General features: G+C 43.7%; 1 protein-coding gene and 1 non-coding gene across 19 annotated transcripts; one reads left to right on the forward strand and one right to left on the reverse strand.

Moving 5' to 3' along the window:
* Positions 1 to 18756: 18756 nt before the first annotated feature.
* On the reverse strand, positions 18757 to 28703 carry LOC127318385 (syntaxin-61). 18 transcript variants are annotated; one of them, XR_007861822.2, is made up of 14 exons: positions 28615 to 28703; positions 28432 to 28533; positions 28000 to 28113; positions 27294 to 27407; positions 26805 to 26953; positions 26245 to 26335; positions 24411 to 25029; positions 23301 to 23753; positions 23074 to 23140; positions 22873 to 22943; positions 21332 to 22758; positions 19537 to 21250; positions 19333 to 19458; positions 18757 to 19248 (listed from the first exon to the last, which is right to left on the reverse strand). XR_007861822.2 is itself a non-coding variant. In XM_051348870.2 (6 exons), exons 3-6 carry the CDS (start codon positions 28102 to 28104, stop codon positions 25020 to 25022), a joined length of 378 nt encoding a protein of 125 aa, XP_051204830.1. In that variant the 5' UTR covers positions 28105 to 28113; positions 28432 to 28533; positions 28615 to 28703; the 3' UTR covers positions 24790 to 25019. The 18 variants fall into 18 exon arrangements, 1 of the variants encoding a protein (XP_051204830.1); XR_007861812.2 differs by having other exon boundaries at positions 22873 to 23753; positions 24411 to 24511; positions 24591 to 25029; XR_007861813.2 differs by having other exon boundaries at positions 22873 to 23464; positions 23566 to 23753.
* Positions 28704 to 45629: 16926 nt separating this feature from the next.
* TRNAG-UCC (transfer RNA glycine (anticodon UCC)) lies at positions 45630 to 45701 on the forward strand. Its single transcript has one exon. It is a non-coding gene; the product is annotated as a tRNA-Gly (tRNA).
* The last annotated feature ends 26388 nt before the right edge of the window (positions 45702 to 72089 follow it).

A 72089-nucleotide genomic window follows, 5' to 3' on the forward strand; every position in this document is an offset into this window, starting at 1 on the left:
CGGGATCTCATCCGGGACTCAGAACAAATATTCGAACTCCATTCCATAATTCAAGAACTACCATTTCAACATCCAACTTTAAGTGTGTCACCCTACGGTTCGAGAACTATGCGGACATGGTTGAGTACTCACTCCGACCAATAACCAATAGCGGGATCTGGAGATCCATAATGGCTCCCACATATTCAACGATGACTTTAGTGATCGAATGAACCATACACATATATTACCAATTCCCTTTGTCTCGCGATATTTTACTTGTCCAAGGTTTGATCTTCGGTATCACTCTATACCTTGTTCAACCTCGTCTCCTGACAAGTACTCTTTACTCGTACCGTGGTATGTGGTCTCTTATGAACTCATTCATATGCTTGCAAGACATTAGACGATATTCCACCGAGAGGGCCCAGAGTATATCTATCCGTCATCGGGATGGACAAATCCCACTGTTGATCCATATGCCTCAACTCATACTTTCCGGATACTTAATCCCACCTTTATAGCCACCCATTTACGCAGTGGTGTTTGATGTAATCAAAGTACCTTTCTGGTATAAGTGATTTACATGATCTCATGGTCATAAGGACTAGGTAACTATGTATCGAAAGCTTATAGCAAATAACTTAATGACGAGATCTTATGCTACACTTAATTGGGTGTGTCCATTATATCATTCACACAATGACATAACCTTGTTATTAATAACATCCAATGTTCATGATTATGAAACTAATCATCTATTAATCAACAAGCTAGTTTAAGAGGCATACTAGGGACTTCTTGTTTGTCTACATATCACACATGTACTAATGTTTCGGTTAATACAATTCTAGCATGATATATAAACATTTATCATAAACATAAAGATATAAATAATAACCACTTTATTATTGCCTCTAGGGCATATCTCCTTCAATCGCGTTGACCATAAGATCTATAATGGCTCTGGGGAAGTCGATCAGCTGTATCTTTTCCCTCCTCCACGCCAACGGACTTGATAGAGCCTGGCTGGGTGTTGGAGATAACACTGCAGTAGGTTGGGAAATCCTTTAAAATCCACATCCGTTTGGATGAGAGGCTCTACCGTCTATGAAGGATTGTCCGTAGTACACCGGGGGTAAAGCCGTATGATCGGGAGATGTCTACCGGGGGTGTACGGATGGACAAAAGGGTGGGTTTGCCGGGTCGCGGAGAAGGCAGTGATTGGCTTGGACCTTACACCTAGCCCCACACCAAGGAAGTGTGGACGGGAAAGATCACCCGGTTGGTATCAAGGATAAGTTCTCTTATGGGAAAAGTAACGCACCTCTGCAGAGGATACTGAATTGTATTTGTCACTCCTGTTAGGGAAGGGAACTGCGAACGCGGCAGGAAAGGAACTCCATGAAGTTCTAGTCAACCTGTGAAGACTGACGGGCATAGTTTTCAGAATAAAATAAACCTTTTGAAGAAATGTTTATGAAAACTTGCATTCGCCTATGACTTTCTGATCTGTGGCTGTAGCTAGTGCATGATACACCTATTTCCTAATATGAACTTGCTGAGTACGCTCGTACTCATCCCACTCTTAAATCCCCTGCTTAGCTATGGAGACACTGAAGGAGAAACTACCGTGGAACTCGAAGACGAAGGAGTCAACTGCAACAAGATGAAGAATACAATCAAAGAAGTCAATGGAGTCAACTTCTACATCAGCTAGAGTGGAAACTTAGGCTAGTAATAGAAGGGAACATTTCCCTAATCCTAGCACCTAAGTAGCTAGATGTCTATAGCAAGCCAAGTAGCTCTTATGCTAGAATTAGCAATAAGTTAGACTACGAGTCGTTCTTCTGGAGCTTTATTTGAAATTTTACCTCACTGTAAAGTAGGAGGCTGTGTTGATATTCTGTAAATAGCTTGTGTATCCTTCTATAGACATACCTTGGACTCACATATGTTTCTGTTGTACCACTCTGAGAGATGTAATATGAGTGGAACGGTGTTTCACTTGTGTTATGTCAACGACTTGTGTACTACACCATGCAGTGGTACGCTGGGTCACCACACCCTCGTCTTCTTTCTTCTTCCTCGCATAGACGACACCGAGATGCCGTGAAGGACTTCGCCGGCCACCTCACCGTCGTCGATAAGGACGAGCGCGGACGCCAGCGACCAAGCCAGAGGTGACCATAACCTCTATCGCGTCCACCTTATCCGAACTCGCCAAGATTCGCGCCCAAATTTTGTGCCGACATCACCGCTGTCGCTGGCGGGAGAGCGTTGGAGACCACCTCAAGGGCTATAAAACCGTCAGAATCATCGTCATTCACCTCTTGTTCATCTCCGCCATCCCATTTTCTCTCGCTCGCTCTCCAGCTCGCACCATTCTCATGTACTGGCCACCGGAGACGGAGAAGAAGCCGACGATAGGAGCCGCCCCAGACTCCGGCAAGTGGTCCAGGAGATGCGCCTCGACGCGTAGAGCAGCTATACGGAAGTACGCATCCACGAGAGCTAAGAGTCGGCCCAATTTCAACATTTTCTTCCTCAGCACCTCGCCGGAATCGGCGATTTCCCGGCCGTCTCCGTCAACAATCGACGGCATCGACCATACCCTCAGTACCAAGGTGAACACGCACTTCTTTAGAGCCTCTTAGCACGTCATATCATCGCCTGTAGCTCGGTTTCGGGGACTCGCCGGAGTTGCTCCGCAGCGGGAATGTTTGCCGACGATGTTCTGGCGACCCATTCAAAGATCTAGCACCACCAGAGAGAGAGATAGGGGTTATCCTGCCCGTTAGATCATACGATCAACCTTCGGCGGGCACGATCCGCGTGACATGGGCTAGACCAATCAGGGCAATGTTGGGCGTCTGTGAGAGTTTGTGAAGGGAGAGGGCAAAACTGAGTAGTATCAAGAAACCAAGGGCAAGTGAGTAGTAAACAGACTAAGGGATTCAAATATGAGATTTAAAAAAATGGAAAATGCGTGTTTTGTACAATGAAACCCATCTTGGCCTACCTCAAACTATTTGCAATACAAATCTACATGAGTGTGAAAATTATGGCCTCATTCAGACAAAGTATGTTTTGGGGAAAGCTGTTTTGGGTAGGGCTTATTATGGAAAACCATGCACCTTCATAGCTACTAGATGATTTGAGAAGTGGCAATTTGTGGTGAAACTTGATTTATCTATGATTTATCTATGATTTGAGAAGTGGCAATTTGTGGTAAAGACTCAATGAGTAAGTGCCACTCTTTTTCGGAATTTTTTGCACATCAAATAACTCATTTAACTAGTTGATCCCATTTGTTGACTCTCTGTTGACCAGCCACTTGAGGGTAAAACTGAGTATATTGCACTAGCCAGTATTAGCACTCAAGGCGAAAACTGAGCACACAAAAAATGCTAGTATATGACTCGAGGGTATACCTGAGTATATCTAAATTTCCAGGGTTAGACCCGAGGACGCGTGTTGCGGTGCAGAAGTGGAAGACATGCCATTGTTGACGCGTGTCGCAGTGCAGACGTGCAAATAGTGGACGCGTAGGACGCGGGTCGCATTTAGGACGCGTAAGCCCCTCCCTCCCTTCCTCTGCACACAGTCGTCTCATTCTCGCTCACGCACGAAACCACCCCTCTCACGTCCCATCAAGTTCTCCAAATCGAAAAAACCCCAACTGCCGTACGCACGCTACCCTGCCGGCGATGGAGAAGAAGAATGCGCCGGCGGTCGTCGCCTCCGAGCCCGTCGCCGCCGAGCCCGTCGCCGCCGAGCGCGTCGCCTCCGAGGCGGCGCATCCAAGCGCGGCGCCTCCGTGAACTGGCCTCTCTCTCGGCGATGGACCACTTCACAAGATCGGCGAATGCTTCTTGGCGAACGAGGAGTACGCCGACACCTACTACTGCTATGAGGCAAGTACGCAGAAATTAGCGCTCAGGTTTGCACCGAGCCCGACGTGCACACAGACGAATGGATCATGCTACACCACGCCCTTCCACGCATCGCTGAGTTCACCTTCCTCCAACTCGGCACATCACGCTACGTCACCATAGATCTATCGGAAGTTCATACAAGGTTCAAATTCCTCCATATCTACCTTTTTATTTTCAATCTTAAACATCTTAGTGCTGAATGTTATCTTCATCAATATATTTTAGATACTACTTCGTCGGCTTTTGCCGTGGCGTCATCGTGCTTGCCCGGAAGAACCCGCCGCACAAGATACGGCTTACGAACCCACTCACAAAGAAATCGAACACTATGTTTGAGGCGCAGATGCCATCTGTTTTTACGAAATCGATCGCTGTTATCAAATCCCCGACTATGGTCTTCGTTGCCGCACATTACCCGCCGGAAATTGGTTGGGTCGATGAGAGCACTCCAACTAAGGATATAAATGAAGATTGGGGAGTAGGAAGATTTTCGATCAAGAACCATTGTCTGCGTTGCATTACCCCGTTCAATGGTGAAGCTGTATGCGATGGCTGCGGACAATTTTGAGATCGGAAGAATAGTGTGCACCAATGTACAGTTGCAGCAGCGCGTGAGCACTGTCAAGATGGAGACACTAATTTAATTTCCAGAACTTGGACGTCAGAAGTTCTACCTTGTGAAGTCGGATGGTGATCTGCTGCTTGTGTTGTTGGTCAGCGAGGCTTTGGCGGGCAAACCATTGGTGTACCGTGTGGACACTCAGAGCCGCTCTCTCCATCCGGTCAATAACATTGGCAGTAATGCCTTCTTCATGAATTATATCCGGTGTATCTCCGTCGACACCAGAGTGTACCCGACACTTCGACCTGGCAGCATCTACTACACGGATTTGGGTTATATCAGAGAGTACTCTCATGATACAAAGGTGCAGGATGAGTGGCCACTACGTGTGGATAGAATAGGACTCTACGGTATGAGAAATGAACACAGGCCATACCGTTTGGAGGATGTATTGGCCTCACACTGCAGACGGAAGGAGTTCAATGCATATTTCCTTGGGGTAATGCATGGATGGGGGGAAGAAGAAATATATGAGGAGGAATGAAGAACAAATTCATTCATCCTGGGGTATCCTAATCTTCTTGTTGTCCATACATTGCGTGCGTCTTGTATATTTTTCAGCTTAGTTTGTCGTGAACATTAACAACGTTATTGGCTGCTTTTGGCTGCTGTATGCAGTTTATGTATTATACTTAGTTTTCTGATTATGCTGTTGAGAATTTATCATATACTAGCTTCTAGATTTGCTGCCATATTGGGCAAAAAACGAGGGCCAAAAGGCATAAATAACCCCAGAGATTTGCTACTAGATTTGCTGCCATATTGAAGAAAGACAAAAATAGAAGCTTCTCTAGATTTGATACTAATTTGGTGAAAAAGACAGAGAGAGAAAGAGGGGAAAAGGTGCTCTTAAAAATGCCAATTTGGGCCGAGAGAGACAAAACCCAGCTCCTGCTCACGTGCAACCAAACGCTTCTCGTCCTGTCCCACGCGGTCCCTTTCTACCAGCCCCACGCGACGTGGCCCCACACGACGCGGCCCCACACGATGCGGCCCCACAGACGACGCGGCGCAACACGTCAGCACAGAACGTCCAAATAAACGGATTCCTTCCGTCTGAGCTCGTTCTGCGGGTTTCAAACACAGGCTTGGGGAAAACTGAGGAAAAACTAAGGGGCTGGGGAAAACTGAGTACAACTAACGACCCGAGGGCACGAAAATAGAAATCCCTAGAAGAAACCATAACAATAAACCTACCAATACTTGCTATATAGAAATCCATTCCAAGTTAAGAACCAACTAGTTCCTATTAGTGAAACTAAATGAATCTAATAGTTAACCCTAGAATTCCATAGCTTCTATTTATAGTAGCTCTTGTTCTTATTTATCTTGTTCTTCAAAAGTTATTCTTTTGAAGTATAATATAAGTAATCATCAACCATGTCCTGTAGAACTTAAAATGGACAACTATTCTTGATTTCTTATGCAATCACTATTCCTTTATGTGTATGCTTGTTATAATACCTTATATTACTTGTTTATGCTATTAATATCACTAACCCTAATAAGAACCTTGTTTGAGAACCATCCTAAAAGTGCAACCAACCCTAAAGAAATCTTTACAACTCATACATGCTAAATCATCGAGGTTAGGTTACGCTCGGGACGATTGCATCTCATACTATGCATTATAGCATTTTTGCCAGTTCTTTAAACATTATCCTTACCGGACAATGATGGTATTTCAGCATTTGGAGTTCTCACGTATCGAAGATTTTGCCTGCATAATCTTGCAGTCAAGAAAGGCAAGTTCATCGTTTGCTCATGTCATTTGATTATTTTTATCAAACTATATGCAAAGTACTATACTTATCACTCATGCATTGAAAAGCAAAATATTACTTTACAATTATGAATATGACTATGTGGTGGGCAATGGAACCATGGTATGTGTTTATTGGCGGAGGTTCCATTGCAAGGGTACTATTCATCTAGGACTAAGTACCAATGCCGTCCAGTGATTCTAGCGCCGTACATATCGCGTTGACCATAAGATCTATAATGGCTCTGGGGAAGTCAGTTGTATCTTTTCCCTCCTCCACGCCAACGGACTTGATAGAGCCTGGCTGGGTGTTGGAGATAACAACTGCGATGGGTTGGGAAATCCTTTAAAATCCCCATCCGTGTGGATGAGAGGCTCTACCGTCTATGAAGGATTGTCCGTAGTACACCGGGGGTAAAGCCGTATGATCGGGAGATGTCTACCGGGGGTGTACGGATGGACAAAAGGGTGGGTTTTCAGGGTCATGGAGAAGGCAGTGATTGGCTTGGACCTTACACCTAGCCCCGCACCAAGGAAGTGTGGACGGGAAAGATCACCCGGTTGGTATCAAGGATAAGTTCTCTTATGGGAAAAGTAACGCACCTCTACAGAGGATACTGAATTGTGATTGTCACTCCCCTGTTGCAGGAAGGGAACTGCGAACACGGCAGGAAAGGAACTCCATGAAGTTCTAGTCAACCTGTGAAGACTGATGGGCATAGTTTTCAGAATAAAATAAACCTTTTGAAGAAATGTTTATGAAAACTTGCATTCGCCTATGACTTTCTGATCTGTGGCTGTAGCTAGTGCATGATACACCTATTTCCTAATATGAACTTGCTGAGTACGCTCGTACTCATCCCACTCTTAAATCCACAGCAGCTATGGAGACCTTTGAAGGAGAAACTACCGTGGAACTCGAAGACGAAGGAGTCAACTGCAACAAGATGAAGAATACAATCAAAGAAGTCAATGGAGTCAACTTCTACATCAGCTAGAGTGGAAACTTAGGCTAGTAATAGAAGGGAACATTTCCCTAATCCTAGCACCTAAGTAGCTAGATGTCTATAGCAAGCCAAGTAGCTCTTATGCTAGAATTAGCAATAAGTTAGACTACGAGTCGTTCTTCTGGAGCTTTATTTGAAATTTTACCTCACTGTAAAGTAGGAGGCTGTGTTGATATTCTGTAAATAGCTTGTGTATCCTTCTATAGACATACCTTGGACTCACATATGTTTCTGTTGTACCACTCTGAGAGATGTAATATGAGTGGAACGGTGTTTCACTTGTGTTATGTCAACGACTTGTGTACTACACCATGCAGTGGTACGCTGGGTCACCACACCCTCGTCTTCTTTCTTCTTCCTCGCATAGACGACACCGAGATGCCGTGAAGGACTTCGCCGGCCACCTCACCGTCGTCGATAAGGACGAGCGCGGACGCCAGCGACCAAGCCAGAGGTGACCATAACCTCTATCGCGTCCACCTTATCCGAACTCGCCAAGATTCGCGCCCAAATTTTGTGCCGACATCACCGCTGTCGCTGGCGGGAGAGCGTTGGAGACCACCTCAAGGGCTATAAAACCGTCAGAATCATCGTCATTCACCTCTTGTTCATCTCCGCCATCCCATTTTCTCTCGCTCGCTCTCCAGCTCGCACCATTCTCATGTACTGGCCACCGGAGACGGAGAAGAAGCCGACGATAGGAGCCGCCCCAGACTCCGGCAAGTGGTCCAGGAGATGCGCCTCGACGCGTAGAGCAGCTATACGGAAGTACGCATCCACGAGAGCTAAGAGTCGGCCCAATTTCAACATTTTCTTCCTCAGCACCTCGCCGGAATCGGCGATTTCCCGGCCGTCTCCGTCAACAATCGACGGCATCGACCATACCCTCAGTACCAAGGTGAACACGCACTTCTTTAGAGCCTCTTAGCACGTCATATCATCGCCTGTAGCTCGGTTTCGGGGACTCGCCGGAGTTGCTCCGCAGCGGGAATGTTTGCCGACGATGTTCTGGCGACCCATTCAAAGATCTAGCACCACCACGGTGTCCAGTGTGTCGAGGGGAGTCTTTAGGTGTTAGTTGCGCGTCCGGGGAGGCCGTAAATCGGCGGCGCCACCCGAAGTTGACCGCCGGCGTTTAACCGTCGGCAAGGTCAAACGCTCGGTCAAACTTGACCAGTCGCTGCTTGCATGGCAGCCTACGTGGCACAGGCCCCACGTGTCAGTGTCTATCGCTAGGGTCTGCCACGGTACCAAAAGTTTTGTCCAATTATTTTAAATTACAGAAAATTGTTGAAATTTTTCAGATATTTATAAAATTCAAATTAGCTCAGAAAAATACAAATGAGATATCAAAATGTTCCTAAAAATAAAATCTATCCAATAAAAATATAATATGAATTTTTTATTTTTTAATAAAAAATTAATTATTTAATACTTATTATTTAAGCCTTTATTTCTAATTCTAAATTCAATTAAAATTCAGTAATGAAAAACTTCTAAATTTGATAAAAACCAGTAAATAAAGAAAGAAAACATTAAAACTAATTTTCTTTATTTTTTATTTTGTTAAACCCTTATTAGAAGGATTTAAACCCTAAATTAATTACCTTAATTATTAATTCTTTAAAAATAATAAAATGCCAAATCAAATATTATTTTTATTTCAAAGTTATTAATAGCTTCAACCCTATAAAGAAGTTATTAACCTAAGAACTATATGGTAATTAAGAAACCCTAATTCCTTATTGAATGAAATTACAACATCATCATTCTATTTGGAAACCTAAAACCCTAATTCAATTAGAAAACCTAGCTCCATTACTTCATGTGAACCCTAAATTGTTTCTAAACCTAAACCCTAGGTTAAACATGGGATTATGATGTTTTATCTTCATTCATAGGTTCATAATGAGCAACTCAATGCTTGATCATATTCACATAGAATATAGGAACCCTATCACTAATAATTTAGCATCCTAAGTATGCACACCCATCAAACCTAGATGATCAAATAGGATCACTCAAGTCTAAACCCTAGTTCCTATTCCAAAGGTCACCATCCTTAATTCACCATCTTTAGTATCGAACCAATTTGATCAACCCTAATAGTAACCATGATTGATGTTTACCTTACATACCATACTCCACTAAACCCTACTTTAGATACTTATAAACCATCATATTTAGGAGCCAATTATTTCTTACTTAGTAGATCCAATAGTAAACCCTAGACAACCTCAACTCTAATTGAGGTACTTCTTATTATTTAAGAAGTATGTTTTTCAAAAGTTATTCTTTTGAGGTAAATAAGGAAAAGCCATCAACCCTGCCTAATAGGACCTATAGACAATAGCCGTCTATCACCAATAAGATATACCACCTTGATAGCAACCATTGATAACTAAGATGCTTATGCTTAATTAAAACCATACAAGCCTTAGTTGCTGATGAATCCAACTTTGTTGTGATCCATCCCATCCTTACTCCAGAAACTAGTTTGGAACCATGGTAAACCATAGAACTCCACAACCCTAACTATCATACTTGCTCTTTATTAAAGAACATGTTCTTCAAAAGTTATTCTTTTGAAGTATATGATAAGTAATCATTAACCATGCCATATAGTACTAAAACCAACAACTATTCATTACATGTTAGGATTATACCAAATGCTATTGTTGTGTAATAGTAATGTTATTATTGTGATATATTGCACTATTCATTTATATTATCAAGTTAATCACCCTTAATAAGAACCTTGTTTGTGAATCACTCTAAAAGTGCAACACACCTTAAACCAATCATACCAACTCACTAATCCTAAATCATCGGGGTTAGGTCACGCTTAGAACGAATGCATCTCATACTTATGCATTAATGCATCCTTGCCAATCTTTTAAACATCGTCCTTACCGGACGATGATGCTATTTCAGAAATTGGAGTTATTGCGTATCGAAGACCTTGCCTGCATAATCTTGCAGTCAAGAAAGGCAAGTTCATCGCTTGCACATGTCATTTGAGTATTTTTACCAAATTAATTGCAAAATACTATGCTTATCACTCTTGCATGAAAAGTAAAATTGCTATCTTCATAATTATGATTATGACTAAGTGGTGGGCAATGGAACCATGGTATGAGTTTGGTGGAGGTTCCATTGCAAGGGTTAATATCGATCTAGGATTAACAACAACTGTCGTCCAGTGATTCTTGTGTCGTAATACCCGTGTTAACCATAAGATCTGGAGTGGGACGGAGTAGTCAAGTGTGTTCTCTCCTCTCGTACATCAACGGATGCGCTTACCGTAGCAGTTGTGTCTTGCGAGAACAATCGGAGGGTGGGGATCTCCTTCTAATTCCCCGCGGTAATGCGGTCTATGATGGGTTGCATCTACCGGCGAAGGAATTTATGGTAATGTGGTATATGATGAGGCTATCCAAAGGGGTATGCTCACCGGCGAGGACCCAGGGTCGGGGATTGAAACAAAGGGTGGGTGTACGAGGTCGCGGGAGAATGCAATATTGGCTAGGACCTTATACCGGGCCTCACACCAAAGGAAGTGTGGACGGGAAACTCGAGCCCGGTTGGCACCAAGGTTAAGATCTCTTATGGGTAAAGCAACACACCTCTGCAGAGTGTAAAGAATCGTGACCTGTCACTCCCTGTTCCGGGATATGGAACTGCGAACGCTGCCGGAAAGGAACTCCATGAAGTTCTAGTAAACCGGTGAAGGCTGACGGACATAGTTCTTCAGAATAAAAGCAACCTTTTGAAGAAATGGTTACAAAAACCTGCATCGTCTTGGACTTTCTGGTCCATGGCTGTAGCTAGTGCATTAAACACCTCTTTCCTATAATGAACTTGTTGAGTACGCTCGTACTAATCCCACTCTTAAATCCCCTGCTTAGATATGGAGGCATCGAAGGAGGATCTACAGTACAACTCGAAGGCAGAGAAGTCAACAACTACTTCAAGGGACAGGACTGTGTCAGAAGAGTCAAATACCACATCTACCATGGAGTAAACCTAGACTAGGAGTAAAAGGGAATTAGATTCCTAAACCTAGCTCCTATTTAGCTAGAATCTATTCATAGCCTCTATAACTAGTCAAAACTTCTACAAGTAGAGTTAGTGATAAGATTAGGCTACGAGTCGTTGTTCTGGAGTTATTTGCAGTTTTACCTCATTGTAAAGTAGGAGGCTGTGATGATCTTATGTAACAGAGTCTGTGTGTAATTCTATAGACATGCCTTGGACCCGCATATGTTTCTATTGTACCACTCTGAGCGATCTAATACTAGTGGAACGGTGTTTTATTGGTGTTATGTCAGACTTGCATACTACACCATGCAGTGGTATGCCGGGTCACCACACTTCCTCCCCACGGTAGCGGCGTATCCTTCCTGTTAGTTCCCACGCCCGCTAGCGCCAGCGACTTGGAGGTCAAAACTCGCACTTTTATGAGCCGGAGCAGCACAACCCTTACCAGTTTCAGCGACCAGCTTCAGGTAAATCATCCTACCCTCCCTTCTGACAACCTGCCAGATTCAACTTGTACTGGTACTTCCAGATTTTTTTTTGAAATGGGGGGAAATATCACCCCAGCTTCTGCATCCAAGGGATGCACACGGCTTTTCTATTAGATTATTCACAACACCTTACAAGAAGAATTACAAAGATCGAACCAAATCCACCAAACTAATGATATCTCGCTAATCCTACAACACTAATGAAGGGGGGGTCAATGAACAGAGCGAACACCCTGACATCACACCAACACGCATCATCAAAAAACCGAAGGCCTCGACAAGTCGCCCAATGGCGAGTAGGTGGCACAACCGGTCCGGCAGACCCTCGGCGCGTACCATCATACACGCTCCAGAAGTCCTCGCCGCCACCGTCTTCCGCATACCCATCTTCAAGAGAGATCAATGCAATGACCTTGCGAGGCCTGCCACCAACGCCACCACGACGCTAGACAGCTCCACCATGCTGCGCACGTCGAACATGACTTATCCGACGATGCTACCCCGCTGCACCACGCTGCCGAGAATCGCCGTCTTCAACACGAAAGAAAAACTCTGCTCCACCTCAGGACCCTCCAGCTTACATCTGCTCCATAGACGATGCCCCCAGGAGGGAGAACGACGCCGTACGCCGCCATTGCCCGATCTGGTATCGGATCTAGGATTTCTCCCAGAGCACTCCGTGCTAGGAGACGAAATACATCAGCTGTGACAAGACCTCCAAGACGATACCTCAACAGGGATATGACACGATGTGCCACCATCGACTGATCTGAAGGATCTAGGGTTTCCCCGGAGACTCTTGGCCACAGACGGATGACAACCGCCCCGCAAGCTCGACGCCGACAATGGCGACCGCCACCACATAGCGAGGACGCTATCAACGGGGCTGAGGGAGACGACCCGCCACCAGGACGCCGCCGCCAAACCAGGGCCGCCGCCCTAGGATCCAACCTCCAGCCGCAGTGAACGGCCGGAGTTGACGCCGCCGCGCGGCTGCTACACCCACGCGCCGCCCCGCGCCGGTGAGCCGCTCCGCCGAGGTGCCCGGCGCCTGCACCACGCACTCGCTCCATAGAGAAGACGAGGGGGCTAGAGAGATCCCCGCCGCCGCCGGCGTCGACCAGGCTTTGCCTGGCCGCGCCCCCTGGCGGAGGCGAGGGAGGATGGGGGAGAGGTGGGAGCGGGTGGTGGCGACGGCTAGGGTTCTCTCCCTGGCGGAGGGAGAGGGAGAGCGAGCATAGATGTCACGATTTACCATTTGATACTTTTACAGTATAACTGAGGCATGACTAACTAAATGCATGACACTATGACATTGCAGTTTGTTCCCGCAACATGTGTCTTCGGAGCATCCAAAGTCCATTGGCAGAATGCACAGGTAGAAGCCATTTCCGAATTAAGCACCCTAGTGCATGCCATATATGTCTTGCATTTCTAGAGCTGTAGACTGAAGCAATATACAGGGAGTAGCAAATAATGGTTAGCTTCATGCATATAGCAAAGAATGTCAAAGTAACAGAATTAAGTTTGTATGAAGAATTAGGCTATTGCAGTTCAATGTCTCTTTTGTTTTCTTAAGAAAGTCTCTAACCATTATGAAGAATATGGTTGGGAGCAGAAATGTCTATTTTCTTACTCCTATACTAGAGAATAATGGTTGGGAGCCTTTTTGTCAGGGAGTATTATGGTTGGGAGCAGGTCCTATACAGAGGGAGTATTACAACTGAAATACCTACTGCTTGCTAGAAATTGGTTGGATGCCTGATGCGTGTTCTATCGGAATTGGTAGAATATGCAACAACATCTTTATCCAATGTACTCCCTCACAAATTGGTTGGGAGCAGGTAAGTAACTTGACTGATCTTGCTGCAAGTAATACTCCCTGACAAAAGCTAGACCTTGGTCAACAAGTAGAGAGAAACAAGCATTTCCGAGCTCACTCATAATGACATGTGTAATCTCTTCTGCACATGCTTGCACTATATCTTTTTGGATATCAGGAGATGTTAATTGACAATTGCCAGGAGCATTCTCATTGATCACATCAGCTACATCCTTGCATCTTGCACCATACCAATCCAACATCTCACGGAAATTCCCCTTGTTCAAGGAAGTGCTAGACTCGTCATGCCCACGAAAAGCTAGACCTTGGTCAAGTAGAAATCTGACAACACCCACAACAGCCCTCAAACGAATCTCATATTCAATATGCGATTTTTCTTCATGAGAAACAAGAGCATATGCAACACTTTGCTTTTTATTTCTGAAATCTTCACAACTATTTCTTGCATTGTTGTGAAAGCTCGTTGGTCCACCTACATGACCCCTGAAATTTTCCGATGCTTTCTTCTAATTTGTAAACCCCGACTTTGTGAAAACATCCGATCCAAAGTGGTTACCATTGTTTGAAGATTTGAAAAGAAAACAATAAAAACAAAATGCAACATTCTTCTCCACACTAAACTCTAACCAATCATACTTGCTATACCATGCTTCTGGAAATGATCGCTTATCCGGATTTTTGGGATAACTATGACCAACTAAACGATTACGACCTCTCGACAAATATGCCCATCGCATTTTATCTCTAATTTCAGCGGTACCATATGATTCAATTGGTCTCCGAATTCCGGGATCGGGAACCACATTTGCTAGATCAAATATTTCCGGAACATTTGCCTACAACAATGAAAATAAAACAAACTATGAGGAAACAAACTAGACAAATATGTATCAAAATTCAAGACAAATGGGGAAAGTTCAACCTCTGTGCGTGCCCTCTTGCGTGCTTCTTCTTCCGCTGCCTCGGCCAGTTCAGCGGCCTCCTCTTCTTCAATCCAGGCAGCCAGGTCAGCCTCGTCGCTGGAGTCCATCAAATACGGCCGGCGGGTCAAGCAGACAGAGATGAGGGAGAGTGCAGCAGCGCCCAGCAGTCGGGAACGGTGCGTGGCGGGGGAGAGCAGAGGACGGGCGGCGGTCGGGAACGGGGCGAGCAGAGGATGGGCGGCGGTGCTGCAGCGCCGTGGAGACTGGAGAGGGGCGGGGGCGAGCGGTCAGACGGCCGGACGGGCGGCGGAACGGGGCGAGCAGGGAACGGGGCGGCGCGTAGCGAAGCGGCGAGGGCGGCGAGAGCCAGCGAGGGCCGCGAGGGCGGCGGGAGCCAGCGAGGGCGGCGGGAGCGAGCGAGGCCTGGCGGCGCGTGCGGCCGTGCGGGAGCGAGCGGGTTGGGGAATTAGGTCGGGGGCGGGGCGTCGGGAGCGAGGATGCGATGGGGATTTTTTTTCCCCAAAAGTTGAGCCGGGTCGGTTGCCCAGGCTCGACCCGGTGTTGGCTCCGCCAATGGTTCTATGGCTGTCATAATACATCCCATATGGACAACATGTGGGGAGTAGATTTCTGAAGAAGATTTTCAGCGTTATGGCAGCGAGTCAAACATGTGGTGAGTAGGATAGATACAATATGATCTTCCAATTGCATGAACTGGATACATTATAAACACAAGAACGGTGAGATGGACAACAGTCTGGTGATAATCATGGCATTAGTATTACTCCCTGTGCAGATTTGCAGTGTTATATTTACATAGAGAAAGATATCACAGAACCTAGTGCACTTGTCTCACTAACGGAATCAACCTGCAACACAATCTGCTTCTCGGACCACAATCTGCTTGGCCGCGGCGGCTTCCGCCCTGTCTACAAGGCAAGCAAGCACCTTGCAACCTCCCGCACCTCCTTTGCCCTTCTCGCTTTGCTTCAGACTGTGCTGGAGGGCCGGCAGGAGATCACGGTGAAGCTGCTGTCCTGGAGGCGCGGCAGTGGTGCCGGAGTTTCTCAGCGAGGTGCGCCTGCTTGGCTGCTTCTCAAGGAGCAGCACCGGAACCTCGTCTCCCTCATTGGATAAGAATAGAATACGGATTGGCATATCTGCTGTATGCTGGTCTATTTGGACAAATCGGAATGACATGATTTTTAACAGACAAAAGGGAACTAATTTTTTGCAGGTTATTCGGCGTGCGGCGTACTGGATCCAACAATGGGCTTTCCTTCTTCCGAAGGATCAGCGGGACACTATGGATATTGGGTGCAACCGTCTGCTGACGGTTACTCAGGACTTCTTGGGTGGCGACACACTAGTAGGATACAAAATGGATAATTCTGTGTTTTTATTCATTTTCCGATGGTTGATACTTGTCTCAACCATCTCTGATCCGTGATGTAAACTTCTGAATTTTTTTGAACCATTCAAATAAATGAAAAGTCGTGTGCATCACATTGATGCAGAGGCTGGGCAATGCCCCATTTCGAAAAAAAAACTTCCCCAACGACAACCTCGGACACTTCCTCTTTGGTGAGTGAAACACCGTCTTTATATTGATTGTTCTGTCTAAAATATTCGGTGACACTCATAGTATGTCTGGCATGTTCTTAGTTTCTGTATGGATCATGTAACTCGAAATTTTAGTTTCTGTATGGATCAAGTAACTCCAAATTTCAATTTCTGTATGGATTTGTATTCCAAATTTCATGCTCACGTCATCTTCTTCTTTGTCAGGAGGGGTGCAATTGAGGTCTAGATTTGCTGGTGACATTCTTGCTGATGTTGCATATTGGCTGCTGCTGGTCCAATTGAGGTGATGTTGCACATTTGCTGGTGCTGGGCCGGCTAGGTGTTGGGACAGAGATGCTGGAGAGTTTCTCCAATCTTTCTTTGGTGGTGGTGGTGGGGAGGAAGGAGGGCTCAACTCGGTGGTGGTGGTGGTGCAGCCCCCTTCAGCGTGGAGGTAACTTCGCTCCTTCTGCTCCTGTTCTTTTGTATTGCTGTATATGCCCATATCTGTGTGTGCAACATGGACTCTTCATTAGGAATAGGTTAGGGAAAAAAAATTCATCAGAAATTGTTGCCTAGCTTAACTTATGCTCACATGTACTAGAATATTTGTTATCTTTGATATAGCACCTAGTGGGAGATGTCTGATTGTTTGATCATCAACATCTGTGAGTTCACTTAGTACTCCTTTTTGCTACAATTATTTTAGATGTATGAATCTCGATCATCAGAGAATTTAGTACATACAACATCAGAGTATTTTCTTCCTTTGCTATTATGGCTTAGTAATGTGGACAATAAGAAAACCATGTGGATAATTAGCCTTTGGGGAGGATGAGATGTACTGTGAATTGCTACTGTCAATTGCTAACTTGGAGTATCTGTGTAATTACACACAGGTTGTTTATGATTTATGGGCTGTGAAGATGTTGGTAGCGTGATGGTATACTCATGTACAGAGTTCCTGGAAATGCAACCATTAATGTCCACCAAGTTTACTTGGTGTTGCTCCCTGAACTGCTCCAGTACCGTCTCCTCTGAAATACTACCATGGAGTATCTCTAAGTACCGAACTACTCTTGTTCTCCTACTCTCTTGTTAGATTCAGTTAGGTGTCAACTGTAAGTTTCTTCAGTTAGTTCAGTTAGCTTTAGCCGATGTTTTAGGCTGCAAGTTTCTTAAAATTTCCTTGGGAGTAATTTTCACTACCATGCAGTTATTGTTCAAGGAAATGGTGAAGCAAACGGCAATGGCAAGCTGGTCAGCGTCGTCATCTGGACAAAGGCATGCCGGCGTCGGTGTTGGGAGCTCAGCACATGGAACAGCTTGTAAGGTATGGTGCCCATTCGTTTTTTTTTTTTTTGTTTCTGAATAACGTCTCTTTATGAATTTGAGATGATTAACTTGTGTGTGTTGTGTCCACCATGCAGCGAGGAGATCAACAAGGCGTGGAGGATTAGGCTGGCCATGGACATGGTGGTGACAGTCAACCGCAGCCTTGCATCGATGCACCGGGCTTGCTTCTCCGCTTCAGGTATATACAGACAAGGAGGACTACCTTGATTCATGTTTGCAAATTTGATTTAGCATGAAATGTACTCCATATCAACAGCACTTGACTATAACAACAACAACATTAGGATCCATATAACACATAACAACATAAACAATTAAATATGCCAGTGAATTGCTAATGCTGCCAGAACATCTACTCCATGTTAATTTTTCAAGTTAAAGATTCCAGAACATGAACAATTGTTTCAGCACATGACAACAATTGTTGATTTTTCTGTAAGCTGATGCTATCATGCTACTGTATGTTTTATCATTCCAATTCATTTTTCTGTTTGAGTTTACTGAGGCTTGCTCCTATGCCATATCGTGAGCTGATCGACAAATCTCTTTTTCTGAGTTACAATGGTTGGTACTAAACTGACTGCTGTTAACTGTAGCCACAAAACTTGAGCTTCTGGAGTTTGAGAACTGCATGAAGAAGCAAGCAGAGAACTTGGTGAGTTCGCTGGATGTCATCAGCGGAAGGCTGTCGCAGCTGGAGCTACTGCTATAAGCTTGAAAGATCCATTGGAGAGCTACAGAGTGACGTGATGGATTACCACGGCGAAGCAAATCTCAACTTCAGTGGCCTTGAAAAGCACGTGAAAGAGGTATGTCTTGTTCTATATTAACACAGGGACACCAAATTATTGGTGAGCATTGAGTGCCAAATCCTTAAATTCATAACCATGCTTAATTACTTACAACTGATGTACTCTTACCCCATCGGTGTAGGCAACGTTCCAGCCCAAACATCAGCACTCTTTTTTTTTGGCATGCCAAACATCAACACTTGGCACAATGTGAGACCCGCTGGCTGATAGAATCGGTGCGATGGGTCACTCAGGTGCTAATTTAGTTGGTACTAAAAGACTATTTAACACTCAAAATCGGTTTTCAAGTACCGACTTACGTATCTGCTAGAGTTGGTCTCATAAGATGGAGAAGCAAAGATTTTCTTAAATACTTATACTAGGTCAATGAGATGCTATCACTTTGGCATCGAAAATCTATTCTATTCTATGATGATATCTAATTTATCTCAAACTACAGTTAGATCATATTGGCAAATGTGTCACAGCATCTCACAGCAGCTCAATTTGCTGCAAATGTTAACTTTACACTGGCCAGGGGTCTAATTTATCTCAAACTACACTTAGATCATATTAGCAAATGGGTCACAGCATCTCACAGCAGCTCAATTTGCTGCAATTGTTAACTTTACACTGGCCTGGGGTATTGTCAGAACAAGTAGTATTACATGGGATAATGCAGCCACGCTAGTGCTACCCTAAACTCTCATACGATATCGGCTCATACTATTCATCCACTGCCAGTCAACACCACCTTGTGGAAAACCACCTTGGGTTTCCACATGTACAGCCATAGGGATCATCTCCAGTCCAGCCTCAGGATCCAAGTCAACTCTAGCCCTATGTGCACGTACAGTATTCCACCAAGCTCGAACACTCCTTGAGCAAGAAGCGAAAAAAATGAAAGGGCAGAGGACCATATTGCGGCAGATGACCTGTGTAAGGTACAAATGTAGCCACCACACAAAATTAGATATAAAACGCAAAACCAGTTATGTAGCAAAGAAAGATGATACAACCTTTGGCACTGAAAATGACCATGCCCAGGAATCGCACCCACAACTATCATATCTGCCCAAAGGAACAATTTTCAGTCTTCGAGCACAATACAGGCACAAGGTCTTGAGGATGGTAAAGTTCAGCATCTGTAAACAAAATATACTGAGCAAACAGAATGGAGTGAAGAAATGTCAAGTCATATTACAGAAATTACAAAACATTACCTTAGGATATGCAAGCATCCATCCCCACATGATGACAAGAGCAACAATTAACACTGCTGCTCCAAGCGCAGATAGTTTGGGTGCAAACTGAAGCATAACAACACCGCAGCAAGCGCCCAAAGCAATTCCAAATGCACATAGGACTAAACCTAAAACCGAAGCATGACTCGCTAACCCATTAGATTTTGACGCAGCAACTGCCAGAGCAATTGTAACAACACCTAATGGCAGATAAAAATATGGCAGCATGTACAGAAACCTCTGTAACGTAACAGGAAAATACGCCTGGGTGCTACAGTATGAGCAGCCCACAAACTGAGGACACTAATGGCAGTGAGAAGAGTAGGAGAAACTGCTTTCAGGACATCAATTGTTGTATCTTCGTTGAGAGGAATAAAGGCCCGTCGGCATGTTGCAAAAGAGTTGGAAAGCATCTTATGGAAGCCCTGTCATGAGTTTGGCCTAATTATCAGTCAAAAATCACAAAAGTTTGATCTCGAAACATGTAGGCAGCTGGATTTGCAAGAAAGTACAATAAATGATGTCCTATTGAGTGAATGCACAGTCAGATGTAGCAATCACATTGTTGAGAAAGTAATCAGAAGACATTGAGAAACAAAAGATTCTAGATAGAATCTTGTTCACACGTTCTATTAGATACCCTCCCTATATAAAAAGGGTTTTACTTTGATTTAAACGACATAACATATCAATCGCTTTACCTCTTTAGCATATGAAAAATAGAGAATGTAGATATATATACATTAAGTAACAGCAAAACCAGCCCGGTGTAGCAAAGTAACTATTATTAGGTCTAATAAAATAAGCAACGTAACAAATATTAGATGTAATATGATTTTGAAGTTCAAAGCATAAACCAGTATATGAGCTAATTTTTTATTACTAACTAATATATACTGTATTTCCAAGTGATAGCAAAAGAAGCAAAGGACCTACGGAGGTACCCTTGAAAATTTTGTGGTATTCCCGTGATCCTTCTCTGGATTTAAGGTCTTTTCATGATATTCCAAAACTAAGCAAGACATTAAGTTACTTTTCTCGAGACATCAATAATGTATGCAGAATGAATTATCTCTACTATAGAATCAGACCACCAGATTAAAAAAAAAAAAAACACAGCCCAAGTGGTGCTATAAGCGGGAAATCCCATTTATTTAATTAGTGTGATCCAAAATATGACATTGCCATACGAATAAAGCTTCATCACAAAGGAATTCATTTCATTTGTATTTGGATTCCAAAAACACATACATGTTTGGCTGCCAGAGAATTGCAAATGATTCTAAAATTCAATATGGAATTGCTACATTATCACATACATGTCTGTAACAACTATTTTTTTAACTTTTTGAACTCAGAACAAACATTCACATACTCAAACATATATTATCATCCAAATATCATGCAAAGTATGATCCAAAATATTAAGCCATGTTCAAGTCCATAAAACACAGATGCATCAAAATAAGAAATACAAGTTCCAAAGTTTAAATAAGTTACAAATGGCAGGCTATCAGTACATCACAAAGGAAAATCACAATCATGATCTCTTCCCTTTTTTGTTTATAAATTCAGTTTGTTGAATAATCGTTTTGACATCTGCAGAGCACGAAGAAAAGTATATCTCAGTGCACGCCCATCGAGTTTCGAAATTCTATTCTGGACGCTAAGAAGATGAATGATATTGTGGACCCTGAGGAGTTAAAACTTATTCAAGATCGTATCAAGAAAGTTGCCCAGGATATTGACTGGCAATGTGTACTTGAAATCTTACCTGTGAAACTCAAGAAGCACTTGAGTTTATTTCTGATTGGTTGTTTTCATGAAGAACAAGATAGGTTCATTATCAATGGGATACCCATTGACATGAAGCCTCTGGTACACCCGGTTGTAGGCCTGTCCCGTTCTGGTAATAAAGTTGACCTGTCCCATTCTGGGGATACACATGCACTTGAACATGACGAGGAGTATGAGTACATGTATGATGTGTTCACAGCAGGTGGAAGGTCAATGTATGCTAAAGAAGGTTTAGGTATCTGACCAAGGATGAAAATGAGGTAGTGTTCACCATTTGCTTCGTCCAGGAAGCCATGGCTTTTATTTTCGGTCCAAAGACCAATAGATGCCTGGACAGGGAGTACTTGGAGTGGTTCCGCAACCTTGATGATCTGAAAAATCTGAACTGGTGTGACTTCATTGCCGACCTTCTGTGTCGAGAAATAAAAAAATTCAATGCTAGGACAGCAACATTTAAGAAGTGTGGGGGTTGTTTACTAGTTCCGATGGTAAGTGGTGTCATAAAACATATGTTTTCACTTTGAATATTTTTTTTCAAACTGATTACTGATAAACTCTTGTTTTTCATGCAGGATGTGTTTTATGACTTGCTAACTCCAAAAGATCTACGGCCGAAAGGGTTTTCCCCGGGCCAATTATATAACACAAGCGAATTTGAACACCTTGGAGGATTTCAAGAATTAGAGAAGCTAGTAACAGTAAGATATTGTTTACCAATATTTTATTTGATAACTTGTATCTAATTTAGAGAAGCTACCTGATTTACATTGTTTACCAATATTTTGTGTGAAACCTTTTTGCAGTTCGAGACCATAGAGGAGTTGTACGAGTTCTACAATCTGGGCGAACCAAATGATCCGATATTAAAGAAATACAAGACTCATGCCCATCAGCAGCACTCGTCAGAGCAAGCGTAGCAACGGTCAAATGCACGTGCCAGCTCAACCTACTGCGTCCCAGTCATCGTAGTTTACCTCTAGTTCTCTACTGTCTACACTATTTGTTAGCCTGGCCAATGTGGCCTTATGATTCTGTGGCTAGCATGACTAAGTATCAGAACGAGAGCATGTTCACATCCATTGCGTGTGTGTCTTAATCCGCGTGCATGTCGTTCCAGCTGCCAATCATATTAATGGCTAGAAATACTTTTATGTAAATACAAGAGGCAGAATAGAGGCCACACTGGCCACACTGGCCAGGCTAACAAGTAGTGCAGACCGTAGAGAACTAGAGGTAAACTACGATGACTGGGACGCAGTAGGTTGAGCTGGCACGTGCATTTGACCGTTGCTACGCTTGCTCTGACGAGTGCTGCTGATGGGCATGAGCCTTGTATTTCTTGAATATCGGATCATTTGGCTCACCCAGATTGTAGAACACGTACAACTCCTCTACTGCCTCGAACTGCAAAAAGGTTTCACACAAAATATTGGTAAACAATGTAAATCAGGTAGCTTCTCTAGATCAGGTACAAGTTATCAAGTAAAATATTGGTAAACAATATCTTACTATTACTACCTTCTCTAATTCCTTGAAATCCTCCAAGGTGTTCAAATTCGTTTTTGTTATATAATTGGCCCGGGGAAACACTTTCGGCCGTAGATCATTTGGAGTTAGCAAGTCATAAAACACATCATGCATGAAAAACAAGAGTTTATCAGTAATCAGTTTGCAAAAAAAAAATCAAATTGAAAAAATATGTTTTATGACACCACTTACCATCGGAACTAGTAAACAACCCCCCACTTCTTAAATGTTGCTGTCCTAGCATTGAATTTTTTTATTTCTCGACACAGAAGATCGACAATGAAGTCACACCAGTTCAGATTTTTCAGATCATCAAGGTTGCGAAATCACTACAAGTACTCCCTATCCAGGCATCTATTGTTCTTTGGACCGAAAATAAAAGCCATGGCTTACTGGAGGAAGCAAATGGTGAAGCTTACCTTATTTTCATCCTTGGTTAGATACCTCAAACCTTCTATAGCATACATTGACCTTCCACCTGCTGTGAACACATCATACATGTACTCATACTCCTTGTCATGTTCAAGTGCATCTTTATCCCCAGAACGGGACATGTCAACTTTATTCCCAGAACGGGACAGGCCTACAACCAGGTGTACCAGAGGCTTAATGTCAATGGGTACCCCATTGATAATGAACATATCCTGTTCTTCATTAAAACAACCAATCAGAAATAAACTCAACTGCTTCTTGAGTTTCACAGGCAAGATTTCAAGTACACATTGCCAGTCAATATCCTCGGCAACTTTCTTGATACAATCTTGAATAAGTTTTAACTCCTCAGGGTCCACAATATCATTCATCTTCTTAGCGTCCAGAATAGAATTTCAAAACTCGATGGGCGAGCACTGAGATATACTTTTCTTCGTGCTCTGCAGATGTCAAAACGATTATTCAACAAACTGAATTTATAAACAAAAAAGAGAAGAGATCATGATTGTGATTTTCCTTTGTGATGTTGCCTGCCATTTGTAACCTGTTTAAACTTTGGAACTTGTATTTCTTATTTTGATGCATCTGTGTTTTATGGACTTGAACATGGCTTAATATTTTGGATCATACTTTGCATGATATTTGGATGATAATATATGTTTGAGTATGTGAATGTTTGTTCTGAGTTCAAAAAGTTAAAAAAATAGTTGTTACAGACATGTATGTGATAATGTAGCAATTCCATATTGAATTTTAGAATCATTTGCAATTCTCTTGCAGCCAAACATGTATGTGTTTTTGGAATCCAAATACAAATGAAATGAATTCCTTTATGATGAAGCTTTATTCATATGGCAATGTCATGTAAGGTGAATAAGTAGTTCAGGGTCTAGGAGAAAAATTATTATAAATCTTAGTATATCTTTTTATAATCATGAAAAGTCAGCATTATGCAGGAACTCTTGTTAAATTCATGACATTGACATATGACCTAAAAATCTTCCAGGCATTTGTGTTTTAATGCTTAGTGTACGTTCACTTATCGGTTCACTTATACATGAATGACAACAAATGTAAGAAATCACAGAAAATCGAACCTTTTGGTCTGTATCTTGACTGGATGAGTATACGCTGCACTCTGAGGCTTGGTACTTCTCCGCCCATCGAAACACTCCCAATAAATCATACGCATGATGAACTTCAGGCAATACAAGACACAAAAACAGAGAAGGTGCCAATATAGAAATATATTAACAGATAAATGGCAAAAATCTAACCCTCGGATACGCAAAAAAGCAGCCCCAGGCGCAAAAAAGAGTGATAACAAGTAGATAAGTCCAAAGCACCATCGGTCCGCGCGGTTGTGTGTGAGATGATCATGACGGCTGAGGCTCCTAGCCCAATACCATATAGACAGACAAGAAGAACCGCAATAGAAGCAAAATCGGCAAGACCATTACTCTCAGACGCACAAAGTGAAAGAGCAGCTCCAATTAAAGCAATCGGCACACATGTATAAGGGGAGATAAGGAGCGTCTCCTTTGCGAGTCTCCCTTTCGCTAAAGGTGCTAGAGTATCAGATGAGTAGGTACTGAGAGCAGCAATCATCGTAAGCACTGAGGTCGATAAAACCTTCATCACAGCAATGGTTGCCTTTTCGTTCAGTGATAGACCAGGATTGTTCGGGTCAGGATCACCTTGTTGGTTCAATGATTCCTACAAAACAACAAAGTTTATAAGTAACTGCACATTTGGTCACTAACTGTAACTCGTTGCTTACGACAATTCGATGAACATAAACATTGAAGTGATCGGTTAAATAAAAATCAGTGAATTGCATAAGTTTATAGATACTAATATATGCATATTACTCAAAAATAAAAATATTTTCGGGAGAAATAAGTATGTACAGCCAATAGGAAGACCAACAAAAAAAAAGGCAGAAAAAACATCAAATAGAAGTAAACCTGAGGATGGTTCAGGAACTTAACCAAACCTCAACTGAACCCACATAATTGATTTCCACAAACCAAACCTAATTAACCCACTGGGATTTCTATTCAGACCCAAACCAAACTAAACCACATCCTGGCACAACCTAAATTGGACTGAACTACAGTTCCCGCTAGTTTTTGTGTATGGGTCAACAACGGTTCCCCACCATGCTGGCATAGAAAAAGTAGGCTAACTCAAGGAGCGACAGAGGCGAGCGAGGGCCAAGAGCGTTTGGTTTGGTCTCTTACTTGCTGGGAGTTCGAGGCAGCAAACCCATATCAAGAACAGGTTATGCACCCATAGTTGCAGCCGTAACAGATCAAAACCATTTGAGCCATAACCAGCCAAACCCAACTGCTTCTTCGACAGAACCAAACTAAACCGAACTACTAGAAGGCTCAGCCCAGTAAAACCTGAACATGAAGCCCAGAAGAAGAAACCGAACCATCCAACTCAGTTAATCAAGAACCATTCCCAAGCCTAAATAGAAGGATCAAAGCTGCAAAATTATTACATTGCAGAAAGACCCATGACAGCTCTATAGTCAAGGATGCAAAAAAGAAGATGTACACAAATTTGGATAAACAAGTTGGAGCATTCCTTCAAAATGCAAAGTGTTCATACATCTTGCATCAACATATTTGTTCCCTGGATTCCACTTAGGCAGCTCGGCAGAAGGAAACAAGAACAATTCCAGGAGATTCTCAAGAGTATGTTCGGAAGGATTTGGTAGTCCAAGCATGCAGGGAACAGTTGTTAAGTAGTGGACATTAAAAAAAAAAGCAACTCCAGTAGATTCCCAAGAGTTCAACAGAATTTGATAGTCCAAGCATGCAGCAAACAGCTATTGTAATGGTCATTTTTCACTACAATTACTACCCACAAATCTATCGACCTAGCAGTCTGCCTGCGAATCTGCATGCAAGTAACAAATACCTGTCTAGACAGTTCGCCGCGTATGGTTAGCCCGACACCTCCGATATTCTGAACATTTGCAGTGATATCATCAAGTTCTTCATCCTACTGCCTAAAGGAAATTCGGTACAAGCGTCAAAGCCATGAAAACTCTGTAAACTTTACAGTTCTAACTCATAGCCCATTGCCACATCAGCACATTATTTCAGAATTGCAAAAACAACTCTAAATAAAAAAATTGTGTAGCTTATGCAAAGAAGTAACTACGGTACATGAAAATGGACACACAAAGATAAAATGATTCTTGATTAAAAGGTTTTTACTATTATCCATGAGGAGTGCCATGTGTGTATTCATGCGCTATTTAGGGTATGCCAAAAATGGTTAGCATGCTCATGGTGGCACAAAACACTGGCATTCAGCAGCAGTAACAAACTAGTTCAGCAACGCAACGAACACCACCCACTTATGAAAATGAGAATCTTGATAATATATTCATTTTTTGGAGCAAAATAATAAGATGCTTCTAATCAACATATATGTATTATTTGTTACATCAAAGTAAGATTAAGCATACTCACCTCACATGTAGAAGATGTCTATCTGAAGATATACTGATATAGTCATTGTTCTCTTGGGAAGAACGATGGATATTTCTTCTCAGCTTCTGATGTGTTAGTATTCCTGATTTGCGTATTCTCTTTTCAACAGCACACCTGACATCACCAACCTATACGTATTTGTCCAAATGTAGGGAACCCCAAATAAATAAATTTCATATTGTCAATCATAAAGATAAGAACATGATAACATAGATATTATTGTAATATCTGTCTTCTTTTCCATATCATGTGAAACCATATTCAAGTGTCACTCACGCATGCTCAAGAGTACCATAGTTTTCTTCAAAAAAAAGGAGATGTGCCGCATTGGTAATTCGATGAGATAACAACAGAAATATTGAAGAAAATCTGTAGTATAGTTCATTAAGAACCAAACCTCAATCAGTTATGTTGTTATAACAAAGGAGAAGGGAGTAAAAAAAATGATGATGCAATAGAAAGAAATACCTGATCACGAACAGAGCGAGAAAGCTCCCGTCTCCTTGAGAGTTCAGCTTCATCAAGTCCATAATATGTTGGATCTCTTGATGCAACTGAAAGCGTCTTCTCCAACTCAACCACCTTCAACATACATAAAAACAAATCCAGAGTAAGTAATTAAGTATACTGCTGGTCCCATTGAACTAATTAAGTAAACAAGTCCAGAATAATATGTTGGATCTCTTAACTAGATAGATGCCATTACAGCCACTTAGCCCCACACACTGACCAATATAAACTCTTATTTCCATCATACGTAAGTATACATGGTGGGCCCACCAGAATCAGGCTTAGACTAGACTGTTCGCTCCCAAATGCGTTCAACTGATCCAATCCACAGCTCTGTATCCCTGACCCAACACTAGACCGTGGCAGCGGCAGGCGCCAGCAATCCAGGCGGCAGCAAGCACCTAGTTCCCACACTCCCTCCCCCTCCCGAATCGAAGTGCCCGAGCACAGAGGAACACGGCTATGGAGCACAGAGCGGACATGAAGGAGCAAAGCGAAACAGTTTCGCCGCATGTGTATCCTTCGATGGTTATGGGAGCTGCAGGCTGCTTCGCAGGGAGCTCAACGCTACTCCCATTGAAATTTTATACTCGATATATTAGATGCAAAGAAAAATCTACAAAAGCAATGACTATGGACATTGTTTCTTCTGTGTTCCTCATACCTTCCACTCAATGTGATCACACTTGGCAAGAACATCTCCTATTAGATGAACATATTCTTTGGTGTTTGAACCAAGTTCCTGCCCATGATGGAACCTGATATGCATCTGAACAATCTGTAAAGAAAAGGTCATTATCCTCAGCCCCATAAGAAGAATACAGAGGATACATTTAGGTTGCAGATCAGATTTATCATCAGGAAAAACACCATAAATGCATGCATATTATTCTGAAATTATAACACCCTAACCCTAGTAAATCCTCTTCTAAACTATCCAGTCGAAGATGGAAGGACCCGTTAAGAGAGGTGTAAACTGTATCTGGTATACATATTCTACAGAACTCCTAAACAACCTAGTAACAAAACCTTCCTGGCACACAAAAAGTTGCCGTTAGCATACAGATTCCGCAGAGAGGAGGAGGAGGGGCATTACCAAGCCATAGATACCATCAAGGTTTGTGTAGAAAGCGTCCGCCGGGGAGGACGTGCTGACGAATCAGCGGGAGGGCGATGCCGTGCTGAATTCGGGGAGAGCCTGGAATCGGCGCAGATTAGGCAAGATCGAGGCGGTATACCTTGGGAAAACCTGCGGCGTGGGAACGGAAGGGGCCCCTACCTCGTGCTCGCGAGGGAGATGTCGTGCCATCGTCGCCGGCAACGGCGGCGAGAGCGGCGCCATCCCTCTCCCCCGGAAGACGATGCGCAAAGGACAAATGGGTCTGTGCCTCTGCCTATATAGCGTTGGTTCTGGGCTGGGACAGCTGGCCCGAATGGAATATCGGCCCACTGTGTACCACTCCGATTTTGGCCCGAATGGCGAGATCGACTCGCGGCGGTCCTGGGCTCAGCCCAATGTGCTTCTGGAGCCGCACGCGCTCGCCGAAATGATGGATTATTGTTTGGTCTAGTCTGCCTAGCTGTCCGGTGCTCTCCTACTTTCTTTTTTATTTTCGTTCGCTGGGTGCATGGACACGTCACATATTCCTTGCCTTTTGCTTCTCTACATGCTTCATTCCATTTTTCAATTCTATTTTTCTTTCTAGGGGAGTGCTAGGCGTCCCCCGGGGGATTAGAAATCTAATCCCCCGGGTCCCCAACCGTCCGATCAACAGATCTGAAACGATTTCGGCCGTCAGATCAAACCAATCAACCCTCTCTTCCACTTTTGCTACCATGATGCACCAAAGTAGCAAAAAACGGTTCAATTGTAGCAAACTCTATTTTCACCTAAAACACACAGACCTCGTCGGAGTCTCGCCGGAGTCCGCCGGAGACCTCGCCGGAGATCACGTAGCAAAAACGTTATGCTATTGTAGCAAAACGAAAATAGAAATGTAGCAAAAGTAACCTCACCGGAGACCTCGCCGGAGATGCCGCCGGAGACATCACCGGAGACGTCACCGGAAAACCTCGCCGAAAACTTGGTAGCAGAAAAAATGTATTATAGTAGCAAGAAAGCATAAATATTGTAGCAAGAAAATTTTCTTATTATAGCAAACTGTGCATTGATGAAAAAATAAGGGTCGCAAGACAAAATTTCCCAAAAGAATTGTAGCTAATAATTTATACTATGCTAGCAAAAATGCTAAATTAAGGTAGCAAAAAGAGCAGATAATTGTAGCATCACATTTTCGTCACAAAAACCCAAATTGCCGGAGAGATGGTAGCAAACAATTTACACTATATTAGCAAAAATGCAGAACTAAAAGTAGCAAAAAGAAAAAACTATTGTAGCATCATAATATATTTTTTCCATTGTAACAAACTGTTGTGTAGCATTACAGAGAACGGCCAAAAAGGAGCACCGGATCCATGGCGGAATCCCGCGTTGCCCCACGTCCTGAACTCGCGCGCTGGCCGGCGGCGAGGCGACAGTGGGAGAGATGGCCGACGGCGAGGATGCATGGGAAGTGCGCGAGCTCGCGGGATAGTAGGCCGGTGGCGAGGCGACAGCGGTCGAGCTCTGGAAGAACCACAGGCATCTCGATTCGGCCATGGATGGAGCTCCGAGCCGGCGCGGGTTGCGGCGATGCAGAGAGGCCGCCTTAGACGGCGCTCCGGGCGGCGCGAGAGGAGAGAAGGGGAGGGAGGCCGCCATGGATGGAGCTCCGGGGCGGCGCGGGAGAGGAGGAGGGCCGGGGATGGCCGCGGCGAATGGAGCTCCGGGGCGGCGCGGGAGAGGAGGAGGGTCGGGGATGGGCGCGGCGGATGGCCGCCGGGCGCGAGGTGGGCGGCGCTGCCTGGGTGTGGTGTAGCCTCCGTTCCTATCGATGGAAGAGATGATAAGATTGTGGTGGGACCCACTCCATCGCTCGCTTTTGGAAGGACACGCGTCGTTCGCTCCGTCCGGAGGATTTCTGCGCTGTTCCCCCGGGGGAGAGACAGCGTTTTCCTTCTTTCTATGGTATTTTTCATGCTTTCGTCCTTTATTTTCTCGTTTCATTTTCCCCTACTCTTTCCTTTTCAAGTCAATTGTTTTGTTTGTTTAGTTTTTCCACTTAGTTTATATTTATATTTATATAACCGTTCCTTTTTTATAGTGGATTGTGTTGTACAAGCGATTACTTTTTCATATATAATGGGATGTTTTGTTTCAATTTTTTAGTTTCCCATTGTTCTATATTAACGAGATTCTTGTTCCTTTATTGACGAGATTTATTTCTCGGGCGCAATATTCTTGTTCCCTGGATAGACGATATGTGTTCCTCGGATTCAATATTCTTGTTCCCTAAGTAGACGAGATTTGTTCCTAGACACAAGTCTTGTTCCATGTGTTGACAAAATTTGTTCCTTGGATGCAATATTCTTGTTTCGAGAGTAGAAGGCATGTGTTCCTTGGACTCAATATTCTTGTTCCCTGAGTAGACGAGATGTGTTCCCCCGAGTAGACGAGATTTGTTCCTTGGACGCAATTCTTGTCACTTTGTTGATGAGATTTATTTTTCAGGCGCAATATTCTTTTTCCCTGAGTAGACGACATGTGTTCCTCGAACTCAATATTCTTGTTCCCTGAGTAGACGAGATGTGTTCCCCTGAGTAGACGACATTTGTTCCTCAGACGCAATTCTTGTTCCTTGTGTTGACGAGATTTATTCCTCGGATGCAATATTCTTGTTTCCTAAGTAGACGAGATGTGTTCCTCCGACTCAAAATTCTTGTTCCCTTACAAGAAGAGATTTGTTCCTCGGATGTTATATTCTTGTCCCATGGTAGACAAGATTTGTTCCTTGGATGCAATATTTATGTTCCCCGAGTAGACGAGATGTGTTCCTTAGACACAATATTATTGTTCCCTAATTAGTTGAGATGTGTTCCTCAAACGTAATATTTTTGTTCCCTGGATAGATGAGGTGTGTTCCACCGAGTAGACGAGCTTTGTTCCACAGACGCAATTCTTGTTCCCTGTGTTGGCGAGATTTGTTTCTTGGATGCAATATTCTTGTTCCCTGAATAGACGATATGTGTTCCTCTGATAACCCCCAAGTGCAGGGGATAACCACAGTACAATTCGATAAATATTTGAGTGTCGAACCCACGAGGAGCTGAAGGTAAACCTATTATCTAAAACCCTATAAGGCTATAACCCACGAGAACACTATTATGAGGACGAAGAACTTCTGATACCGTAAATTATGTATGGAAACTTGTTCGAAATTGTATATGGTCATCCGATATTGAATATATATTGTATATTCTTCTTGAATTCTTCTTGGTTCTAATTTCAAATTTGTTTGAAATTGTACATTCATATGCATGTATATAGTAACGTAGAATATGTGTACTGAAACTTCTTCAAAATTAAAATAAAACACAAAATAAAATATAAAAGAAATAAAACAATACAAATTAAAAAGAAACCAGATTTAGGGGGGCCTTTAGTCGCGGTTGGCCAGGAGAACCGTGACTAAAGGTCCTCCGCCCTGACGCTCGCCTGCCGCCCACGTGTACGGGCCTTTAGTCGCGGTTCGTAAGGAACCGCGACTAAAGGGGGGGCCTTTAGTCGCGCATATTTAATTTCGATTGCGCAACCGGTATTAATGGAGGTTGGGAACCGGGATTAAATGCCCTTTTTCTACCAGTGCGCGCACCCTGAGCCGCCGCAGGAATGCATCGTTCGGACGCAGCCGCATGCTCAGCGCAGACGGCGAGGCCGTGGGCAGGGTCGAAGTTGGGGTCCAGGCTCGGATTGGAGTTGAAGTTGGGGTTCGAGCCAGAGTGAGCGTGGCAGCGGGCGGTGGAGTTGGCGTTGGGGTTCTGGCCGGAGGAGTGGGGGCGAGAGCAGGAAGTTCAACAAGAAAGGTTGTCGAACCCACAAGTGATGCATGTAAAATGCATACATGAACTTTATCCTTTATCGTATTGAATTTGCATGTATTTGCAACATATATGATGATAATACCATGTTTTACATTGATTTGTGGGGATATACCAATTATCCCCTTTATTTGGATTATAACGTTGTTTTGTGTATTTTTCACTTTCAGAGACCTATATAGAGTCAAACTGACCTAAGATTTTTGGAGCTCACTTTTTCATCGGCAGAAGCAACATGGGCCCTGGAAGCTCATCTGAAGAGGCCCGAGGGCCAAAAGAGGCCAGGTGGCGCGCCCAGGAACGGAGACTTTGCCACCCCCTCTTTTAGCCATCGTTCGCTCGTTTGCACTGATTCTTTCGCGAACCGACGTATTTTACCCTAAAACGACTATATATATGACTATACGTGAGCATTTCTCGGGCCGGGCCGGGCCGATCAAAGCTCGACGCAGAAAATCTTGGCCCAGGCCCGGCCCGACCGGACTGCCGGGCCGAAAATATAGGCCCAGGCCCAGCCCATCACATAGAAAGCCCGTCGGGCCTTGGGCCTCTGGCCGGGCCACTTCACTAAATTGCACAAAATCAAGGCCCAGGCCCAGCCCATCCTGACCATTGGGCCAAAAAATCAGGCCCATGCCCGGCCCGGAGGCATGGTCGGATTGGGCTTGGCCCAGGAATTTCGGGCCGGGCCGGACTGCTCATGGCCAGGTATATATATGACCTCGAAGAGTTCTCGGGAGGAGAGCGCCGCATAAACACAGAAACACGAAAATGGAGGCTGATGCAGAGAAGATTGGAGGGGGAAACTCCACCGGGATCACCGCCGGAGGGATCTCTAGCTACCTTCTCGAACGTCTTCGTCATCATCACCATGACAAGAGGGAGTAGTCCACCTCTGGACTACGGATTTGTGGCAGTAGCTTGATCTATTTCTCGCATGTTTTTCATAGTTCTTAGTCCCATACGAGTTGCCTATCATGATTATGGTCATATTTGTAATACGTATGTGGTAGATCCTTATTCTATGATATTTTTTATGAGATCTGATCTTATTATATGGTGAGATGTATTGATAGATGCATATTATGTAGCATGTTCTGAAGAAATTGTTCTGATCCAACATCTATGCAAGAGCGTGTGTGGGGTGATGTGTGTGTTAGATGGAGTAGCATGGGTTTAGTGATTGGATAGTGACAATATGTTCAAGATGTATTGTGGCTTTGCCTTTCTTCTTGTACCTCACTAGGGATAAAGTGAATGCATGTTCTATGTTCATCATGTGACAGTAGTGGTGATCTTGTTTGTTCAAGGTAACATATTTGATATTCAAACTTCATATCAAAGTACTTATTACTATGCTCCGTTAATTGTTAATACAAGATTGATGAAGTTTCTTTCTTCTGGAGTATAAGAGAGGTGTGTTGCATCATCTCTATGGTAGGACGTGATGTCCATATTAATTCTGATCTTACATATAATATTATCTGCACCTTCATATCTCATTGATGAATTGTTTTTTGTCCACCACAACTTTAAGAGAGAATAGTCAAGTGAACCCATAAACCCCGGTCCACTTTTTATCATAAGAAACACCTTTGTATTGCTTTTATTTTATTTTCTATTTGCTGCACTATTTTAAACAAAAAATACAAAAATATTTATTTTTCTTATTTGCATCAAAAATACCACAAACAATCAACCTCTTTATAGTTTTTACTTAGTTATTTTATCTAATTTAGTTTTTACTTGTTTTATTTCTAATTGTGTTATTTACTTACACGAAAGCTTGTGCTTGACAACTACACGGTGGAGTTGGGGACACAAGGCATTTACTTTAACTGCAGGTTTGCTAGAAGAAGAGAGAAGAGAATACTCTTTCATCCAGTTCCCCGAGAGTTCGATATAAACCATCGAGTCACCCTGTGCGGAAAATACTTCTCTGACGCAACACTCTGCACTTGGAGTTCCAACGTCATCAACGAGGAGCTGAAGGTATTGGTTACCAGAATCGACAAGAAAGCAGTAATAATAAAGTAGCAGTTTTGGTGTTTTTGTGTGTATAGTTTGCAATAAAAATAAAGTGCGGAAAGTAAATATCAAATAAGTATAAGCTCTCGATGAGAGAAAATCCCAATCCTCTATGCAGCAAGAGGACAAACTCAAGTGTGTGTGCTTATATGAGACTAAAGTTCCCGAGGGCGGCATGCATGGACTCACTAGTATCTGAGTTCTAAACAATGCGGTAAATATTTTGTCAAGCTTTATTCAATTAGGGGCGGAGCCTTAATTAGGTGCAGCCATAAGTATGAGAAAATGCACCCCTTATAATGGATCCTAGAGCCATTTTCATGAGCGAGTATAGGAATCATTATAAGACATAAATGTCCCATCATAGCTATAAGATCTAGGGTCTCCGACATAAACCCCTCTAATGCAACCCATAGTGTTGGAGCACGGTTTCTGTCATTCCAACCCTTCCAACACTAATACATTACGTTAAACTGCAGCCCAATGAGCCCATATAGGTGAAGTAATATGCAATTGATGTTCGCATGAAACCATCATAGAACAACATAAAAGATATAAAACTTGACCAAATACTCATTGCACATCATATAGAATCATAACTAGATCACCCTATGCCCTCAGGAACGTGGGGAACTACTCACAAATGTCAAACATGATATGGACCAGAAGCATAATGATTACAACACAATCTGAATATATAATCTCCCCACCAAATAATGACAAAGTACCAATAATGAACATGAAATAACACTGAAAACAATATTCAGGGTGTAGGATAACGTTGCATAGAAAACAAAAATTTTCCTACGGCGAACACGCAATCCAAGCCAAGATGCAATCTAGAAGACGGTAGCAACGAGAGGGTATCGAGTCTCACCCTTGAAGAGATTCCAAAGCCTACAAGATGAGGCTCTTGTTGCTGCGGTAGACGATCACTTGCCGCTTGCAAAAGCGCGTAGAAGATCTTGATCACGATCGGTTCCGGCGCCACGAACGGGCAGCACCTCCGTACTCGGTCACACGTTCGGTTGTTGATGAAGACGACGTCCACCTCCCCGTTCCAGCGGGCAGCGGAAGTAGTAGCTCCTCTTGAATCCGACAGCACGACGGCGTGGTGTCGGTGGCGGTGTAGAAGTCCGGCGGAGCTTCGCTAAGCTACGCGGGAAATATGAAGTGGAGGAGCAAAGCTAGGGTTTGGGAGGGGGTGGCCGGCCACTCAAGGGGGGCGGCCAAGCTATGGTCTTGGGGTGGCCGGCCCCCTCCCTTGGCCCCTCATTATATAGGTGGATCCCAAGTGTTGGTGTCCAAGTCTTCGAATAAGACCCGAAACCAAAACCTTCCATAGGAGGGGGCAAACCTAGCCCAACTAGGACTCCCACCCAAAGGTGGGATTCCCACCTCCCATGTGGGGGGTGGCCGGCCCCCTATGGTGGAGTCCACTTGGGACTCCACCCCCACTAGGGCTGGCCGGCCATGGAGGTGGAGTCCCTTGTGGACTCCACCTTCCTTGGTGGTTTCTTCCGGACTTTTCTAGAACCTTCTAGAACCTTCCATAGAACCTTCCGCGACATTTTATTTCACATAAAATGACATCCTATATATGAATCTTATTCTCCGGACTATTCCAGAACTCCTCGTGATGTCCGGGATCTCATCCGGGACTCCGAACAAATATTCGAACTCCATTCCATAATTCAAGTGCTACCATTTCAACATCCAACTTTAAGTGTGTCACCCTACGGTTCGAGAACTATGCGGACATGGTTGAGTACTCACTCCGACCAATAACCAATAGCGGGATCTGGAGATCCATAATGGCTCCCACATATTCAACGATGACTTTAGTGATCGAATGAACCATACACATATATTACCAATTCCCTTTGTCTCGCGATATTTTACTTGTCCGAGGTTTGATCTTCGGTATCACTCTATACCTTGTTCAACCTCGTCTCTGACAAGTACTCTTTACTCGTAAATGCCGTGGTATGTGGTCTCTTATGAACTCATTCATATGCTTGCAAGACATTAGACGACATTCCACCGAGAGGGCCCGAGTATATCTATCCGTCATCGGGATGGACAAATCCCTTTGTTGATCCATATGCCTCAACTCATACTTTCCGGATACTTAATCCCACCTTTATAGCCACCCATTTACGCAGTGGTGTTTGGTGTAATCAAAGTACCTTTCCGGTATAAGTGATTTACATGATCTCATGGTCATAAGGACTAGGTAACTATGTATCGAAAGCTTATAGCAAATAACTTAATGACGAGATCTTATGCTACGCTTAATTGGGTGTGTCCATTATATCATTCACACAATGACATAACCTTGTTATTAATAACATCCAATGTTCATGATTATGAAACTAATCATCCATTAATCAACAAGCTAGTTTAAGAGGCATACTAGGGACTTCTTGTTTGTCTACATATCACACATGTACTAATGTTTCGGTTAATACAATTCTAGCATGATATATAAACATTTATCATAAACATAAAGATATAAATAATAACCAATTTATTATTGCCTCTAGGGCATAACTCCTTGAGTCTCCCACTTGCACTAGAGTCAATAATCTAGATTACATTGTAATATACCTAACACCCATGGCATTGGTGTTGGTCATGCTTTGCCCTAGGGAGAGCTTTAGTCAACGGATCTGCTACATTCGGATCGGTGTGTACTTTGCAAATCTTTACTTCTCCATCTTCGATGTACTCGCGAATCGAGTGGTAACGCAGCTTGATATGCTTCAGCCTCTTGTGTGACCTTGGCTCTTGTGCATTGGCGATGGCACCCATGTTATCACAGAAATGATTAATGGGTCCAATGCACTAGGAACCACACCGAGCTCTACAATGAACCTCTTCATCCATACCGCTTCGATGAAGCCTCTGAAGCCGCTATGTACTCTGATTCTGTTGAAGACTTCGCCACCGTGCCTTTGCTTCGAGCTTGCCCACTTGCGCAGCACCATTCAATATAAACACGTACCCAGATTGTGACTTAGAGTCATCGGGATCGGTGTTCCAACTTGCATCGGTGTAACCGTTTACAACGAGCTCTTGGTCACCTCCATAACAAAGAAACATATCCTTAGTTCTTTTCAAGTACTTCAGGATATTCTTGACCGCTGTCCGAGTGTTCCATTCTGGATCACTTTGATATCTGCTAGTCAAACTAACGGCATGTGCTATATCCGGTCTAGTACATAGCATGGCATACATGATAGATCCTACTGCCGAGGCATAGGGGATGTTACACATCCTTTCTCTTTCTTCTCTGTAGTAGCCGGTCCTTGAGTTTTACTCAATACCTTGCACAGTAACATAGGTAAGAACCCTTTCTTACTTTCGTCCATTCTAAACTTCTTTAGAATCTTGTCCAGATATGTACTCGTGATAGCCCTATTAGGCGTCTTGATCTATCTCTATAAATCTTGATGCCTAATATATACGATGCTTCACCAAGGTCTTTCATTGAAAAACTATTATTCAAATAACCCTTAACACTGCTTAATAGTTCTATATCATTTCCTATCAATAATATGTCATCTACATATAATATCAGGAATGCTACGTAGCTCCCACTCACTTTCTTGTAAATACGGGCCTCTCCATGACACAGTATAAACCCGAAGTCTTTGATCACCTTATCAAAGCGTCGGTTCCAACTTCTTGATGCTTGCTTCGGTCCATAGATTGAACGCTGAAGTTTGCATACTTTGTCGGCATTTTTAGGATCGACAAAACCTTTGGGTTGTACCATATACAACACTTCCTCAGAGTCTCCATAAAGTAACGCCGGTTTGACATCCATACGCCAAATAACAAAATCGAAAAATCTAGCAATAGCTAACAAAATCCACACAGATATAAGCTTCGCTACAGGTGAGAAAGTCTCATCGTAGTCAACTCCTTGAATTTGTCGGAAACCCTTTGCGACAAGTCGAGCTTTATAGACGATAATATTACCATCGGCATCTGTTTTTCTCTTGAAGATCCATTTATTCTCGACAGCCTTTCGGCTATCGGGTAAGTCTACCAAAGTCCATACTTTGTTATCATACATGGATCCCATTTCGGATTTCATGGCTTCTTGCCATTTGTTGGAATCTGGGCTCATCATCGCTTCTTCATACGTCGCAGGGTCCTCATCATTGTTATCTACAATCATGACATTTAGACAAGGATCATACCAATCGGGAGTGGCACGTTCCCTTGTCGATCTGCGAGGTTCAATAGTTTCCTCGTTCGAAGTTTCATGATCATTATCATTAGCTTCCTCTGTTGCCGGTGTAGGCGGTACAGTACAACTTCCGATGCTGCGCTACTCGATCAACGAGTATAGATTCATCAATCTCATCGAGTTCTACTTTTCTTCCAGTCACTTCTTTAGTGAGAAATTCTTTCTCAAGAAAGGTTCCGTTCTTAGCAACAAAGATTTTGCCTTCGGATTTGTGATAGAAAGTGTACCCTATAGTTTCCTTAGGGTATCCTATGAAGACGCATTTCTCCGCTTTGGGTTCTAGCTTGTCCGGTTGTAACTTCTTTACATAGGCTTCGCAACCCCAAACTTTCAGGAACGACAGCTTAGGTTTCTTATTAAACCATAATTCATACGGTGTCGTTTCTACGGATTTTGATGGTGCTCTATTTAAAGTGAATGCGGTGTCTCTAATGCATAACTCCAAAATGATAACGGCAAATCAAGAAGAGACATCATACTACGAACCATATCTAAGAGAGTTCGATTACGACGTTCGGACACACCGTTTCGTTGAGGTGTTCCCGGCGGTGTCAATTGTGAAAGTATTCCGCATTTCTTTAAATGCATGCCAAACTCATAACTCAGATATTCACCTCCACGATCAGATCGTAGAAATTTGATCTTCTTGTTACGTTGATTTTCTACTTCACTTTGAACTTCCTTAAACTTCTCGACAGTTTCGGATTTATGTTTCATGAAATAGATATACCCATATCTACTCGGATCATCTGTGAAGGTTAGAACATAACGATAACCACCGCGCGATGCTACGCTCATTGGTCCACATACATCGTATGTATGATTTCCAATAAGTCGTAGCTCGCTCCATCATACCAGAAAATGGAGTCTTTGTCATTTTTACCCATTAGACATGCTTCGCATCTATCAAGTGACTCAAAGTCAAGTGATTCAAGTAATCCATCGGTATGGAGTTTCTTCATGCGTTTCACTCCAATATGACCAAGGCAGCGATTGCCACATATAAGTAGAATTATCATTAAGTTTAATTCGCTTAGCATCAATGTTATGTATATGCGTATCACTACTATCGAGATCTAATAGAAATAAGCCATTCTTTTGTGGTGCTCGACCATAAAAGATATTATTCATAAAAATAGAACAACCATTATTCTCGGACTTGAATGAATAACCGTCTTGCATTAAACAAGATCCAGATATAATGTTCATGCTCAACGCAGTACATAATAGCAATTATTTAGGCTTAAAACTAATCCCGAAGGTAGATGTAGAGGAAGTGTGCCGATCGCGATCACATTGACCTTGGATCCGTTTCCAACGCGCATCGTCACTTCATCTTTCAGCGATTTGTCGTTTATTCTTTAGTTCTGTTTCGAGTTACAAATATGAGCAACCGAACCGGTATCAAATACCAGTGTACTAGAACGAGAACCGGTGAAATGAACATCTATAACATGTATATCAAATATACCTTCTTTCTTCTTCTTGACAAGGCCGCTCTTCAGATCAGCCCAGGATACTTGGAGCAATTACGCTTCCGGTGTCCCTTCTCCTTGCGATAATAGCACTCAGCATCGGGCTTAGGGCCGTTCTTAGGTTTCATAGGAGGCGTGGCAGCTTTCTTGCCACCCTTCTTGAATTTTCCCTTAGACTTGCCCTGTTTCTTGAAAGCTGGTGGTCTTGTTGACCATCAACACTTGGTGCTCTTTCTTGATCTCAATCTCAGCAGCTTTTAGCATGCCAAAAAGTTCAGGTAACTCCTTGTTCATGTTCTGCATATTGTAGTTCATCACAAAGTTCTTGTAACTTGGTGGCGATGATTGAAGGACACGATTAATCCCCGATCTGTTAGGAATCACTATTCCCAAGTCAACGAGTTTCTTCGCATGCCGGTCATGGCGAGCATGTGCTCACTAACGGAGCTGCCTTCTTCCATCATACAAATTGAAGAAATGTTTCGATGCTTCATAGCATTCAACGCCGCATGAGTCTCGAATATAGCTTTCAGCTCATTCATCAACTCATGAGGATCATGGTGCTCAAAACGTTTTTGAAGATCGGATTCCGGACGCACGGGATGGCACACTGAACTTGAGAGTACCGAGTTTTCCGAGTCGCGTAAACAGCTTTTACTTCATCGGATTCATCTTCTGCCAGAGGGTCACCTAGCGGTGCATCAAGCACAAATTGCAGATTTCCGCCGAGAGGAAGATCCTCACATGACGGAACCGATCGGTGAAGTTGCTACCGTTGCTCTTAAGTTTCTCTTTCTCTAGGAACTGATTAAAATTGATTGGGGACGCCATCTCTACAACATATATTTGCAATAGTTTAGACTAAGTTTATGACAAATTGAGTTCAAATTTTAATTCAACATTATTAAAAACCTAAGTGAACTCCCACTCAAAACAATATCCCTCGCATTGTCTTAGTGATCACACGAACCAAATCCACCGCACCTAAACCCGATCATCACGAGAAAAGGTGTGATTTCAATGGCGAACACTCAAAGTGTTCATCATATCAACCATATGATTCATGCTCTACCTTTCGGTATCACGTGTTACGAGACCATGTACGTACATGCTAGGCTCATCAAGGCCACCTTAGTATCCGCATGTGCAAAGCTGTCTTGCACCCGTTATATGTACTTATTGAATCTATCACACCCGATCATCACGAGGTGCTTCAAACGACAAGACTTGGCAACGGTGCTACTAAGGATGAACACTTTATTATCTTGAGATTTTAGTGAGGGATCATCTTATAATGCTACCGTCGCGATCTAAGCAAAATAAGATGCATAAAAAGGATTAACATCACATGCGGTTCATATGTGATATGATATGGCCCTTTTGTTCTTGCGCCTTTGATCTTCATCTCCAAAGCACGGATATGATCTCCATCATCTTCGGGCATGATCTCCATCATCGTCGGCGTAGCGTCAAGGTCAATGGCGCCGTCTTCATGATTGTCCTCCATGTAGCAACTATTACAACTACTTTGAAATACTACTCAACATGAAATTTAAAGACAACCATAAGGCTCCTGCCGGTTGCCACAATACAATAATGATCATCTCATACATATTCATCATCACATTATGGCCATATCACATCACCAAACCCTGCAAAAACAAGTTAGACGTCTCTAATTTGGTTTGCATATTTTACGTGGTTTAGGGTTTTGAGAGAGATCTAATCTACCTACGAACATGAACCACAACGTTGATACTAATGTTTTCAATAGAAGAGTAAATTGAATCTTTACTATAGTAGGAGAGACAGACACCCGCAAAGCCTCTTATGCAATACAAGTTGCATGTCGAACGAGGAACAAGTCTCATGAACGCGGTCATGTAAAGTTAGTCCGAGCCGCTTCATCCCACTATGCCATAAAGATGCAAAGTACTCAAACTAAAGATAACAAGAGCATCAACGCCCACAAACCATTGTGTTCTACTCGTGCAACCATCTATGCATAGACACGGCTCGATACCACCGTAGGATAACGTTGCATAGAAAACAAAAATTTTCCTACGGCGAACACGCAATCCAAGCCAAGATGCAATCTAGAAGACGGTAGCAACGAGAGGGTATCGAGTCTCACCCTTGAAGAGATTCCAAAGCCTACAAGATGAGGCTCTTGTTGCTGCGGTAGACGATCACTTGCCGCTTGCAAAAGCGCGTAGAAGATCTTGATCACGATCGGTTCCGGCGCCACGAACGGGCGACACCTCCGTGCTCGGTCACACGTTCGGTTGTTGATGAAGACGACGTCCACCTCCCCGTTCCGGCGGGCAGCGGAAGTAGTAGCTCCTCTTGAATCCGACAGCACGACGGCGTGGTGTCGGTGGCGGTGTAGAAGTCGGCGGAGCTTCGCTAAGCTACGCGGGAAATATGAAGTGGAGGAGCAAAGCTAGGGTTTGGGAGGGTGGCCGGCCACTCAAGGGCGGCCAAGCTATGGTCTTGGGGTGGCCGGCCCTCCCTTGGCCCCTCATTATATAGGTGGATCCCAAGTGTTGGTGTCCAAGTCTTCGAATAAGACCCGAAACCAAAACCTTCCATAGGAGGGGGCAAACCTAGCCCAACTAGGACTCCCACCCAAAGGTGGGATTCCCACCTCCCATGTGGGGGTGGCCGGCCCCTATGGTGGAGACCACTTGGGACTCCACCCCCACTAGGGCTGGCCGGCCATGGAGGTGGAGTCCCTTGTGGACTCCACCTTCCTTGGTGGTTTCTTCCGGACTTTTCTAGAACCTTCTAGAACCTTCCATAGAACCTTCCGCGACATTTTATTTCACATAAAATGACATCCTATATATGAATCTTATTCTCCGGACTATTCCAACTCCTCGTGATGTCCGGGATCTCATCCGGGACTCCGAACAAATATTCGAACTCCATTCCATAATTCAAGTGCTACCATTTCAACATCCAACTTTAAGTGTGTCACCCTACGGTTCGAGAACTATGCGGACATGGTTGAGTACTCACTCCGACCAATAACCAATAGCGGGATACGGAGATCCATAATGGCTCCCACATATTCAACGATGACTTTAGTGATCGAATGAACCATACACATATATTACCAATTCCCTTTGTCTCGCGATATTTTACTTGTCCGAGGTTTGATCTTCGGTATCACTCTATACCTTGTTCAACCTCGTCTCCTGACAAGTACTCTTTACTCGTACCGTGGTATGTGGTCTCTTATGAACTCATTCATATGCTTGCAAGACATTAGACGACATTCCACCGAGAGGGCCCAGAGTATATCTATCCGTCATCGGGATGGACAAATCCCACTGTTGATCCATATGCCTCAACTCATACTTTCCGGATACTTAATCCCACCTTTATAGCCACCCATTTACGCAGTGGTGTTTGGTGTAATCAAAGTACCTTTCCGGTATAAGTGATTTACATGATCTCATGGTCATAAGGACTAGGTAACTATGTATCGAAAGCTTATAGCAAATAACTTAATGACGAGATCTTATGCTACGCTTAATTGGGTGTGTCCATTATATCATTCACACAATGACATAACCTTGTTATTAATAACATCCAATGTTCATGATTATGAAACTAATCATCCATTAATCAACAAGCTAGTTTAAGAGGCATACTAGGGACTTCTTGTTTGTCTACATATCACACATGTACTAATGTTTCGGTTAATACAATTCTAGCATGATATATAAACATTTATCATAAACATAAAGATATAAATAATAACCAATTTATTATTGCCTCTAGGGCATATCTCCTTCACAGGGTTCAATTCAAGACAAACTATGAGGGGATGACGTCGATCGATCTCGTAGATGGAGATGGTGGTGACGATGGTGCTGATGGAGATGTTGATGGAGATGTCTCCTCCCAAGCCAAGGAGGAGTGGGGATGTCGATGACGTCGATTTTCCCTTCATCGGAGGCACCGGTGCAGCAGGATCTGCCCTCTCCCGGAGTAGGAGAGGACTTTCACCTCCGCCGCCTCAATAAATATTGGGAAAATATGGCTTAGGTTTTTAGGCGAAACAGAGCTTCTGGTATAAAGGGGTCCCTGAGGCGACGCTCGAGGGGCGAATGGACCTAGGTGGGGCGCCCTACTTCTTTGGGTGCGTCGCCTAGTGCCGTTCGCAGCTCGTGGCCCCTCTCGTGTGGTTCTTCCGATCACGGCCTTTCTTCGGGTGAAAAACTGATCAAATATTTTTTCTCTTGATTTTTAGCAATCCAGAAAGTCTTGAAACAAATAATATACAAAAAAGGAGGTTTTCTGTCTCCCAGAAATTAAATACCGGGAACTTTGTAGAAAACTCCCGGAAATCAACGAAAAATTCATAAATAATAATGTATGAAGGCAAATAACAATGAAAACTAATCATATATGTATATAATGATGATGCAAAATGCATGTATCAATGATTAGACTCCGGCGACGCATTTTTAAAGAAATTTTGGGGGCGGTTTGGTCGGAGGAAGGGAGTGGGGAAAGGTTTTGGTTGGGTTTTGACGGCGGTTTCCCTCCAAAGTTTCGAATGGTAGAGCAGGGGAGGGGAGGGAGGGTTTGGAATTGCGAGGATGGAGGCCGGGTTCGCGAGGATGGCGGATGGGTCCGCCATGCCAGTGCGTATATAGTAGGGAAAATGGGTGAGTGTTGGGCTGATGCCTCAGGTTGCGAGGTGGATTGGTTATGTATTGGGCCGACTCACGTTTCCTCTTCTCTTGTGTCTGTAGAATTTGGGCCACACCGTTGACACCAACCTCGTGGCCTTGGTGATAAACAATGATGATGCCGCAACAAAAGCACCATGGCAGTCTCGTATCACTGCTCCAGCCGCTCCAGCTTGCTTCTCAATGGAAAACGCCGCATCAACGTTAAGCTTTAAATTGTTTGTAGGAGGTTTCATCCAGGTATTTCTTTCAACAGATCTCGAGGGAACAGATGCTCGTGCCACGTTGTCAGTGATAGCCCTTATATAATCTAAGAAAATTTTGATTTTGAGCAAACTTTAAACATGAGAATTTGAACAAAATCAGTCTGAACAAAATTTGAATTTGAAAAAAAAATATAACATTTTTTTAATTCAAACACTCTTTTAGTTTAAATCATTTTAAATGAACTTTTTTTAAAGGCGGACAAAATCCGAAATTAACCTGACTAGAACCTTTTAGAATGTTTCCAAAACCGAAAAAAACCAAACAGTACACCGTCTCGATTGCTTCTGCCTGTAGCGGGCAGTGGCCCAAAATGTTTCGCTCCGGCAATACTAGTATTCCAAAAAAATAAAAAATGACACTTAATGTACTACTAAGAGTCTGTTTTTTTTTTGAGAAAAACTATTTCGTGAACATTGTTCGGTAGAACTTTTAAGTTCTTATTGTAATTGAAATGCTGAGTTGTAGGCCACATAAGGAGGAACTTGTGGTAAAAAAAAAACAAATAACTGTATTTTGATGTATATAATGGTCTTGACTTGGACCTCGTATTCAGTGGTGTGTACGGATATTAAACATGCAAGCGTCTGTAGTCCAACGGTTAGGATAATTGCCTTCCAAGCAATAGACCCGGGTTCGACTCCCGGCAGACGCATTTTTTTTATGTTAGCTCCTTTTTGTTCAGTCATCTGCTTCAACTGCGTGAGCTCGCACGGCCCTTTGATTGATATATTTTGTTCCCTCTGGACAGGACGCAAGTCATGTCAAATTAAGCAAGACCCGAACCATCCATCAGACATCTAAGTCGAGGAAGAACCTTCAGAAGGCAGCGTACCCTCGTGTCGAGAGTTCCTTTCTCCCTGCTGGAAAAGATCAGGCAAGAGTCCCTTTCTCTCCTCCCCCATCGCCGGCCAGGTGGTAGCAGAATCGGCACGCCATCTCTCTCCCTCGCTTCGCCCAGCTCGCAAGCCATTAATTTCTCGGAAGTCCTGGTCAAACAAGCCACGACCGATGAACTGAATCTGCGCAGAGATGTACGCTAGCTAACCGACCGAGCTCCCTAGAAACAGAGAAATGTCCGATAAACTAGACGATCGGGCGCGCGGTCTTGTTTTTCTTTTCTTTCTTTCCCGGTCCTGCGTATCCCCGGCGATTCTGCGAAAGCGATGCTCGGCTTGATCCTACTAGCTAGTGGTGTATGAAGTATGCTCACTGGAAGAGTCCTCACGCTTCCGGCGAGTGCTCGTGGATGGTATTTTCGTCAGATCATCAGATGACATCGAGCGGCATCAGCGCCGATCAAGCCAAGCCGTCTACGGCACGTGCGAGCTCGGTTGAGATTTACACTCCAGCAAAGATTCGGCCACTTCGTGTGAAGCTGTGCTCCCCTGCAGTCTCCAACAGGCAACCTCGAACTGGTCCACTTGGGTACGATGAGCTGAACCTGTTTGATGTGCATTTTGTAGCACTGTGTACATCACTCATCAGTTTGTATGCACCGCTGCCAAAAGTCCAAACTGGAGATCATTTCTTTGATCAGCGAGATGTGACGGAACGTAGACTATCCGTGGAAACAAAGCTCCGACTGCGACTACCACGCACATGAGGCGAGCTGAACCTCATTATCACGACAATTATAGACCTCGTGTGAGAAGCAAAAACTCGCTTATTACTTGTTCAAATTAATGATTGATCGATCTTCTGCCGGCGAGGCCGAAGCACACCACCCTAGCTAGTTCCCCCAGTTATAACTGAAACTGTCCCAAGTGCAGATGCAGACAGTGTGCCCGAAATTAACAGCTGGGCCTGTGAACGCCAAAAGGTTCTTCTACGGAAAGCATGTGTCTGTCGTTCCCTGCCATATAACAACCTATTAAATTCCCACAATGTAGGAACTAGAAAACGTAGGATTACAATGACATGCACACTGTAATCATACAGCAGTTTATATGAACCAAACTTTATTTCATTTCACCATAGAAAAATCGAAGTATTCTTGAACAAAGCTACGAGTGGATGCTAGCTTTCCTATAAAATCTTGTGCAAAGGTGTAACACTTGTACCTGGGCATGTATTGGGCCAGGAGTATATGGGCTGTGGGCCCATTGGACGGGAAGTTGCTTAGGAGAAATTCTTGTATGAATCAACCTTAGAAATCAAACAATCATCATAGAAAAATCTTCTATGAAATTCAATCTTACAAATTTTTCAACAACGAAGAAAAAAAAAGAGAAATACTCCTACATAGAATGCAGTTGCTTCCACGCACCGGCCATTAATTCCTGGAGTCAACCTCGAGAAGTTTTTTAAGAATCTAATACAGAGGCGGCTTGATCTTCCGTAGATTATTATGCTAACTATAGACCTCGTGCTCGTGTCATCTCGGATGGGCTCGAAGCCAGTACCAGATGTCCAGATCGGAATATTCTACCAGTACTCCGTAGTTGTTCTTGTTTTCGTCCTGTATATATAGCTACTAGCCCGGCGCGACCCCTCCCCAACCCCTCCTCTCCCGACCCCTCCCCAACCCTAACCGCCGCCGCCGCCGGTAGCGCCGCCGGGGCAAACACCCACGGGGCGTGGCGGCGGCGGGGGCCTTTCCTCGCCGGCGTGGGGGACGGCGGACGGGCTCTCCCTTCCTCGACGCTCGCGGCGGCGGCCGGCGCGGATGGTGATGGGGCGGCGGCGGCTCTTGCGCTGCGGTCTCCCCTCCCCTCCCGTAGGCTTCCATCCGCAGCACACCGGCAGGGGCTGGTGGTGGGCGGCGGCCAGGCCCTCGGTCTGCGCCATGCCCTCCCCCCGCCTCTAGTCGGTCGTGGAGGCGATCTCGGGCTTCTTCCGCTTCACGAGGGCGCCCGGGGCAGCAACCTTGGGTTCGACGGAGGAGGTGGCTCTCTTCTGCGCCGGAGAGGGTCAGCCTGCAGTTGGTGGTGGTGGATCTTTTGATCTATCACCGCGATCCGGCGGTGAGATGGAGGAGCATGGAAGCCGGCGATGGTGTCGCCGGTGGAGGGCTGGATTGGCCAGCCCGGGATGGTCGCCGACGTGGGGGTCCGACCTGTATAAAGGCGGCGGTCCTAGGGCCTCTCTTGCGTGAAGAGGAGGACCTACCGGAGGCCTGGACTCGTGATCTGGCCGGAGGGTTGAGTTCCGGAAGGCTCCGACGACGAATGTAACAGTGCTTTGCCTGGAGTTTGCTGGATCGGAGGTATTCGGTCGTGCGCACCCATGCTTTTATTCCGACCGATTGGTTCTGGAGGGAGCGGCGCGAAGCTCTTTTTCTGTGTTGACATCAAGTGACTATGGATCCATGATGAAAGTCGGAAGAAGAGAATTTCATGAAGACCGGAGGGGAGGACTAGCTAAGGGAGGTTCAAGTCTGAGAGACTGACTTGGTGTTCCGGGCTTCACAGTAGCGGTATGAAAGTGGGGGCGACAACACAGGTGAAGCGCAGAGTCCTACTTTTCAGGGCAAAAACCCAAGGTCTGGCCTTAACTGGTTGTGCCTGGCAATGGCCTTGGTGGAGGCATTGTTTTGAGAGCGGGGACTATCTTCAGGGTGAAAACCTAAGATCTTTGATCGGGCGACGATGGTGTTTGAGCACTGTTTCCTTCTTGGAGGCGTCGTTTTTTGGAGAGTCTGTAATTTAGGTGTTGTCTTGGTGGTGGATGTACTGCTGTTGTTAGGCCCGAGATACTATAGCGGGACTTTTGTTTCTTAGTTTTCTTTTCGTTTTTTTGGCTGTGTGCATCCGTAGTGCCATTAGGGTGGTACGTTGTTGCAGAGGCTAGGTGTAATTGGTATCTTCTTGATATTAATATATTTCCTTTATCGAAAAGCTAGGTACGTGCTTATCCTCGTAGCTAGCTAGGCCCGTTGGTCGGCCGTCGCCCTCCCAAGAATCTACAAATCGGAACCTATTCGCAGGAGCAACAGATACGGCCGTCGTCGTCGTGCGTAACTCGTGGTACCCGCAGGCCGCAGCCGCAGGAATAGAATTCTCTCCCGGTGGATAACGAGAGCGCGGCGCCGAGACGGACACGTACATACGTACATGTACGTATAGCCAGCGACGCTTCGCCGGCCGACCGTCGGTGCAACATGACGCTTGGCTGCTAGCACGTACGGTGATGCAGCGCGCTTATCCGGTCATATATATAGGACGCCATGTAGGACGCGCCTGGCGCACATGTGGCGGCCGATCGACGTGGCCGCACTCCCCGTCGTCGTGTTCGTTCTTCTCTGATCGAGAGTACACAGGGTATATCCGTTTCCTCCGCGAGGAACAAAACCAACAGCAGGTCTCACTATAGTGGCTGGCGAGCGGCGGCTCACCCGGCCGCCATGAGCTACACCACTCTCCTCCAAGAACGCCTTGCATGGTGCACCTTCGGGCATATATTTTGCGTACCATTCGATCCACTAGCTATCTAGATGCCCTGGAAGGGATGACAGAGCGTTAGTACCTACTGAAGATCGGCACAACTTGTACGCACATGCTGACGAGGACAGCAAGAAGGTGAGGCTGATGTGTAGCCAATCGATCCACGACTTGAGGCGCTGTAACTGTGCCACCCAAAGGGACAGTCCCTTTGCACCAGCGAGGCACCCTAAACGGACAATTATCGGTTATTTCTGCTATGTTTAAAATTGGAAATACTTTTGTATTTACATGGATAGGTGTGTGGTTATTTCGTCGCTGTCCGTTCTGCATTAAGATTCAGAAAAAAAGCAGGGGAAAGAGAGAGAGCTACTTTTCCATCTACCACGAACCCATGGTAAGCAGAAATCTCGTGGAATAAAACGACGGTAACGGAAACACACACCCATAGGTGTAAGTACACAATCTGTTTGCTTAAAATATAAGTTATTCACATTGTAAATTTGCACGGTAGTAGTGTACATCGTTGGCTACATGCAAATATTTTTCAAAAAAACACTTTTTCCTTTTTTTTTCAAAATGTGGAGGACAATTGACCGCGCAGATCATCCAAACGAACATCGGTCCGTTTTTATTCGCGAGGCACCTGCAAACGGACTAATCAGACACTTTTCGTGTCCAATTGGGGTGGCCCGTTGAAGTTGCCCTAACAGCTTTTGCATATTTTTCCGGGTAGATGTAACAGTGACACGCTTATGGAGAAAATTATGAAGGGGCTAACATAAGAGAGTTTGAGAAGACCGAGGGCCGAGGCGTGCCTAAACCGGGTGGCGTCTCCAGTCCTCCAATGAACCAAACGAGCTATGCATCACTTATCACTCTCTAATAGAATTTTTTGCACATCTATATAAAATTGAATTAATTAATTTAGAATAATAATAGTGTGATGCGGCAACACACTGGGCCTAACGCGGAAGCATATCTATTCTTGTCCAATCTCTCATTTCCCTAGCTGGATAAAAGAGGAGAATCAAAAAAAAAAAAAACTTAGCATATACCTAAATCAAGCCAATCTAATCTCTTCAAGTTGAAATATATTATCCCTCTCTTCGAAGTGTAAGTTTTTTTTCATTGAGGTGGCTAATGCATTAGTTCAATTTGCATCAGATCCAAAAGGTTTCAACTTTAAAACCTTGCTAACGTAGTACAAAGAAATTGCGGCATACATTGAACTTTTGCAGACTTTCTGCTGGGTTGACTAGTATATCAAATCAACTTGGAGGATGTACCATTCCAAGTTCATAATATATCAAACATATTTCACTTTCAACATAATGGGTAATGGGTCTCTTGAATTTTCATAGATTAAAAGCTAAATGTTGCTAAGCCCATTGGCCATAGCTTGTACAACTACTGGTTCATCTGGTAGCTACCTCAGGCAAGAAAGTGAGGTGCCGACTCAGTGATTCTACAGAAAAAAATAATAGCACGTGACAACATACGTACCCACCAATATTACAAACAAATAGTATCTTCAGTAGATTACATCAAGATTGCTTTAGGAAATGCTTGGGTAGTAACCTAAACAAATTGACATTATGCCTATTCAGACGATTTCTTAATTTTGTGGCTTAGCGTAACTTTCACAGCCCTAGTTGCCCATAACGGCCGCTTGAAATAATGGACGCTTTCTCCACGCGTGAACGGCGACGTACTCGTGGCCAGCTAGCGTGGAGGGAGCGGCGCGAAGCTCTTTTTCTGTGTTGACATCAAGTGACTATGGATCCATGATGAAAGTCGGAAGAAGAGAATTTAATGAAGACCGGAGGGAGGGGGGGCTAGCTAAGGGAGGTTCAAGTCTCCGCGCTGTTGAGGGACTTGCTTGGTGTTCCGGACTTCACAGCAGCGGCATGAAAGTGGGGGCTACAACACAGATGAAGTTCAGAGTCCTACCTTTCAGGGTGAAAACCCAAGGTCTGGCCTTAACTGGTTGTGCCTGGCAATGACCTTGTTGGAGGCATTGTTTTGAGAGCGGGGACTATCTTCAGGGTGAAAAACTAAGATCTTTGATCGGGCGACAACGGTGTTAGAGCACTGTTCACTTCTTGGAGGCGTCGTTTTTGGAGAGTCTGTTTTTCAGGTGGTCTTGGCGGTGGATGTATTGCTGTTGTTAGGCCCGAGATACTGTAGCGGGACTTTTGTTTCTGAGTTTTCTTTTCGTTTTTTGGCTGTATGCATCCGTAGGGTGGTGCGTTGTTGCAGAGGCTAGGTGTAATTGGTATCTTTTGATATTAATATATTCTTTTTATCGAAAAAGCTAGCACACCGTGGACAGACCGACAGAGACGACATCTGAACTAATTTTTGTTTTCCGTCAGCTCGATCTATCGGTTCTTTTGGAAGAAGAGACTTTTAGTCGGCCGCGCGGCCAGAATCGAACCGTAGTATTATCATACTTAACCTGACGAATGACGATCTTGTGCTTCTGGCGTCCCTGTCAGGTAGTTCAACTACTGTCGGGCGTGCTTGCTGATGATCATCAGCGAATAACGAACCCTATAATACAAACGGTCTGCTACTGAGACACGTCAGCTCCAATGAAATCATTAGAAGTTTGTTAAGTACTCCGAGTATAAACTATAGGCGCAGCCTGGATTGACTGCCTCATTCCTGATAAGAAAACCACATTGTGCAGACATGTTTAGGTATGATCAAGCGCGAATTAACATTGATTCGATCCCGGTCACCCGAGGACATAAAGTTTAAGGGGCCGTCCACGTGTATGAACACTTTTCTTGGAGCTGGTAGATCCCAGCTAGAACTTGATTTTCTTGGAGCTGTTGGTCGATAGGGAAACCACTGGGTTCCCGAAATAACCAGATGCCTTTCTCAATTCTCTAGTACCATCTCGAAGCTAAAAGTGTTTATGGAGATGTGGATTGTGAGGTAACCGCCCCCTTTTCCACTGCCACATGTGATGTTCTCAATCACTGCAAACCAGAAGATAGAGAGGATGCATGTCGACGATCACATCTTGGGTCACTTAAGAAGAGAAATTGTGACATTCGGGGGTGGTGTTTTGAAACATGGGAGCATATATTTCCTCTATTTTAAAATACATCTTACACCCATTTTAAATTTTAAAAAAGTTGAAACGAAAAATACAAAGTATATCTTCACATGCTACGCGTTCACAAAGTCGTTTTATAAAAAATGACTTGCCATGTGACGTATGTAAAAAAAAAATACAAAATCCAGTGCTAAAAATAATGCTCTTCACAAGATAAATTTTATCTTTTTTACATAGACCACAAAAAATATTGTTTTCCCGTGAAACTTGACAAATGCACATATATTATGGAGATGTACATGTAGAATTTTTTGTCAATTTTTTTTCAACACTTTTGAAATATGATTTTTTTTTGGTAGAGGAAGCATACGCACCCGGGAGCCAAATTAAATTTCCGTTGCATATATGACTACTCATTTATTAGATTTTCATCCATATGAGAAGTAGCAAATGATTATCAGAGAATGCAATATGTGTCTCACCTATTTATCTCCTTTTAAGAGTTATGTGTGAACTCTGTGTTCTTTGAAACTTTGGTTTTGTATTATGGTGCATGAACTCCGTGAGGAATAACTAGTCTTAATTTATTAGCTATTAAAGTCAATTTATTTGGTGTCATTATCATTCGTATGCAAATTAGGTGAAATAGGGAAAAAAAATTAGGAAATGGACGCCCCACTAGGTGCACCTCTCCCAAACAGACTAGAGGAGAACATATGCCTCTAGCCTGCTCGTGGGTCGTCCCAAACAAATCAAAATAGATATATTTGGTGTCTAAAATGGGATAGCTTGCTGGAAGATGATCTAACTGAAGGGAAGACGCCAAGGTGTACACGTACGGCACCAGCGACATCATGTCCGGAGTGCGGTTCACATCGATGGCTCGCAGGCTATGGCTTGGCTGAGGGCATCTCCAGCAAGACAAACCATTACAGACACAATGTGTTAATTTTACGTAGTACTTTTGTGGGTGGCCGCAGGAAATTTGACCATGTACTTGTTGAAATATTGGACCTACTTTTAGCAATCCATACTAGATTTCAGTTTTTTCTATAAATCTTAAAGCTCACATAGTGGCAGCCTGAGTTTGAGCCTATATTGTTGGTAGCTCACTAGAGAGTGGTAAAAGGTGGAAAGTTTAGTCTCACATGGAAAGTTGGGAGGAAGTTAGACCACCTTATAAGGTGAGTTGTTCCACCACTAGTAAGTGTGTAAGAATAGGAGTGGTTGAAGCACGCTCCTCCTCCTCCTCGCTCGCTCGTTTCGACTCATCCCGACACGACACGACACGCGAGTGGATTGAGCCTCGAGCCGAGACTTTCCTTACTTTTTGCAGCTCAGAAAAACGAATAGAGTCCTAGACGGACGCCTGGCTACCGCAGAAACATATCTAATACACGAGTTAGGGTTACGTGCATCGGCGAATTATGTTTTTGGGAAGCGCTCTGCGTGACTGCTCAAACTCTTCATCACGGGTCGCCTTCCGTCCAAGTCGGGTGGTGCTGCCTACAGTCGTCTTCAGCGCCGTCTACTTCGACCCGTCGTCTCTGTCGTCAACAACGTTGTCATCAACAACGTTACTGCTGCGACATCATCTGCTACACCTCCACCGCCACCTCCACCAGATCGGTACGTACGACATATTTCGATCTGTTTAGTGATGGATGCTTTACCGTTTGCGTTGCTGCTACTCATGTTGATTAATGCATCTAGTATGTTCGAGTTTCACATGTTAGTAGTTGTTGTCATCATATTTTATATTCTGGAATTAATCATGGAAATTGTGCCTAATTATCCAACAATCCAAAAAACCTAATTGTAGGCAATTTTCTGAGTTAACTATGGCTGGTTTTGCTGATGCACTGAGGCCGGATAAGTTTACCGGTGTGCGCTCTAAGAGGTGGCAGATTAAGGCCACGCTCTGGCTTACTCATCTGAAAGTATTCCAAGTTAGTAATGGCTTACCTGAAGGAACTATATGTGAACAAGATCAGAGCAAGTTCAAGGAAGACAATACTCTCTTTGTCGGATGCGTTCTGAGTATTCTTGCTGATCGTCTATGTGATGTGTACATGCACATAGTAGACGGTAAAGAGCTCTGGGATGCACTGAATGCTAAATTCGATGCAACCGATGCAGGCAGTGAACTATACATCATGGAGAGCTTCCATGATATCGGGATGGTGAACAACCGTTCTGTAGTCGAACAAGCTCATGAGATATAGTGCACTGCGAAAGAGATTGAACTCCTTAAGTGTGCTTTACCTGACAAGTTTGTGGCTGGATGCATCATCGCTAAGTTGCCCCCTTCATGGAGGAACTTTATCACAACTCTCAAACACAAGAGACAGGAGATATCGGTTGAAAATCTGATAGCGTCTCTTGATGTTGAGGAGAAATCTCGGGCTAAGGATACTACTGAGAAAGGAGAGGGTCAGTCTAGCGCCAACATGGTGCAGAAGAAACCCTACAGTAAGAATAAAGGGAATAACAAACCCTTCTTCAATAAGCCTATGAAGACTACAACCTTCAAGAAGAAGAAGATGATAAACAAAGCAGATCTGAGCTGCTTTACCTGTGGAGAGACTGTCCACTTTTCAAAGGACTGTCCAGAGAGGGCAGACCGCAAGAAAAAGGCGAGGCAAGTCAACACCGTGACCTCTAGCAATGCTGATGGGTACGGTAATCTCTTTACTGTTCTTTCGGTATTTCAATCTCCATGTCTGTGGATTGATACGGGTGCTAATGTTCATGTGTGTGCTGACATATCCATGTTCACTTCTTACCAGGTCGCCTAGGATTCTTCTGTCTTGATGGGGAATAGGTCACATGCTTCTGTTCGTGGTGTTGGCACAGTAGATCTGAAGTTCACTTCGGGCAGGATCGTGTAGGCGAGGAACGTGCAGCATGTCCCTACTATGAACAAGAATCTCGTTAGCGGCTCCCTTCTATGCAGAGATGGGTTTAAGGTTGTTTTAGAGTCGAATAAATTAGTTTTTTCCAAGTTTGGACAATTTATTGGTAAAGGCTATGAGTGCGGAGGCTTGTTCCGCTTTCCGCTTTCGGATTTCAGTAATAAGTCTGTGAACCATATTTGTGGCAATGTTAGTGATGATACCAGTGTTTGGCATTCTCATTTATGTCACATTAATTTTGGTTTAATGTCTTGGCTATCCAGTTTAAGTTTAATTCCTAAGTTCATCATTTCCAAAGGTTCTAAGTGTCATAGTTGTGTGCAATCAAAGCAACCTCGGAAGCCTCACAAGGCGGTCGAGGAGAGAAACTTGACACCTCTAGAACTCATACATTCTGATCTATGCGAAATGAATGGTGTGTTGACAAAAGGTGGAAAGAGATATTTCATGACATTGATTGATGATGCGACTAGATTTTGCTATGTTTATTTGTTGCGAACTAAAGATGAAGCTTTAGACTACTTTAAAATTTATAAGGCCGAAGTTGAAAATGAACTAGAGAGAAAGATAAAGCGTCTTAGGTCGGATCGCGGTGGTGAATATTTTCCTAAAATCTTTGATGAATTCTATGAGGAACATGGCATTATTCATGCGATGACGCCTCCCTATTCGCCCCAATCAAACGGGGTCGCCGAGAGGAAAAACCGCTTGATGTCTACGCACACTCCTTTTCCTGTAGACAGTGTTGGGCCTCCAAGAGCAGATGTTTGTAGAACAGCAGCAAGTTTTCCCTTAAGTGGATCACCCAAGGTTTATCGAACTCAGGGAGGAAGAGGTCAAAGATATCCCTCTCATGCAACCCTGCAACCACAAAGCAAGAAGTCTCTTGTGTCCCCAACACACCTAATATACTTGTCAGATGTATAGGTGCACTAGTTCGGTGAAGAGATAGTGAAATACATGTGGTATGAATATATGAGCAGTAGTAACGGCACCAGAAAATAGCTTGATGCTACAACTGGCGTGTGGTTGATGGTGGTAATATTGCAGGCAGTACAGATGTAGTAGAACAGTAAACAAGCGATGATTGCAGTATTTAGGAACAAGGCCTAGGGATTATACTTTCACTAGTGGACACTCTCAACATTGATCACATAACAGAATAGATAAATGCTATACTCTACACTCTCTTGCTGGATGATGAACACCACTAATTGTGTAGGATTACACGAACCCTCAATGTCGGAGTTAACAAGCTCCATAATATTCGATATTCATGTTTAAATAACCTTAGAGTGCATGATAGATCAACACAACTACACCAAGTACTAACATAGCATGCACACTGTCACCATCACACTATGAAGGAGGCATAGATCACATCAATACTATCATAGCAATAATTAACTTCATAATCTACAAGAGATTACAATCATAACCTACGCCAAGTACTACACGATGCACACACTTTCACCATTAAACCGTGCAGGAGGAATAGAGTACTTTAATAACATCACTAGAGTAGCACATAGATTAATAGTGATACAAAACACATTGCAATCATAAAGGGATATAAATAAGCACTTCACTATGCTATTCATAACAGTGAATAAGTATTCTGTGAAATATAGCCTAAGAGACCCACACGGTGCACACACTGTCACCTTTACACACGTGGGACAAGGAGTCTCCGGAGATCACATAAGTAAAATCCACTTGACTAGCATAACGACATCTAGATTACAAGCATCATCATATGAATCTCAATCATGTAAGGCAGCTCATGAGATTATTGTATTGAAGTACATAGGAGAGAGATGAACCACATAGCTACCGGTACAGCCCTTAGCCTCGATGGAGAACTACTCCCTCCTCATGGGAGACAGCATCGTTGATGAAGATGGCGGTGGAGATGGCAGCGGTGTCGATGGAGAAGCCTTCCGGGGGCACTTCCCCGTCCCGGCGGCGTGCCGGAACAGAGACTCCTGTCCCCCAGATCTTGGCTTCGCGATGGCGGCGGCTCTGGAAGGTTTCTCGTACCATGGTTTTTCCTTATCGAAGATTTAGGTCAGGGACCTTTATATAGGCGAAGAGGCGGAGTCGGAGGGCTGACGAGGCGACGACACAGTAGGGGGGCGCTGGCCCACCCCCTGGCCACGCCAACCTGGTGTGTGGGGCCCCCAGGGCTCCCCTCTGGCAGCTCTCGGGTGTTCTGGAAGCTTCGTGGGATTTTAAGATCTTGGGCGTTGATTTCGTCCAATTCCAAGAATATTTCCTTACTAGGATTTCTGAAACCAAAAACAGCAGAAAACAGGAACTGGCACTTCGGTATCTCGTCAATAGGTTAGTTCCAGAAAACGCGTAAAAACGATATAAAGTGTGAACAAAACATGTAGATATTGTCATAAAACAAGCATGTAACATAAGAAATTATCGATACGTCGGAGACGTATCACCGCACGCTGACTAACTTGGTCAATTCCATGTTAGCCACTGCTGGTTTATCAAAGGCATGGTGGGGGGAGGCTTTATTGACTTCATGTCATGTCCAAAATAGAGTTCCTAACAAGAATAAAGATAAAACCCCTTACGAGGAGTGGGCTGGAAGAAAACCATCACTCTCGTATTTGCGCACATGGGGATGTTTGGCAAAAGTCAATATTCCAATTAGGAAGAAGCGCAAACTCGGACCAAAGACAGTGGATCGTATCTTTCTAGATTATGCTCCGCGGAGTGTAGGCTATAGATTTTTAGTAGTTCAATCTGAGATACCTGATATGCATGTTGATACTATTATGGAATCTCATGATGCAACATTTTTTGAGAATATGTTTCCTATGAAAGATATGCATAACATTGCTAGAATTTCTACTGAGATAATTCCTGAGTCTAGTCCATCTAATGAGTATTTTGAACAATCACATGAGAATATTACTGAGAAGGATGACAATGAAGCTCCTAAACAGAGCAAGAGACAGATGATTGAAAAATCCTTTGGTGATTATTTCATTGTGTACCTTTTGGATGATACTCCCACTTCCATTGCAGAGGCATATGCATCTCCAGATGCAGATGACTGGAAAGAAGTTGTTCATAATGATATGGATTCGATTCTTTCTAATGGAACTTGGGAGCTATCAGAACGACCCCATGGATGCAAGCCTGTGGGCTACAAATGGGTGTTCAAGAAGAAGCTAAGACCTGATGGTACTATTGAGAAGTACAAGGCGCGGCTTGTAGCTAAAGGCTACACGTGGAGAGAAGGTGAAGATTACTTCGACACCTATTCACCTGTCGCTAGACTTACCACCGTTCGAGTACTACTATCCATGGCTGCCTCCTATGGTCTTATCGTTCATCAAATGGACGTAAAGATAGCTTTTCTTAATGGAGAGTTGGAAGAGGAAATCTATATGGATCAGCCTCTGATGGGTTTGTAGTAAAAGGTGAAGAAAGAAAGGTGTACAAGTTGCTGAAATCTTTATATGGTCTGAAACAAGCACCTAAGCAATGGCATGAGAAGTTTGACAGAACTTTAACTTCTTGTAGGCTTTGTTGTCAATGAGGCTGACAAGTGCGTTTACTATCGCCATGGTGGGGGCGAAGGTGTTATACTGTGTTTGTATGTGGATGATATTCTGATATTTGGTACAAACATGAAAGTAATACACGAGGTCAAGTCTTTCTTGTCAAAGTGCTTTGATATGAAAGACCTGGGAGAAGCTGATGTGATTCTGAACATCAAGCTTATTAAGAACGAGAGTGGGATTAATCTAACCCAATCCCATTATGTTGAGAAGATCTTGATCCGGTTCGGCTATATTGATAGCAAGTCTTCTCCAACACCTTATGATCCCAGTGTGACATTACGCAAGAACCGGAGGATTGTCGTAGATCAATTGAGATATTCTCAGATCGTTGGCTCACTCATGTACTTAGCGAGCGCGACTAGACCTGACATCTCTTTTGTTGTTAGAAAGTTGAGTAGGTTCATGTCAAACCCGGGTACTGATCATTGGCATGCACTTGATAGGGTCATGTGCTACCTATGTGCTACAATGAGTTATGGGATTCACTTTTCAGGAGACCCAGCTGTGCTTGAAGGATATAGTGATTCAAATTGGATCTCTGATGTAGCTGATCTCTACGCCACTAGAGGGTATGTATTTACCTTTGGAGGTGGTGCAGTGTCATGGAGATCTTGCAAGCAAACGATATTGACGAGGTCAACTATGGAAGCAGAACTTACTGCTTTGGACACAACCACCGTTGAATCAGAATGGTTGCGTGAGCTCTTGATGGACTTGCCTGTGGTTGAAAAACCTGTACCGGCAATCCTTTTGAATTATGACAATCAAACTGTAATTGTCAAAGTGAACAATTCTAAGGATAACGCGAAGTCATCAAGACACGTCAAGAGACGTTTGAAGTCTGTCAGGAAATTGCGAAACTCCGGAGTAATAACTGTTACATATATTCAAACAGACAAAAACCTGGTAGATCCCTTTACAAAGGGACTATCACGTAATGTGATAGAAAGTGCATCGAGGGAGATGGGTTTGAGACCCATTGATGTGACACCATAGTGGTAACCCAACCTTTGTGATCGGAGATCCCGTGAATTAGGACCTGGGAAGAACAAACTAGTTGTTTAATTGAGGAGAGTATTATGTAACCAATTCTATGTGAAGATGCAAAACTCTCAATTGATGTAAGGCAGGTTGGCAACAAGCCTTAATGTGTTTATGTTGGCTATTTTAGCAAAGATGCTGTCCTACAGAGCATTCTTGAAATAACACCTATATGAGTCTGATTGTTAAACGTCGCAATCTATGAGATTTGGGTGATCTCTAGTAAACTCATGAAGAGACCACGAAGTATGACGCATATGCTTCACCCGCGGGGTAGGCTACTGGCAGCCATGTACTGGTCATGACTTTGAGTGAAACCATGTTGACGCAAAACTTGCAATTCAAGGCTTAGTTCATTTTTCAAGTATGAATGGGTGTAGCTTAAGGTTCTAGGCGGAAGTTCAACTTAACAGTCTCCGCTAAAACTATTGGAGATATGCCCAAGAGGCAATAATAAATTGGTTATTATAATATATCTTTGTGTTTATGATAAATGTTTGCATACCATGCTATAATTGTATTAACCGAAACATTGATACATGTGTGTTATGTAAACAACAAGAAGTCCCTAGTAAGCCTCTTGTATAACTAGCTTGTTGATTAATAGATGATCATGGTTTCGTGATCATGAACATTGGATGTTATTAATAACAAGGTTATGTCATTGGATGAATGATATAATGGACACACCCAAATAAGCGTAGCATAAGATCACGTCATTAAGTTCAATTTTCTATAAGCTTTCGATACATAGTTACCTAGTCCTTCGACCATGAGATCATGTAAATCACTTACACCGGAAGGATGCTTTGATTACATCAAACTCCATTGAGTAAATGGGTGGTTATAAAGATGGGATTAAGCATTCGGAAAGTGTGAGTTGAGGCATATGGATCAAGAGTGGGATTTGTCCATCCCGATAACAGATAGATATACTCTGGGCCCTCTCGGTGGAATGTCATCTGATTAGCTTGCAAGCATGTGACTAGGTCACAAGAGATGACATAACACAGTATGAGTAAAGAGTAATTGTCGGTAATGAGGTTGAACTAGGTATGGAGACACCGATGATCGAACCTCGGACAAGTAAAGTATCGCGTGACAAAGGGAATCGATATCGTATGTAAATGGTTCAATCGATCACTAAGTTATCGTTGAATGTGTGGGAGCCATTATGGATCTCCAGATCCCGCTATTGGTTATTGGTCGGAGAGGAGTCTCGACCATGTATACATAGTTCACGAACCGTAGGGTGACACACTTAAGGTTTGATGCCGTTTTAAGTAGATATGGAATATGGAATGGAGTTTGAATGTTGTTCGGAGTCTCGGATGGGATCCAGGACATCACGAGGAGGTCCGGAATGGTCCGAAGAATAAGATTCATATATAGGAAGTCACTTTCTAAGTTTGGAAATGATCCAGTGCATTTATGGAAGGCGCTAGAATGTTCTAGAACCTTCCGGAGGAAATCACCATGGAAGGTGGAGTCCCAGTTGGACTCCACCAACCCTAACCAGCCAACCAAGGGGGAAGGTGGAGTCCATGATGGACTCCACCACCCAGGCCGACCAAGGGAGAAGCAAAGGGAGGAGTCCCTGTCCCCCTAGGTTTCGCTTATATGGAAAGATTTGAATTGGGATCTTATTCGAACATTTGGGCAAACCCTAGGGATTCCACCTATATAATGAGGAGGAGAGGGAGGGGGGCGTCTACCACACCAGCCGCACCACCCAAGGGCTCCCAGGCCGGCGCCCCCTGTCAACACCCGGATTTTTAAGTCCAGATGCCTATTATGCCATTCATCGCAATCCCAGGAATATTGTTTTTGCGAGACATAATAGATTGATATCACAACACATCATTCATTACATACCATAATCGTCTTACAAATAAAGGATCACATGATCTAGTCTCGTTACAATAATAGAAGTTCTATTTATTCATTACATAACACATAGCGGAAGCGAAAGTAGCGTAGTAGTAGTCCATCTATTCCACAGGCAACTGTTGACGTCAGGAGTGATCCTAGTTGTCGTAGACGTCCTGCTGTCCTTCTTCCGGGTTCTGGTACTCCTCTTCATAGTCTGGCCATTTGAATAGCCAGGGACACAGCCATGAGTACTTTAAAGTACTCGCAAACTAATACTAAGGTAAATACTATCAACTATAGTAAGGGGGTTCTAAGCTCTAGTTTCATTTGCATAAAGCCAGTTTTATTTCATAAACACTTTAATAATCAAAGCCTCTTCATTTGCTTAACTAACTCAAGTGGGAACATTAGTGTCATTCCCACAACTCAGTTGTGATTCAAAGTCAAAGTCACCTTTCAATTCAAATCACAAGTCACCATTCATATTTTTAGAAAAGTTCTGATGACGGAACAGTATGGCATTTCCAACTGTCCACAACCGAGGACGCGGCTATTCGAATAGGTTTAACTCTGCAGAGGTTGTACACTTGTGCCACAACAATTGCAATAGTTCGCCAGGGGTAACTGGCCCTGATTTATCGTACGCAGTACGCGAACTACCAATCCTAACCTTTCATTTACATACTCTAGTATAGGCACCTCTCCCCATGAGCTTGGCCTCCCAGTGAAGACACGCGGTCAGCCTGGGAACTGCATAGGGCTTGGGCCGGACATTCACCTCATTTCACGTCATTTCACATCATTCCTTCTGTAGAGGCAGCCTCCAGCATAACCCCGATGACGCTTGTTCAGAGGGAACCCATACTAAAATACATAAGTTTCCAGCTAAGCCTTACCCAGATTCAGGTATTGTGGGGGTACTTGTAAAATTGGAATGGTATCGCATCCGAACCCAACCATCAGTGTTTTTGTATAATTCACCAAGTCATTCACCGGTCATATTCACCTTAAAAAAATCTCTCAATAGAATGACTCTTCATTCCAAGGTTTTCAAAGTCATTTCAATTCACAAGTTCCCAATTAGAGTAGTCACTATTAATATTGAGCACTAGCAACTAGTTATGAGGGGTGCTAAGTATCTTGGAGCTTGCTAATCTAAGTGTGATTCTCTTGTACTACTCTATAATTCAACCAAGTAAATCATAAATCAAAAAGTAACTATGATAAATAAAATCAAGTAAAGCTTGTAAAGTAAAAACTTGGGATAGGTTCATAAAGTAAAATGTAATGGTGCCTTGCTCTTGTAGAGCTTTGCACTTGGCAAGAATATAAACTTGCAACCAAAATAGTTTGCATTAGTCTAGCTTGCATTGGTAATAGCTTGCCTTGATTGGTGATGTGATCAAAGTTTTCTTGCTCTTCCTCTTGGTAGAAGACCCCTTCCTCTTGATAGTCCCCGGTACTAGCGTCTATAAACGAATACGAGGATACAATCACCAAACAACACTTAAGTAGTCTTAATTAGCCTTAATGGCTCACACAATGGATCTAGCATCACTACTTAACATGTATTCACAAATTATGCTAGGGTTTTCTTATTTAATATTAGGGGAAATAATTTCCTCTCATTGAAGATTGGAATTAGGGTTTCTCTTTGGTTTGGAGAAATAATTTCCTCTCATTGAATCTTCTTAAAATTTAATCTTCTCAAATAACCAGGGATGATCCCATGTTGACCAAGGTCAACACTTCACACTTAGTATTTGAGAAAAGTGATTTAAATGAGATTCATCATCTCATGTGATTTAAATAACTAGTGCAATTTAAATACTATGTTGATTTAAATTCTACAAGTGAGCAAGTATGAGCCTAAGCATTTAAAGGTCAACACATTACTTCATATCACTTGTGAGAATGATTTAAATGAGGTGCTACACCTCATAGATTTAAATTCCTAAAATTTGGATATAGTTTAAATGGGCTTGTATTGACTACATAGCCAATATTTTTCTTCTAGCCCATGATCATGTACAGAACCCATATCATATTTTTACATAGTAAATTAGGGTTTGCCAAAAGTGAATTATTGCAATTGGATTCACTTCAAAATTCAAATTGGTTGATTTTTAAGATTTATTTGAATACTGAAAAGTCTCTGTTTGTTATTTTTGCTATTCAAAATCTACACAACATATGAGGTTGAATCCAGTGAGGTTAGCTAGATAATTTCATAAGCTTTCTATAGCATTTTGAATCACCAGATTTGGATTTGTAGATTTAAATCTATTCAATTTTGAATTAGGCATCAGCAGGGAATTCAAAATTAAACAGAAATTCCATTTTGAATTACTGGGCTTGGCGGGAACTCTGAATGGGCTAAACGGGCGAAACAGACTTGGGCCAGAACGGTTTGAATGGAGGAAACAGGCCCAGTAACGGTTCGGTGCTTGGTGGGCTGTCAGGGGTGGGGCCTACATGTCAGCGACTGTTTTACTTACCGAAACGGTACGCGCTGACGACCGTCGGATCAGAACGAGATCGGACGACCGTGGATCGTCTTCTTCTCCGGCGAGAGGAGGGCGTGCTGGCGACGGAGGTAGGGGGTCGGCGGCGCGATGGAGGCTCCCGCGGGGTTCTGCTGGGTGCTGGTCGACGTTGGCGTGGACGAGGAAGCGACTGGTACCGTCGGCGAGGCTCGGGGCGGCGTGAATCGGCGACGGCGATCTGCGGGCTCCGGCGACTCCGATCTTCAAATTGGGGCAACTCCGGCGCTAATTGGATGAGCTAGTGGTGCTGGAAGACTCAGTGGTGAGAGGGGAGCAGAGTGGTGTGAACGATTGGGTCGAGGAGGTGCTCCTTTTATAGGAGGGCGAGGGTGTCGTGGGTGCTGTGGAGGAGCGGCCATGGCGCGGCGTTTCTGGACGGCGAAGGGGCAAGTGAGTGGGCGTGGACGGTGCAGCAAGGCTCAGTGATCATCATGCGCGTGCTAGCGAGGACGGGGGTAGACGGGAGCAGGCAGGCGACGTCGTCGTCTTCTCAGTACCGTGGCGGAAGGACCGCGATCATGGCGACGGCGACAGGTCCTCCGCAGGCGATTGAGCATGTCTATGAGCTAGCTGGTGCCGTGTTGGTGCTACGTGCAGCGGCAGAGGAGTAGGGAAGGACGGAGGCGACCGGGCACGCACGCGTTCTGGCGCGTCCCGGGGATGGTCTTGGTGCACGCTCTGGCACGTCCTGGACGTTCTGGGCGCGTCAAGTTTGGGCCAATGCCGTGAGATTTTCGAGCCAGGGAGGGTACTGGCATGCTTGATGGAGTGTGGTGCATCGTGTTGACAAGGTGGATGTGGCCAGAGATGAGTGGAGAGGAGGAGGGCATGAGGGTTGGCATGGTACTTGGCATGGTGGTGTTCTGGATCGTTGCACCACTTTTCTTAGGGATGCAGGGCATAGCATGATGCAGGGAGGGTACTAGAGCAACAATGATGAAAGGGAGAAAGGGGTTTAGGCAAGAATCCAGAGGTTAATAGCATGTATCAAAAATCTGGAACAATGCCTGCCAAGTGTTTGTGAAAATGGCCGCATGAAACTTTTTGTCAAATTTTGGATTTCTTTTTGGTGGAGCTCAAACATATAATTAAAGTGAAAGATTGGTGGTGGTGGTGCTCATTTTGGTGAAGGTTTGCAAGAATTCAAAATGGGGGTCATCTTCTCTTTGTTTCAAAGTCCTCTCTTGTCAATCCTATTCTGGTCAACCTGGTCAACTTCAGCAGAGATGGTCAACATGAAAGTTGTTGACCTTGACATGGTCTTGGATGACATGGCAATAGTTGACCAGGTTTAGTTTAGGAATCAGAAGATAAATGGGTGCAAAGTGGTGAAGAGAATAAAAATGGGACATATGACCATTATCATATGTGAATTGAATTTGAGATTTGCATTGGTTTGATTCTTGTTTCTTTGATGCAATTGTGTTTGTTTATCATATATAAGCATTCTACAAGCAAGAGATCAAGCAATGGTGGCCTTTGGTGAAGATTTGCAAAATTGGCCTTATGTGTATGTGAGTGAAATGGGGATTTTCTCCCTATTTGATTTCTCCCCATTTGAGTTGACTTTTGTTGACTCTAATGTGGTTCTTATTAGTTTAGAAACATTTTCCAACCATTGAAACCAATTCAAATGGTCTTGTTCAAAGATTTGCAAAAATGGCCATAACACATAAGAGGTGATGTGTCAAATTTTATTATTTTTGTAAATTGTTCACCTTGCTTTACTTGGGCATGGGTTAGTGTCAAATTAGTGCTAGATTAGGTTTAGAAATGGATTCCCACCATTTGATCAAGGTTTAAAGGCATAGGGCAAGAATTGGGTATTATGGCTATGTGTCACATATGCCTCTATGCATATGTTGCATTTGAGTTTTAATTTGACTTGGCTTGACCCAAATGGTGTTGTTGAGTGTTGAAATGGTATATAGGAGTGATCCAACCATTCACAACATGTATTAGGGTCAAGATTCTTAAATTCACATATTTGCTATTTTACTCTCATATGCCTCTATGGCATTTTTAGTTTCTTTTTATTTTCTTTGAAAACAACTTGGATTTGGGTTGATAAGCCTTTGGTAAGGTGTATGAAGGTTTTTTCCAAACCTCTAAGCAAAGTAGAAAGGCTTAGGGTAAAGATTTATAGAAATAGCCATAGGCACATATGCCTTTTTCTTATTTAATTTCCTTTTATTTTATTTTAACTAGGATGGTGAAAAGGAGGGGTGAGGTTTAGGGTTTAAGATTATTTCAATTACTAATAACAAGCAATCATAGCAATAGCACAAGAATTAAGCAAGATCACTATGTATCCTACTTAATTTAATAAAAGTTTTTGTTGGTTCCAAAATTTGGAACTAGGGAAATTCATTTGTTTTGTTTTGAATTTTTGGGATGTTACACCCCCTTCCCCCTTAAACAAATCTCGTCCCGAGATTTTAAGAAAAGTTAGGTTCCTAAGAGAGATTGAGCATTTTATTAACAGGTAGACATACTTGGCATGGTCTGGGGTGCTTCCTGAGCTTCAGTGGCAGTCATGTGGTAGAGACGGCCGTTGTTGTTGTTCTGGTTCCTTCTTCCGGCAAAGCGACGCTGTTGCTGAGCAGGTGCAGGGGTATTGGCGGCAATCCTGGCAAGCTTTTTGGGGCACTCATTGGAGAAGTGACCCACAACTCCACATTCGTAGCAGTTGACGGTGGACTTGTCTTTGGGGATTACGGGGGTAGCGTTGCTTCCAGTCCTTGGGGCAGTATTGGTGTTGTTGTTGTTTCCATTGTTGTTGCTGTTGTTGGGGTGGTTGTTGTTGTTGTGGTGGTTGTTGTTGTTGTTGTTGTTGTTGCCTCCGGGCTTCGGGGGTCCTCCGTTGTTGTTGTGGTTGTTGGGGCGATAATTCTGGGCAGGGGGCTTGTTGTATCTTGGGGTGAATCCTCCAGAGGAGTTGTTGCGGTACTTCTGGGTATGGTGGGGTCCATTCTGGTTCATCATTCTGCGCTTGCGGTTCTCGTTGGCCTGATGCAGCTTTCCTTCCATCTGTATGGCTGAGTCTACAAGGGCTTCTAAGTCAGCGAACGGAATGTTCACTAACACAGTCTGCATCTCGTCGTGTAGTCCGTTCAGAAATCTTTCCTTTCTCTTCTCATTGGTGTCGGTCTAATCCGGGGCGTACCTTGACAGAGTGAGAAACCTGTCGCGGTATTCCACCACGGACATTCTTCCTTGCTTGAGTTCACGGAACTCGTCTCTCATTTTCTTGATCAGTCCTTGGGGCACATGATATTTGCTAAACTTCAGCTTAAAGTCTTCCCAGGTCATCATCTGTCCTGCATTCATTGCACGGGCACTTGTCCACCAGGCTCTGGCAGGTCCTGACAGGTAGTGGGTGGCGAACAGTACTTTTTCTGTGGCTTCAACTCCCGCAACTTCGAGGTTGTTCTCCATGGTCTGGAGCCAGTCATCAGCATCAAGGGGCTCTTCAGTCTTGTTGAATACCGGAGGGTTGGTGTGCTGAAAATTCTTCAGCTTCGATCCAGGGTGATCGTGGTTTCCGTGGCCTTGATTGTTCTGAGCTATCTGTTGCAGTGCAGCAATGTTGGCTTGGCGGTCAGCTCTCTCGACTTCTCGGTCGGCAAGCAGGGTTTGCAGCAATTGCATCATCGCGTCGTTGGTGCGATTGGGAGGGGCCATCTGAACATTGAGTGGATGATAAGATAAGATAAGAGGGAAATTTCTATGGTTTGTTTTGTTAAAGTTTAAAAAGTTCATAATATTGAAAACTTGAGTAGTGTTGCGGGGGTAAAAACCAACAACACTTTTTCATTCATACCAAGCATCATACATTACAAAGCTAACACACCGTTGGTTTGAAGAACCATTCATCGCTCTACGATACAAGGGGATCCTGATACAACTCACACATACGAAAGTGCTTAAATGATACTACTCTTCAGGGGGGGGATTCTTCATCTTCACGGGTAATGTGCTTGATGAAAAGCGAGGGCGTTGTCCAACTCCTTGCGGGTCTTGTACAACATGAAGTCGAGGTGTGCTACATAGTGGTTCATCTCCGGGTGCGGGGGCATGGTCATCGGTCTTCCGGTGGGGTCATGTCTTGGGTAGTAGATGAAGCGAATGTTCTTAACCTTGTTCTCATTTTGTCCACACAGACGAGAAACTGCTTCTTGCATAGCTCTGACTAGTCCTTCCTTGCAAGTGTTTCCCGTTACAGAAAACCATATGGTTTCCCATATTGGGGTTCTAGGCTTCCTTCGTAGATCGGCAGAAACTTCCCACCGAGGTGGTCCTCCGGTGTGATTGTTGAGGGGTGTTCCGAAGAACTCCGGGTACGGGCGTCCTAGATAGTCCACTAGTTGCTTCAAGTCTTTCTCGAACATCAGGTTGCCTCTGTGACCAAGCTGATAAAACTCCCATTTGTACTCCATCTGTGAAGAATTATGATGAGTGAGTTAGAGAAGTGTGTCAAAATTTTAGGTAATAGTATAAGAAGAATAGAGCATAACTTTCTTATTTTGAAAAAGATCTCAATGATAAGAGGGAGAATAAGTTTTCCTAAATAGTCACTTCATTTGTTTTGAAACTAAAATTTTCAGACGTCCATTCTAACTAGGGTCTCCTAAGGTCAACAATGGATCTGATACCAACTTGTCAACACCCGGATTTTTAAGTCCAGATGCCTATTATGCCATTCATCGCAATCCCAGGAATATTGTTTTTGCGAGACATAATAGATTGATATCACAACACATCATTCATTACATACCATAATCGTCTTACAAATAAAGGATCACATGATCCAGTCTCGTTACAATAATAGAAGTTCTATTTATTCATTACATAACACATAGCGGAAGCGAAAGTAGCGTAGTAGTAGTCCATCTATTCCACAGGCAACTGTTGACGTCAGGAGTGATCCAAGTTGTCGTAGACGTCCTGCTGTCCTTCTTCCGGGTTCTGGTACTCCTCTTCATAGTCTGGCCATTTGAATAGCCAGGGACACAGCCATGAGTACTTTAAAGTACTCGCAAACTAATACTAAGGTAAATACTATCAACTATAGTAAGGGGGTTCTAAGCTCTAGTTTCATTTGCATAAAGCCAGTTTTATTTCATAAACACTTTAATAATCAAAGCCTCTTCATTTGCTTAACTAACTCAAGTGGGAACATTAGTGTCATTCCCACAACTCAGTTGTGATTCAAAGTCAAAGTCACCTTTCAATTCAAATCACAAGTCACCATTCATATTTTTAGAAGTTCTGATGACGGAACAGTATGGCCTTTCCAACTGTCCATAACCGAGGACGCGGCTATTCGAATAGGTTTAACTCTGCAGAGGTTGTACACTTGTGCCACAACAATTGCAATAGTTCGTCAGGGGTAACTGGCCCTGATTTATCGTACGCATGCGCGAACTACCAATCCTAACCTTTCATTTACATACTCTAGTATAGGCACCTCTCCCCATGAGCTTGGCCTCCCAGTGAAGACACGCGGTCAGCCTGGGAACTGCACAGGGCTTGGGCCGGACATTCACCTCATTTCACGTCATTTCACATCATTCCTTCTGTAGAGGCAGCCTCCAGCATAACCCCGATGACGCTTGTTCAGAGGAAACCCATACTAAAATACATAAGTTTCCAGCTAAGCCTTACCCAGATTCAGGTATTGTGGGGGTACTTGTAAAATTGGAATGGTATCGCATCCGAACCCAACCATCAGTGTTTTTGTATAATTCACCAAGTCATTCACCGGTCATATTCACCTTAAAAAAAATCTCTCAATAGAATGACTCTTCATTCCAAGGTTTTCAAAGTCATTTCAATTCACAAGTTCCCAATTAGAGTAGTCACTATTAATATTGAGCACTAGCAACTAGTTATGAGGGGTGCTAAGTATCTTGGAGCTTGCTAATCTAAGTGTGATTCTCTTGTACTACTCTATAATTCAACCAAGTAAATCATAAATCAAAAAGTAACTATGATAAATAAAATCAAGTAAAGCTTGTAAAGTAAAAACTTGGGATAGGTTCATAAAGTAAAATGTAATGGTGCCTTGCTCTTGTAGAGCTTTGCACTTGGCAAGAATATAAACTTGCAACCAAAATAGTTTGCATTAGTCTAGCTTGCATTGGTAATAGCTTTCCTTGATTGGTGATGTGATCAAAGTTTTCTTGCTCTTCCTCTTGGTAGAAGACCCCTTCCTCTTGATAGTCCCCGGTACTAGCGTCTATAAACGAATACGAGGATACAATCACCAAACAACACTTAAGTAGTCTTAATTAGCCTTAATGGCTCACACAATGGATCTAGCATCACTACTTAACATGTATTCACAAATTATGCTAGGGTTTTCTTATTTAATATTAGGGGAAATAATTTCCTCTCATTGAAGATTGGAATTAGGGTTTCTCTTTGGTTTGGAGAAATAATTTCCTCTCATTGAATCTTCTTAAAATTTAATCTTCTCAAATAACCAGGGATGATCCCATGTTGACCAAGGTCAACACTTCACACTTAGTATTTGAGAAAAGTGATTTAAATGAGATTCATCATCTCATGTGATTTAAATAACTAGTGCAATTTAAATACTATGTTGATTTAAATTCTACAAGTGAGCAAGTATGAGCCTAAGCATTTAAAGGTCAACACATTACTTCATATCACTTGTGAGAATGATTTAAATGAGGTGCTTGTTGCGGTCAAAACCCACCGGCGGGCAGCGACGGGCAACACAGTAGAGCCGGGAACAACTTAGGGTTGCGGCTGACCCTGGTCCCTCCGAGCGACGGCCCGCAAAGCCTCTGGTACGCACGTCTGATGCTGGTGCAAGGGCGTGCCACCTGACCTATACCTGGTCAGGAAGGTGATGGAGATGCCTCGCTTAGTTTCCTGCATGGCATACACGTAAACATTAAATACGAGCCTCGATCGGCTCTCAGGTTATCCTGTGAATCGGCTCAAGGAGCCGATCCACCCATGATTCGTACGAGGTGCACGAATATATGGTGGTCCTACTTGATCAAGATAAAGCTAACTCGATCTACGACGATTTGGGGTTTTCACCGCATAATCGGATCATCCTACTCACGATTGGGCCTCGCGGCCACGCACGGTGATCGTAAGCCGATCCTAGATAGGGCCTAAAAACCAACACGAGGTTGATCCCCGGAACATCCTGTCTAGGACTAGCAAACGACACCCTACGTACCGCTGGATCCTCCAACCCTTTGTAAGGCCTAACTATTGCAGATATTAAACTAATCCTTGTAGAACAAGGAGCAACCGTAACGGATCGGATCTACTAAATAATGATCAAGCGGGGTGCCGCCCCTACACCTAAGATAGGTGTAAGGGCGGCTAGATACGCAAGGGTTGCACTACAACAGCATATGATACGAAGAACTATGCTAACCCTAACACATCTATGATAACTACGTTGCTCGCCATCAAAAAGGCTTCAGTACGAGCAACGCATGAACAACATAAAGCATGTGCTGCCTAGATCGCAAGATGCGATCTAGGCAGCATGATGCTTACCGGTAGAAACCCTCGAGACGAAGGAGTTGGCGATGCGCCGAGATTGATTTGTGGTTGAACTTTGGTTGTTGTTTAT

Source organism: Lolium perenne, chromosome 2, assembly GCF_019359855.2.
Source record: "Lolium perenne isolate Kyuss_39 chromosome 2, Kyuss_2.0, whole genome shotgun sequence".
Classification (NCBI taxonomy): domain Eukaryota; kingdom Viridiplantae; phylum Streptophyta; class Magnoliopsida; order Poales; family Poaceae; genus Lolium; species Lolium perenne.

Excerpts from the sequence above, each read along its gene's own strand:
- LOC127318385 (XM_051348870.2), bottom strand. The coding sequence starts at position 28,104 with ATGCATATCAGGTTCCATCATGGGCAGGAACTTGGTTCAAACACCAAA. Across the intron at positions 27,408-27,999 it reads GTGATCACATTGAGTGGAAG|GTGGTTGAGTTGGAGAAGAC; the intron begins GTATGAGGAACA and ends TGTATGTTGAAG. Across the intron at positions 26,954-27,293 it reads CTCGCTCTGTTCGTGATCAG|GTTGGTGATGTCAGGTGTGC; the intron begins GTATTTCTTTCT and ends AAATACGTATAG.